At 38.7% G+C, this 71597-nt stretch overlaps 5 protein-coding genes and 1 pseudogene across 6 annotated transcripts; 5 read left to right on the forward strand and 1 right to left on the reverse strand.

Moving 5' to 3' along the window:
• Positions 1-16512: 16512 nt before the first annotated feature.
• LOC121971265 (SH2 domain-containing protein A-like) lies at positions 16513-21892 on the forward strand. Its single transcript, XM_042522439.1, has 12 exons — positions 16513-16785; positions 17527-17718; positions 18668-18865; positions 18950-19042; positions 19326-19403; positions 19486-19653; positions 19906-20250; positions 20385-20653; positions 20768-20930; positions 21007-21350; positions 21446-21511; positions 21582-21892. The coding sequence occupies exons 1-12, from the start codon at positions 16591-16593 to the stop codon at positions 21610-21612; spliced, it is 2142 nt and encodes a 713-aa protein (XP_042378373.1). The 5' UTR covers positions 16513-16590; the 3' UTR covers positions 21613-21892.
• A 1051-nt stretch (positions 21893-22943) lies between these two features.
• LOC121971266 (phragmoplastin DRP1E-like) lies at positions 22944-34487 on the forward strand. Its single transcript, XM_042522440.1, has 15 exons — positions 22944-23191; positions 23252-23315; positions 23419-23526; positions 25168-25269; positions 30260-30310; positions 30401-30462; positions 31491-31581; positions 31720-31784; positions 31882-32076; positions 32144-32263; positions 32354-32424; positions 33183-33408; positions 33525-33575; positions 33660-34028; positions 34131-34487. The coding sequence occupies exons 1-15, from the start codon at positions 23048-23050 to the stop codon at positions 34257-34259; spliced, it is 1848 nt and encodes a 615-aa protein (XP_042378374.1). The 5' UTR covers positions 22944-23047; the 3' UTR covers positions 34260-34487.
• Positions 34488-34739: 252 nt separating this feature from the next.
• On the forward strand, positions 34740-39413 carry LOC121971267. Its single transcript, XM_042522441.1, has 4 exons — positions 34740-35210; positions 35317-35370; positions 36958-37083; positions 39006-39413. The coding sequence occupies exons 1-4, from the start codon at positions 34830-34832 to the stop codon at positions 39180-39182; spliced, it is 738 nt and encodes a 245-aa protein (XP_042378375.1). The 5' UTR covers positions 34740-34829; the 3' UTR covers positions 39183-39413.
• Positions 39414-39770: 357 nt separating this feature from the next.
• Positions 39771-44122, forward strand: LOC121972800 (annotated as a pseudogene).
• A 272-nt stretch (positions 44123-44394) lies between these two features.
• LOC121973686 (protein TORNADO 2-like) lies at positions 44395-45530 on the forward strand. Its single transcript, XM_042525072.1, has 2 exons — positions 44395-44911; positions 45040-45530. The coding sequence occupies exons 1-2, from the start codon at positions 44408-44410 to the stop codon at positions 45352-45354; spliced, it is 819 nt and encodes a 272-aa protein (XP_042381006.1). The 5' UTR covers positions 44395-44407; the 3' UTR covers positions 45355-45530.
• A 657-nt stretch (positions 45531-46187) lies between these two features.
• On the reverse strand, positions 46188-48689 carry LOC121971268 (SNW/SKI-interacting protein A-like). Of its 2 annotated transcripts, none has more exons than XM_042522443.1 (2): positions 48531-48689; positions 46188-48282 (listed from the first exon to the last, which is right to left on the reverse strand). In XM_042522443.1, exon 2 carries the CDS (start codon positions 48259-48261, stop codon positions 46477-46479), a length of 1785 nt encoding a protein of 594 aa, XP_042378377.1. In that variant the 5' UTR covers positions 48262-48282; positions 48531-48689; the 3' UTR covers positions 46188-46476. The 2 variants fall into 2 exon arrangements, with proteins under 2 accessions (XP_042378377.1, XP_042378378.1); XM_042522444.1 differs by having other exon boundaries at positions 46188-48285; positions 48531-48683.
• Between the last annotated feature and the right edge of the window lie 22908 nt (positions 48690-71597).

A 71597-nucleotide genomic window follows, 5' to 3' on the forward strand; every position in this document is an offset into this window, starting at 1 on the left:
TCGAAGTCCTCGGGCTCGTATGGAGGTGGGATTCGGATGTCCCATCCGAGAGGTCCCTCCGACTCCATCTTCTTCCTCTAGCCGCTCTCTTGGCGATTAGTCCAACAAGAGCTAACCTGGCTCTGATACCACTTGTTGGGACCTTGACGTCCGCTAGAGGGGGGGTGAATAGCGTCTCACCCAAATCGTCACTTCCTACACTTGTTAGTACGCAGCGGAATACAAAAACAAACTAACAAATACGAAAGTTAACCTAAAACAAGAAGGAAGAAGACAACACACCAACCACAAACCCTAACACAAGGCGTTTACGTGGTTCGGAGATAAAGCTCCTACTCCACGGCTGTCCGTAAGGTGGACGATCCCGATCCGTCGGTGGATGATTCCCCGGAGAACTTCCGGCTAGCTCACGTAGCTCCTTGTGGGTGGAGAAACCTCGCCACAACCTCGTACAAGCACGCTAGATCACTTGGGCACTTGGAGACTCTAATTAGGGTTAACCACCACTAATTTCGTCAACTCAAACCAAGCTCTCAAGCTTTGATTTTATAGCCCGCGGGTTGAAAACCCCGCCTACCAGTCGACTGCTAAAACATGCAGTCGACTGCCCTATGTGGAAATTCGACCGTTACACCCTAACGGCTTGATTTCACACATTCTGTTCGCTGCCAGTCGACTGCTAAAACATGCAGTCGACTGCTACAGTACTACTACAGTAAACCCTAATTCTTATATTTTACTCCGAGTACAATCTCTCAGCACTCGTCCCTGCCCGACCAACCTAGACCTAGCCTTCTAGCCTCCTCCATCAGCCTTGCGTCCCTCGGATGCCTCCCCATCCTTCACGTCTTGCCTTCTGGAGCTTCCATCGGCCTTGTCATTGTTGTCGGGTCTTCCTTTGCCAAGAGGTCGCGCCTCCGGGACTTCATCCATTGCCAAGTCACACTTAGACTTACGTTGCCAAGACTACATGCTTGGACTTACACCGCCAAGACTCATCCTTGGACTTTCCTCCTTTGCCAAGATCACACTTGGACTTACGTTGCCAAGACTACATGCTTGGACTTACACCGCCAAGACTCACCCTTGGACTTTCCTTGTTGTACCTGTATCCTGCACACTCACAATGCATATCAAATACAACAATAAACCTAACTTAAACCTTTGCCTAAACATCAAAACCTAGGGTACCCAGATTGCTCCAACAGATAGACATTTGGGCAAGAACACTAAAGATAATAGATACAAGCCCAAGAATAAAAATGCTCATGGATCAAATGAAAAATCAAATACTAAGGACTTAGTGAGGGAAAATCAAGTCTTGAGGTCAAGACTTGATAAATTAGAAAAGACCCTAAAAAGATTGGAAAATATCCTATTAGGGCAAAATGAGCATAACCTAGGTTTAGGGGTACAAAAGCCATCCAATGACCATAGAGGTTTGGGATACAAACCCAAAGCTAAAAAGGGCATGCCTAGTTATCATAGGGTTCCATATAGTTATGGAACAAACCCTAAGTCTAGAGGTCAAGTCAAGGATACAAGGGAAGATATTCCTAGAAGTATCTTTGCAACCAAAGTGACTAAGACTTCTAAGAAGTCTAAGAAAGTCACTAACAAGGTCACAAGGGAGGCTATCCCTAGAGTTGACATAGAAAATGTGACCAAGGCTTCTAAGAAGCCCAACAAGGTCACTAGGAAGGTATCTAGGGAAGTTATCCCTAGTGAGTACCTAGAGCATCCAAGGAGCACCAATAGGTGTTGGGTTCCTAGGAGCATCTTCTCTACCCCATAGATGGGTTAGAGAGTGTCAACTCCGATTAGAAGGGTAGTTAACCCAACTTTGAGGAAATTGACACTCAAGGAGCATTTTCAAGATTTTTGTTAACCTTTGAAAATGAAATGGAATTATTATTTACTCCTTGAAAGAGTAAAATGTGCCTAATGGTGGAAAATTTGATTTTATCTTAAAATGGCATAAATTGGGAAAAACTAGAGAAATACCAAGTTGAGATTTTGGTATTCTCTTAGAAATTTAAGGCAATCCGGGCCTTGATTTATGTGATTACTCTTGAGGAAAAATGGAATATGCCAACATTTGAGGATATGCTTAATTTTTTAGTGGCATAAACAAATCAAGAGAAATAGAAATGTCAATTTAGGTTTTGGCATTTCTTTGAAGCATTTAGGGCAATCTAGGTTTAACGTTTTAAGTTAAAACAAGTGATATATTTTGGGTTAGCTAAGTGGTTAAGGATACTTAGATAAGTAATCTAGGTATTTTATTAATGCTAAACCTTGCCATGATTGTTTGCTCATTATATGTCATGACATCATATTTAGTTTTATATTTTGCATTCATGATTTATTATGAAAAATACAAAAATACCATGTCATGTCATACATACATCATGTAGCTACATGAATCTTTCTTTTGAAAGCTATTTCTTTTTGATGTATGTCATAACATTATCATGCATCGCTTTATTTCCCGAAAATTAAGGATAAAAGGCATTTATCAACATTTGGTTACCAACAAGTGGTATCAACAATTGATCATCAACAAGTAACATCCTTGGTGGATGTTCATCACTCAAAATGCCTAGATAGATATGCATGATCCCCAGATTAGGGCAAAACCAAAGTTTACATCTCACAAAGACCTATAAGATGACTTGTATGTGTTTTAGTGCACATTAGATACAAGTGAGATGTAAGGATGATGAACAAAACTCAAGATGTTGAATTAGTACATTCTTTTGAGTTTTAAATTCATTAAAACACATAGTTATGTGTTTTCCCATCATTGGGAAAGCTAATGTACAAGTCATGTGCATTAAGCCCAAGGAACATGGTGGGATATCAGTTTTCAAAATTTTTTTAAAATGGTTTTGGAAAACCTTCGTGAAGGCTATCTTTTGATAGTAATCGCCATTGAATAGTTAAACACAAACTTGAAGAAAACACTAAAGTTTTTGCAAGTTTTCAAGTTTGTGTCAATCTTTGAAAATATGAATTATTTTCATAGAAAACTACTTTTCTATGATAAAGTATACCCTAAATAATGTCTACACAAATTTTTACGATTTTTGGAATTTTGTAGAATTTTCTAGGGGTTTCTGAAATTGGCGGAAATTGAATTTCAGCAATTTCAGGCCTTCAATCGATCAGTGGATCTATTGGAGTGCCTCAATCGATCAGCCGATCGATTGAGAAGGCATTTCTCGCGAGCAGAAGCTCGCTGGATCGATCAGCCGATCGATCCAAGAAGACTGAATCGATCAGTGGATCGATTCAACAGGGTTCAATCAACTCCAATCGATCGAAGATGCTGATTTTGACTGGGAAAGCTTATTTTCAGCATTTTGAACCTATTTTAGTCTAGGTAATCATTTCTAACCCCTGAAAATACATTTGTATACATAAAAAAGGTGTTTTCATGTGGAAAACAAAGATGGATTGGTTAAGGAAGGCTAAGTTAAAGTTTAGGTTGAGGTTTGTTTCAAATTTTGAATATTTGAACATCAAAACTTCTAAAATTGGGTTTCCTAAAGTTTTAGGGATTCCAAGTCATTGTTGGTGCAATGACAGAAGTTACCACCATGTCTTTAGGGGGAGGGACTCTTTAAAGACATGAAAATTATTTTTCATGAAACTTGGAAGGTGGTTAACCTTCCGTTAAGAACATGCTCAAGGTTGAGCGTTTGAACTTTAATGGGGAGTGGATATCCTCATTGTTCAAGTGGTTTCAAGTGGATAATGCTCAAGGATGGACATTTGCCTACATTGGGGAGAATGTAGGGTTAAGGATAATGAAGGGTATGGGACCTTCATTATCGTGTTGATCACAACGAGTGAAGTTGTGAACAACGATGAGCAACTCTTCAGGGGGAGAGTTTTCAACAAGTGAATTTGTTGATGTGTGCTAAAAAATGGGGCATGGTTTGATGTGTGCCAATAGGGGGAGAATGAAAGGGAGTAAGTTAGGCTTTCATTACCTAGAGGGAGTTTGCCCTCTTAGGGGGAGAATGAAGGGCTTAACTTATGTATTCATTACCTAGTGGCATGAAGAAGGTTTAGGCTATGGGATTAGCCTAACTTACATGTGGTATTGTAAGTGATAGTGCTAGTATTGTCAAACATCAAAAAGGGGGAGATTGTTGGTGCAGCATCCCTCAGGTCAAGGTTGAACTGGTTGACCAAGCTTGAGTCTTGGTTTGAGTTTCGATGTTTGACAATACAAGGTTGATTGAAGAAGAGTCAAGTAGGTCAAGGATGACCGGATACTTGACTGGGAAGTCCTAACTGGGATGTTAGGCAGAAGGAAAGACCTAGCGAGTGAAGCTAGACAGTGGTGAAAATCTTAGTGAGTGAAGCTAGGTGAAAGACCTGGTGAGTGAAGTCAGGCAGAAGAGAAGTCCTAGCGAGTGAAGCTAGGCAGATTGGAAGTCCTAGTGAGTGAAGCTAGGCAGATTGGAAGTCCTGGTGAGTGAAGCCAGGCACGGGGAAATCCAGATGGGTCAAGGTTGACCAGACATCTGGTGAAAGTCCAAGTAGGTCAAAGGGATTGACCGGATACTTGGCACGAGGAAGAAAAGTCCAAGTAGGTCAAAGGGATTGACCGGATACTTGGCAAGAGGAGAAAAGTCCAAGTGAGTCAAAGGGATTGACCGAACACTTGGTGAAAAAGTCCTAGCTGGTCAAGGGTGACCGGATGCTAGGTCTTATGTACCAACAAGTCATGGTTGACTAGATGTTGGTTTAGGGGGTTTTGGACTTGGTTTTCGGCAAAAACCAAGAGCTGGATCGATCAGTGGATCAATCCAGGCCTTTCCCAGCGAACAGAGAGCCTCTGGATCGATCAGTGGATCGATTCAGAGGTCCCAATCGATCAGCCGATCGATTGGGACGCTGCTGGTTTGCACGATAAACGCTGGATCGATCTGTGGATCGATCCAGGCATTTTCCCAGAGCACAGAGGCGCTCTGGATCGATCCGTGGATCGATCCAAAGCCTCCCCGATCGATTGGGAGCATTCCAATCGATCGGGATTCGACCGTTAGCATCGCTTCCACGACATCGCTCAGATCTTCACTAGCGACTCCACAGAGCTCTCCACGCCAGTTCTTGAAGTTCTTGGAGGTTCTTCCAAGTCAAGAGGCGGATCTATTGCAAGAGGAAGAAAGCTAGGGTTAGGGTTTTCTTGTACTCATTGTAAGTTTTGTGCTTGTATTTTGTATCCTTTCCCCTTCTTCTTGTAGTGTGAACTTGTAGGGCTTCTCCGCCTTCGGTAGTTACCAAAAAGGAGGGGTTTATTAGTGGAGGGTGTGTGAGTAGGTGTGGATCGTTGGACTAGTCACCTCTTGTGAGGTGGATACCAAGTAAACTATCCTTGTTAGCGTTGTGTGGTTTGTTTCTTGTATTTTCGCTGCGCATCTTTGAAGAAACAAGCAACGACGAGCACCTAGCACGTGACGAGCTATTCACCCCCCCTCTAGCTACTTTTCGGTCCCAACACTCATAAGGATTGTCATGTAACTCCTGCAGGTGGACTTAGTCCGACATGACGATGAAGTTGAGTGGTACTACTCTTGAAGTTAGATATTAATTAAGTGAGTTGTTAGTAACTCATTTAATTAGTGTACATTCTATATCTTAAACACAAGGAGACTAACACACTCATTATAAGAATGAGCTCATATAATAATATGGGATTGGTCCGGTAGTTCAATAATAACTCTTTAGTGGTATGAGTTATTATTGATGAACTCGAGTTGGGTGTTTGGGGCGAACACGGGAAGCTCAAGTTCATCGGGAGACCAAAACCAATTCCTCCTCTCGGTCTCTGTCATAGTCTCTTATTTATAAAGTCTTATACCCACCCATACCCACCTTAAGGTGGTCAGCCAAACCAAGGTGAGTTGGTGGCCAACCCTACCTTGAATCCAATCTTAGGTGGCCGACCAAAATAAATTAAAAGGATTTTATTTTTAAAATCTTTTCTTATGTGGAAGCCATGGTTTTAAAGGAGAGTTTAAAATTTAAATCTTTCCTTTTATAGTTTTCTACAAAAGATTAAGAGAAAGATTTTATATCTTTCCTTATTTGTAGTTAAAAGGAAGATTTTAATTTTTGATAAAACTTTCCTTTTATGTAACCATCCTCATGATTTTAAAAGAGAGTTTTAAAATTAAATCTTTCCTTTTATAATTTTTACAAAAGATTAAGAGAAAAAATTTGATATCTTTCCTTATTTGTAGATTGAAAGGGAAATTTTAATTTTGAGAAAACTTTCCTTTTTGTAATCATCCACATGTTTTAATAGAGAGATTTTAATTTATAAAAGTTTCCTTTTATAACCAACCATGAAGGGAATTTTTAAAGAGAAATTTTATTTTTAAAATTTCCAGAAACAAATTAGAAAGTTTTTATTTTGTGTTTAAAACTTTCCTTGTTTGGAGGAATTGAGGTGACCGATCACATTGATAGAGAAAAGGAATTTTTTTTTAATCAATTAAATTTTCCTTTCTATGACAAAGAAAATAAGGAAGTTTTTATTAAAACTTTCCTTATTTGCAAGACCAAGAAATATAAAAGAGAGGGTAGAGGTGCCTCACCTTACAACAATATATATCTAGTATTCCTCTCTTCTCTTCCTTGTGGTGGTCGACCCTCCCTCTCTTCTTCCTCTTCCCCTTTTCTTCTTCCTTGGCCGGCAACATCAACTCTCTAGGAGACCCTTGGTGGCCAGATTTTGCTTGGAGAAGAAGTAGAGAAAGGAGACTTTGTTTCTTTGCATCCCTTGGAGCTTGGTTGGTGGCCAAAGACCTTCATCTTTAGGAGATTCTTGGTGGCTGAAATTTGCAAGGAGAAGAAGGAGGCTTGGGTGGATTCTCTTCTCGGTAGATCGTCACTCACACGACGTACGAGATAAGAAGAGGTAGGGATGTAAATGAACCAAACGGTTTACGAGCTATTCAGAGCTTGATTCGGTAAAAAGCTCGTTCGAGTTCGTTCGTTTATCTTATCGAGCCGAGCTTAAGCTCTATTTCGAGCTCGATTTCGAGCTCGATAGTTTTATCGAGATGAGCTCGAGCTTAAGGATATTCGTCTTGTGAGCTCGCGAACATGTTCGTTTATAGGCTCGCGAGCCAAAAAAATGAGCCTTAAACCAAGCAAAAAAACGAGCTCTAAAATGAGCAAAAAAAACAAGCTCTAAAATGAGCCTTAAAATGAGCTTTAAAATGAGCAAAAAAATAAACTCTAAAACGAGCAAAAAAATGAGCTCTAAATGAGTCTAAAAATGAGTCCGAGCTCGCTTAACGAGTTAGGCTCATTAACTTTGATAATCGAGCTAATAACGAGCCGAGCTCGAACTGTTCGCGAGCTTGATAATTCTAAAACGAGCCGAGCTCGAGCTCGAGCTCGAGCTCGAGCCTTGTAATAAAAGCTCGATTCGAGCTCGGCCTGAATATAACTTAAACGAGCCAAGCTCGAGTCTAATACTATTCGGCTTGTTTAATCCCTAAGAAGAGGCATACAACAGAAGATCGTGAGGTCTATAAGCTATAAAAGGTATAACTAGTTATTAGTTTCTGCATCATAACTAGTTCATCCTTTTATTTAGATCTTGAAATACCAAACACAAGAGGCTAATGAATCTAGGTTATCGAATTTATGTTTTCGATTTTGTGTTTCTTTTGTTTTTCGAACTTGTAATTCGATTGTTCTTTTTGGTTAAACCTAGGGTTACTATAAGGAAATTAAATATTAAATTTCGTTGAAAGACTTTGTCTAGGAAGTGGTGGATGCGCCCATACTTAAGAAGGCCTAGTGTCTCGCCATGTTTAACCTGGAAGCCAATATCTGAAATTAATATTTAATTGAATTTATAACATGGGTGAATTTGGATCAATAATGTTAAACATCGTTTGCAATCCAAGTCTAAACCACTAAGAACAGATAAGTTGAATTTGGAATCAATAATGTTAAGTTCTGTTTGCAATTCCTAATTTCTAAAGAACACAATAGGTTGATAGGATTGATTCAGGACTTGTACAAAATTTTTGTACAGGGGAACCAGTACGATATTCCGGAGTAGCAACTAACATGGATATCAACTAGGGCTGTCAGACGGGCCAACTTGTGGCGGGGCGGGTCGACCCGTGGCGGACCAACTATTTGGCGGGGCGGGGCAGGCCGACCCGTCAACTTGGCGGGTTGGCAAATTTCCAACCCAACCCAATCCAAGGCGGGTTGTGGGTTTGGCGGGCCAACCCGCGGACCCATCAAATTTTTTTTTGAAAAAATATTTTATATCTTCAACGTTTTACTTCGAAAAAATTTTATCAATCAAATGTATCCATAAATATGTATTTTAAATATAAATAGACACAAACGAATACTTATGTGAGATGAAAAATATTATTTTTATTTTAAAATTATAACAAAAAAAGATAATAAATTGACATAAAATTTAGCTTACATGTGTTTCTCAACCCGGGTCAATCCAAGTCTGTCGCGGGCCGACCCACGTGGGTCGTGGGCCTAGGCGGGTCGGCCCACGGTGGGCTTGGGTTAATAAAATTCCAACCCAACCCGCTTAACTTATTTGGCGGGGCGGGCCAACCCGACGGACCCAACCTAAATTGACGGCTCTAATATCAACCATGACTACGCCTAAGTCAGGGAAGTTTGGGTCATGAAAAGGACATTGTCTATAGAAATACTATATGCACTTGAACTTTATACGAAGGGGAGGTTGATATCGTCAAGCATTAGATCATGACCCTAGCTATGCCCGAGTCAGAAAGTTTGAACCCTAGCTATATACAAGCTTGAACTCAACGCTTGTATGAAGAGGAAGTTAATATTGTTGAGTATTTGATCTTGACTCCGACTATGTCCAAGTCGGAATAGTTTGAACCCTAAAAAAGACATTATTGATGGATATACGATATGCGCTTGACTTTTATATATGAAGGAGAGATTGATATCGTCAACCCTTGGATCTCGACCCCGATTATGTCCAAATTAAGGGAGTTTGGAAGAGAATACACAAGTCTACACGAAGCTCCTTTTCATTGATAAAAAAAAAGTATAAGGCTACGGTAGGACATGAAAAATAAACAAAGAATACGAGGAACTGCTTAGGAATGATAGGGCTTTAAATGATTAGCATTCCATAAGCAATCAAGGTTCTTGCCACCTGCATCTTCTAGGTAGTATGCTCTGGAGCTCCACTTACAAATCACCTGAAATGGTTCTCCCCCATTGTGATTTTAGCCTGTTGGCGTCTCTAATCGGCTTAACATTCTTTCGGACTCAGACTCCGACTTCAAAAATACAAAGAATGACTCGCTTGTTGTAATTCCTACACATCCTCTGTTGGTAAGCAACAAGTTAGATAACTACTTTTTCTCTAGTCTCAGTGATCAAGTCAAGGTTAAAGAGTCTCTAGTTGGAGTTGTTTGTCTATAAGTGCTTCTTCGAGTAGACATTTTCCCAATTTCTAATGGATAATTGCTTCTCTATAATATACAAGGTGAAAGGAAGTCATTATCGTTCTCTCTAGATGCATTTTTTGGTAGGTTCAGAGAATACTCAACAATTCATCCACCCAGTTACCTTTAATGTGGCTCAATTTAATTTTGAGCCTCGTACTATTTCTCCGTTAACCACCTCTGTTTACCCGTTGCTCTATGGGTAGGACACCAAGGTGAAAGCTTGCTGATGCCAAATCTTTCACACCATTCTCTGAGTTTGTGGTCCTGAAATTGTCAACCTTTGTTAGAGACGAACTTGTGAGGCAAACTGTTTCGATAGACAACATTCTGCCACATGAATTTTATGATGGCGTCTTCTATTATTCAAACTAAGACTTCAACTTCTACCCATTTGGAGAAGTAGTCTATGACCACTAGAAGAAATTTCTTTTGTTGAGGTTCAGTCGGGAAGGGACCTATGATATCCTATGCTCCACTGTGTAGGTGCAGCGGAGGCCGGCAAGAGGGGGGTGAATTGCTGAAAACAAAAATAAACTATACCCTCCTCGTGCTTTTAACTCAATTAGTGCAATAGTAAATAAAGCAGTAAAGTAATAAAGAGTAAACAGAAAAGAAACAGGAATTTAACCTGGATACAACCAAGGAGGTTGTTAATCCAGGGCAATGAGAAGCGCACTAAAAAGAATCTTCTTTACTGAAGGCGGAGAAGCCTTTTACACTTTGGAAGCTTAGAACTATTGCTAGGAATGGCTACACAATTAATTGCTTGAGTTGTATTGAATTCCTAGCTCCAGAGGCCTTTAAATAGCCTCTGGAAATCTGATCTCGAGGGTCCAAGGCGCCTCCAATAGGGGTCCAAGGCGCCTCCAAGGGGTGAGTGGATAAAACTTTATCCGCAGCTTGAAACGGTCAGTTTGACCTGTTGAAGGCGCCTTCAACAAGGCTGAAGGCACCTTCAAGCTGGAGGCGCCTCCAAGCCTGATGGAGGAGGCGCCTCCAAGCTGGCAGCTCAAATTCCAGCTTGCTTTCTTCAGCTTCTGACGCTCCGTTCTTTTGGGTGATTTCGGCCAACCGAAATAGGGCTCACCCGAACCCAATTTTCGGCCTTCTCCTCGAGCAGCCTTCATCCTCAACTTAACGTCCCTCGAACGCTGCGCATGTTCTTCTCGCCCACCGATATACTCTTCCGCAGCTCTCTCGTCCTTCGGACGCGCTGAGCCCGTCGGCTCCCTTTCCCGTGCCGTCCTTCTCGCTAGCTGCGTCTTCCGCTCGACTTCCTGCGCTCCTGCACACTCAGACACAGGGATCAAACATAGCAGGACCTAACCAACTTGGTTGATCACATCAAAACACCCACGGGGACTAACAATCTCCCCCTTTTTGATGTGCATCAACCCAAGTTCAAGTTAGGGTAAAAATAGACAGAAAAGTAATTTTAAAGGAAAATTACTAAACTCACATATTAAGCATTAGTTTGCAATAGATAAAATTGCAACTACAAAAAGAATATTTTTAAAAAATTCTCTCCCCCTAAATATGTACTTCTCTAAGCTTGTACCTTTCTCTCCCCCTTTGATCACAGCAAAAATGGGGTAACAGAAATAAATTTTAGCATAAATTTTTAAGTTAGAAAATTTCTAAGAAAAAATATTTCTAATTAAAATGAAGTTTTTTGGAAAAAATTCTAAGTAAAATTGCTAAGTAAAATTTCTAAGTGAAAAAATTCTAACCACAATAATTTGTTTGGATTTTTCAAAATGATTTCTAAGTAAAAAAAATTGATTTTTAGAAAAGAAATTCTAAGCAAAGCTTTCAAGAGATATTTTTTTTTAAAAAATGAATTTCTAAAAAAATGTTTAAAAACTTTTCAAAGCATTATTTAATTCCAATTTTAATGCTTTTATCAGAAAGTTAATTAAAGATTTTCATTTCGATATTTCGGCTTCTAGGTCGTGGTGAGGCTCTAGGCCTTCTTGGTTATTGGAGCAACAACCACTTCCTTAGACAAAGCTTCCATAAAAAAATTCAAAGTTTAATTTTCTTACTATAAGCTTTTAAATGAATTAATTTAGCACACATTTCGGAATCCAATAAAGGTTCCTTCCTACAGGGTTATTTAAAAATTTTGGGTGTACATAGTTCTTGGGTACTCTTTTAAGTTGACCTTGATGGTTTCTAATGTACCAATTCAATTTTCCATAATTTTTTAATTTTGAGTTTGGAAATTTATTTGTATTTAAACATGCATCAGATTTTAATTTTTCAATTTCTAATTTTAATTTATCATTTTCTGATTTTATGCTATCGTACATCTCAAGTGGACATGCTTTGCTAATTTCTTTTTCTAATTCAAATAAGTCTTTAGAAAGAGATTTAATAAAGCGAAAATACTGAGTCGGGGTTAGATTTCGTACCTGACTTACCTGACTCGGTGATGCTCCCCCTTCACTGCAGCTTTCCTCTTCTGATGTTCCTCCCCCTTCATCGATACTCATCTCTGAGCTTGACTCTTCTTCCAGCTGATGGTTAGCTATTAGAGCTATCCCCCAGAATTCTTCAATGTCTGATTCGGAGGATGAGTCTGATCAAGTGGCCTTTAGGTTCTTGTGTTTGGAGGAATCTGATTTCTTGTACTTGGTCTTTGCCTTCTCCTTTTGCTTTCTCTTCAATTTCGGGCAGTCATCCTTGATGTGCCCTTCTTCGTTACAGTTGTAGCAACGAGTCGTTCTTATTTTTCTCTCATGCCTCTGCGATCTAAATTTGTTAGATTTAAAAAATTTATTGAAGCGTCTTACCAGTAGTGCCACTTCGGATTCGTCGACCGAGGCTTCTGAGTCAGAATCGTTTATTTTTGCTTTTAAGGCAATGTTCTGACTGGTCTTCTCCACTCCATTGGGCTCTGCAACTCGAGATTCGTGAAGTTCAAAAGTAGAAAACAATTGTTCTAAAGTACTTACCTCGAAGTCCTTAGAGATGTAGTACGCATCTACTAAGGAGGTCCAATCGGGAGTTCTCGGGAAAGCGATGAGCGTGCACCGGATCGAGTCCCGGTTCGTTACTTCTTCTCCAAGGTTGTTGAGTTAAATTATCAACTCTTTGATCCTCACTTGGAGTTGCGCTACCTTCTCGCCTTGGTTCATCCGGAGGTTCGTCAACTGGGCCCGGAGGATGTCGCGCCTCGCTAGCTTTGCTTCGGAGGTACCTTCATGAAGCCTCAGGAATTTTTCCCAGAGATCTTTCGCGGAGTCGTAGCTTCCGATCCGATTTACCTCCTGAGGTGGCAGAACGCTGAGTAGGTGGAACTCAGCCTTTCCGTTGGCGACGAAATCTGCTTGCTCCTTTTTCGTCCAAGTGTTTTCCTCATTATCTTTCGGAACTGCATAGCCATATTTCATTATTAAAAGAATGTCAAATTCAGTTTTAAAAAATACCTCCATTTTGCGCTTCCATGTGACGAAGTCTCCGTCGAACTTCGGGGGATGGATATTCGCTCCGTCCATCGTCTTGATCGTAGTGCTTCAGTTGGCGGTTAGTCCTTCTGAGGCGATCAGGCTCTGATACCAATTGTAGGTGCAGCGGAGGCCGGCAAGAGGGGGGTGAATTGCTGAAAACAAAAATAAACTATACCCTCCTCGTGCTTTCAACTCAATTAGTGCAATAGTAAATAAAGCAGTAAACAGAAAAGAAACAGGAATTTAACCTGTTTACAACCAAGGAGGTTGTTAATCCAGGGCAATGAGAAGCGCACTAAAAAGAATCTCCTTTACTGAAGGCGGAGAAGCCTTTTACACTTTGGAAGCTTAGAACTATTGCTAGGAATGACTACACAATTAATTGCTTGAGTTGTATTGAATTCATAGCTCCAGGGGCCTTTAAATAACTTCTAGAAATCTGATCTCGAGGGTCCAAGGCGCCTCCAATAGGGGTCCAAGGCGCCTCTAAGGGGTGAGCGGATAAAACTTTATCCGCAGCTCAAAATGGTCAGTTTGACTTGTTGAAGGCGCCTTCAAGCTGGAGGCGCCTCCAAGCTGGCAGCTCAAATTCCAGCTTGCTTTCTTCAGCTTCCGACGCTCCGTTCTTTTGGGTGATTTCGGCCAACCGAAATAGGGCTCACCCGAACCCAATTTTTGGCCTTCTCCTCGAGCAACCTTCCTCCCCCTTGAACGCCGTGCACGTTCTTCTCGCCCACCGGTGTACTCTTCCGCAGCTCTCTCGTCCTTCGGACGCACCGAGCCCGTCGGCTCCCTTTCCCGTGTCGTCCTTCTCGCTAACTGCGTCTTCCGCTCGACTTCCTGCGCTCCTGCACACTCAGACACAGGGATCAAACACAGCAGAACCTAACCAACTTGGTTGATCACATCAAAACACCCAAGGGGACCAACACACTGATCAAAAGGGTAGGAGACGGTTGAGGTCTTTAAAAACTCAATCAGGCGATGAGTGAGATTCTAGTATTTCTAGTAGTGGACGTGGGCAGTGACAAATTGAGCAGTATCCATCTGCATAGTTGTCTAAAAATATCCAACTCTTCTGAGCGAGCATCTGCCCCCCAATATGGTTTCTATAAATGCATTCATAAATTTCTCCCATGATATAATCTGCATCATCAGGACCAAGACATTTTAAGAGGGACGGGAGAAGGCTCGCTAATAGAATATATCTTCAATTAAAGTGAAATGGGGAGCTCTCCTCATGAGCAGTCGGGTTTGTTTCAGATTAGGGGCAAAGTTCCCCATTCAAGGAAAATAATGATTAGTGTTCTCCAATCTCTATTGCTCCATTGTATTCTCTAATTTGCAATGCTCGGAAATGATGTGGTAGTTCATCTTGGAGGATACTTCTTGAGAATGGAGGTCCTTGGGGGGCCTTTGTTCTGCCAGATGCGGGAGCTTTTTCCTTTAGATGATCCCAATGTGGGGTCTCTCTCGAAGATTCTAGGGAAGACTCCCTCACAGCTGACTTACCGATCTAAGTGGGGAACTTAACCTGATGCGTTTCTTGCGGGCCGGATCGACATTTGATGAGGTGCCCACGACACTCTAATCAACTGAGACTATATCTCAGTTGGAGGGTTAGGCACATGCGGTGTTGATTGTTGGAGTTGTCCTTGCAACACTGTCTTCATTGTCACAACAACCAACTTGTCAAAGTCCTCCATTGCCATGACGATAGCGTTAGGTCTTTCATTGTTATCCATCTTAATGTCACAATTCAAATCTTAACTCAATATTCCCATTATGTCGTCAATTTGATCCTGCCTAAGATCGCTGACGAATGAGCCATCGGTGAGTTGGCATGAATGTTGACTTTGTTGTCCGTCTTGACATAACAAAGACTTGTAGAGAGACTTGTCAGAGTCTGAGGAGAGAATACCATGAAGAGAGGATTAGAATGACGACCGGGGGCTCCCCAGTGTATCTACTTTGACGCTTAAGTAAGTCTCCGGTAGGGGAGAATGAAAGAGAAGATGAATAATAGTTCCGGATGTGTGTGCGTGTACCTGTGCCCTCAGGAGCAAGCGACATTATATAGAGTGACGACTATGTCGTCATGTTCTCCACGTGTTCTGAGATCCTCGCTAGCATTACACACGTTTCTTTAAATAAATTACTATGTTGTCCACCTCTTCTAGACTAAAAGGTCACACATTTCCCATGTTCTCCGGGGGATAACAGTTACATTGTCTGTATCTTCCGTGAGCCATAACTTATCGTTCGAAGTTGATGACAATTCGATGTTGGGAGTGGCTTGGAATCGAGAATGGCATGGAGCGGGGAGTGGCTCGGAGAGTTGCGGCCAACACGGAGTCGTGGCCAACGTGGAGTCGGGATGACATGGAATTGGAGACGGTTATGGAGCTGAGGTTGGCACGAAGCGTCTGGGGGCATCTTGGACCTTCTGTTGACTTTAACTATCATCTCAACTATACTATTGACTTCTCCTTACCCTTTGATTACCTCCTGTATTGATGTGTAATAAGGAAAATCATCATACATTTCATTTACTTTCGTCGATCCTTATATAGCCGACGGAAGATAATCTCCACATGAGATGTCACGTGTCCACCAATTGTCCGTTTGAGAGGTGGTTAGGACACCGGAGGCGACAATTGTTTGAATTATCTCTTGACATGGTTGGACAAAATCTCTATGTAACATGTGCCTAACCGCGATTGAGAGGCGGTTAGGGCACCAGAGGCAACAACCATTCGACCGTATCTTGACACTATTGAGCTGTTACCTAGGTGTCCTCTGCACCAATTATCAGATGTTATCGGGCCGTTGGATAGGTGTGCAAGTTATTAGAGGTGAGGTCGAGTAGTCGTCTGTTGTTGATTAATTAACTAGACTTCCTGAATTTGAGTGGGATGTCGTGGGACGAAGGCCAAGTGCTCGGGATATGATCCGAGTCCGAGTGAGATGTTGTTGTTGGAGGCGAGTGCTCGAGAGATGACCCGAGTGCTTGAGTGCCGACCCTGAGTGACCTTTCCGAGGCTAAAGGAGTTGTTGCTTGATGAACATTATGGGCTCGGAGGAGGAGAATAGCGAGTCAGGGAGTGAGGCAGGTGCTCGGGAAATAACCCCAAACCATCAGTAACTTAATCAGCTACGAAGCCCTTCGTCATCCGATTTCACTGCGACCATTGACCAACTTTCTTGCTCGTCAAAATTTATGCAAACGGGCAGTTTCAAGAAGAAAAGCCCATCAAATTCTCGTTAATAAGGAAAGCGATTTAGTTTACATCTCAAACACTCGAGGAACTTGATCCATGACCGTCCGATGACATGCATATTGCAATTTTGACGATCAAGATCTGCTCGTTTCCCTCTCCTGTCCGGGTCAACCACACCCGTTGGATAAGATCATGGCGGGGCTCGATATCGAATTCTAACGCGATCACTCCTTATCTTCGCTATTCCCCCCACCGCTCAGCGGCCCAGCGGAGGAAGCAGCGCAGACCGTTAAATAACACACCTCGCTATTAGTAAAGAACAAATAGCGCCCACCGCCACCGAAATAAAACGAAACGCCTTCCGAACCCAACTAACCCCCAAATCACAAAACCCTCGGCGATCGATCAGCCATGGTGGACGGTGAGCAATGCGGCGAAGAGGAGTACTCCAAGCTCAACGACCTCAGGGTACGCCTCGACCGAGTCTGCCACGACGGCGGGCAAGGAGGCGAGGGCAGCGGCGGTGGTGTCGGGGTTGGGTTCACTCTTTGCTTTTGGATTTATCTCTCCGGGTCGGCGCGTCCGTCTTCTGTCGTACTTAAGCAGGTATGGTTCTTACCGTCTTCTCTTCTTGATCTGGATGGTCTCTTTTGGGTTGCTCTGAGCTTTATGCTGTTCGCATTTCGTCGATGCCCGGACAGGGTGAAATTCTCAGTTTTTTTAAAGCATGTGGGGCTCTTCTTAAGTTGCCACGGTAGAAGGATGATTTTCCCCCCCTTTTACTCTGATGCATGGATAGAAACTTTCTGGTGGCTGATAAGGGAAAACCTTCATTTTCTTTTCCTATCTTTATGTCTCATGTTGAAGAAACTATAGGAAAATTTAATTATTTCTGCTCTGTACGCAAGTTAAATAATATTTTTTTTTCTAGAATATTAAAATATTCAACTGAATTATAATCGTCTATTAAGCTACATGTTAGAGAATTCAGATGCCAATCTCTTGATTACTACTGTGCCACTCTAGAACTTGTGTATTGTTTTTCTTCGCAAACAATTCTGTGCCTGTTACCCCACCTTTTACTTAAAGTCAGATGCAATGATATAAAATTCTTTCCTTGTTGAAGTTTTGAAAGATAAATTTGAGTTGTAGTTCCATATAATGTAGGTGCAGTAAATTGAGCAATTTATAAATCGTGTGGAATTTTAGAATGCAGGTACCATTTGCTCTTGAAAATGAGTTTGATTGGCATTATGCGATCTTAGCATGTAAAGTGTCTTAGAAGAATTCTTTGTTCTTAGAACCTAGTTGTGTTGCTTTATGCACTTTTCTTCCTTAATATTGCAGAAGAAGTCCGAAAGTGAAGATGAAATACCCTTTATTGTTCTGAACGAGGAGAATAAATTGGTTCTTCTTCCTTTGGTGCTGATACACAAAGAAGCACCATCTTCTGAGCATCCATTTCCATGGACTGACATCCTGCATACTGCTTCTGAAATAGATTGCCCATTGGAGAAATGGTTTCATGTTGGATGCCAGGTATGAATTACTGCAAATTTTAGTTACATTTCGTAGTGTTCTCAAAGTGAGATTTTTTTTTCTCTATGCATTTATCATTTATTACCTTGAATGATTATGGTGACTTCATTTGCTTATTATCCTTTGTAGTCCCTCTTCACTAATATAAGATGAAATATTTGAGAAGGACCAAGTTCAATGTTGTCTTCACTTTGTCATGTTTGTTTTTTCTCAACCAAATCATTTTCTACTTTTTCATTTTCACATTTCACCAAGAAATATCACAAGTCTGCCTACTGTATCTTCTTGAGTCAATCTGCAACAAGAAGGCTCAGGTTTATTGTTGGTGGCTGAATGTTCGTGATCTATGTTTTGGAGCTCCTTTCTTTTCCAATATTTCTTACACCTTTTATCCATTTCTCTTTCACTGCGATTTAACATGATTACTCTCTTTAGGCTGATTAAATGATTTTTGTTTAATTTTATGAAATTAAGTAACTATCAGAAAATTTTTAAACTATTTGTCATCATGTATAAATATCTTTGGGAAGGGTGATGGTCTATCCATGAGTGTTCCAAATACTTGATATAGGTCATGTATTGTTTAATTGTCATTTATTTTATATTTAACTTTTCAAGTCAACCATCTCTTTGGAACAATGCTATTCAAAGATTGTGTTAACTTCTTGTTGATTCCATTTAGTGGCTTTGGAATTGAAAGGTTCCTTATAGTTTAAAACCATACCTTTAACCCTCCATTATGCTTGATTATTGCTGGAGTTTGTCCACAGGAAAGAATTCTGAGCAAAAAATTGCTTATATATCTGTTTGGTTTCTTTCTGGAATTATTTAATATAATTTGTTTTCCACATGAATATGTGGAAGGGCTTCCCATGTGGATTATCAGTTTACCACCTATATTTGTTGCAAGATATTTCTATTGAAATATTCCTGAACATGCTTATCTCAGGTAGCTGAAAAATATATACGCCTTTATGTCGATGGAAAATTGGTTGGGGAGAAGTCTTTGTCCCCTTTATCTAACAAGCCATGCCAAGATGATATTAAGCAAATAATGCTAATTGGTAATGATGGAAATCTTGGGAGTTATACGTATCAAGTTCAGATTTTGCCTACGACAGCATCAATATCAGACCAGTTTGTTAAGGTGTGCACTTGATTTTTTAATGTTTAGAGTGAACCATTTTGGCTGTTTTTTATCTAGCGTATATAACAATTTATTTACTGACAGAGTCCTCCAGTTAAATTGTCTTTTGATAATTCTGGAATTTTGGATGGAGTTGAAGAAGGAGGGGATGGTGTTTGGAGCATAGTTGGTGGCAAGGTCAGGGTTCATCATCTTAATAAAGTTGCAATTATTTACAGTTTATATTTCATTTTAATCTTAAGTAACTAGCAGCAAAGAATTCAATTAGGTCTAAATTTGAAAGATTTGAGGTCTTTAACCAGATAAAGTAAGAAGTGATCAATTTCTTCTAGCTAGGAAGGTAAATAAGTGCAGCTTTAGATGGGAGATAATTGTGTCAACTCTTAACTCTTCTAAAACTCACTGCACAATATCTATGTAGCTTAATTCTTCTTTTTAAATTGAAGTTTCATGAATGTAGGCCTCTTGTCGAAGGAACTTTTCTTTGGAAGTTGTCCTCTTAGATGCCTTTGGTCAATCAGTTCACAAGGATATGGATGTAAAATCACTCCTCTACCTTTTTACGCATTGCCACTTTAAGATTATATTTATCATGATTGCTTATTTGCCTGCTTATTCAGGTAACCGCCTCACTTTTATATGCTGACAATGGATCTCCTGTTGAAAAAACAAGAGATGATTCGGAAGCCCCACTGTTACTAAGTTGTGATGGGCTTGAATACCCTTCTACTGATAGGCCAGTAATGCTTCTACGTGGCCGTGCTACATTTAAGCTGAAAATATCTCAGGTAGCTATTGAATTAGCTTATGTTTTTCTTGATATTAATTATTAAGGGATATTAAATAAATAAGAAGTCCTCTGCAGTTTTTGCTAATGCTATTAAATTCCCTAGGTGATCCTGGATATCTTAAAATATCACTAGGGTTCCTGACATTATTAGTGTTATACCCATGTCATGATGATTATTCTGTATTTTTTTTTACCTGAGATGCAAAGCTGAGGATAACGGATGGTTTCTTGCAACTTTTTCCTGGTTCAGCTATCATCAAAATGTGACAATAGGCTCTTTCGTGTTTGTTTCCGCACATCACATTCTCAGAGACCTCCTTTCTTTGAAGCATATTCTTGTCCAATCGGCTGTATATCAAGGAATCGCACCTTCAAGACAGTGGGGTTTGTGAAAAGATCAGTTCCAACAACAGTGAGCGAAATTCAATCACTGAAGTCTAGTGATGGATTACAAGCAATTCGTGATGTCTATGGAAATGGTCACTTAAAATCTTCAAACCAATCTCACTCAAAATTTAGTCCACCATCAAAGCGTTGTAAAGTAGACGGTTATAGATCAGTGGGGGAATTAACTGCTAATGAGACCTTGGTACAGGTAACTATGGTTCTTCTACCTACATGTATTACAAATAACTTATTTAGTCTTTCTCAATGACTTTTTTTTTTATTATTGAAAATGCATAATCCTGACTAAAATTTGAGCAATGCTATTTTCTGTGCATGGTAAAGACGCTCAGGAAAAGCCAAAATGGAAGAATGAATAGTTGTGAAGGAACAGATAGTGGACCATCTGATTCTGACAGCACTGATCTTAAAGACTCTGAAGCCAGATGGAATGGTGATTCATTTATCTCAGATGTTACAACATTTAGATACTGTTTGGAAGGCACAGTTGAGCGATCAATTCTACTTAAAGATTTGGTAGCTTCCTTGAGCAATGAAGAAATTGCACATTTTGCAGAGCAGGTTTGTCTATACAGTGGATGCTCTCATCACAGGTGAACATTACTAAAGATATGGAATTTCCAACTTAAGAGACTTATTGTCAGATCAGTAACTGAATTCAAAAGTAATTTTTCCCTTTTTAATTTGGCTGTGCTTGGTAATAACAGAAGTCAAATATTAATTGCAAAGCAATTGCTTCAAGAAGGGGATGATTCCTGGAACACCATTTCCCAAAACAAGCAACATGCCCTCTGGATCAGCACTATTCCTGAGCTCAATAAGCGATTCACAAGCATCGCTAATTCTACCAGCAGGCCCTTGTCCGCGCAGGTTCCTTGAGTATCTTATTTCTCTCTTAACAGTTTATTTTTGTTTAGCAGCGATTTAATTTTCAAACTGTACTTAGGACCTTGAGACTTTGCATGGAATTGCTGGATGTGGTGATCATTTGGGCCGGGAAGAGTTTGATAGAATCTGGCATTGGTTGTATCCTGTAGCTTTTGCTTTGTCCAAAGAATGGGTCAACAAAATATGGGGATGCCAATCACCAAAATGGATAGAAGGATTTATTACAAGGGAAGAAGCAGAAGCAGCACTTAAAGGTCCTGAAGGATTACATAAGACAGGAACTTTTGTACTACGATTTCCCACTTCTCGCAGCTGGCCTCACCCTGATGCTGGCAGTCTAATTGTTACTTACCTTGGCACAGATTTGGTCATTCATCATAAACTTCTCACTCTCGATCACAGGTGTGATTTAATTCAAACTTTGCTTTATATATCTCGTTTGGTTTCTTTATTCTTTAAACATTACCTTATCCGTTGCAAGCTTTTAATGATTACAGGGTTTGGGATTCAAGATTACTGCAAGACATGCTGTTGGAAGAGCCTGAACTCTCCCAACTAGGAAGGCAAGTATTCTCACTCTGCCAGAAACTGAATCTACTTGGTCCTTTGTTGATCAATCTACTTATCAAACAGGGTTACTCGACAAAGGAATGCTTGTGACTGAGGGTAAAAATACGAGATGAATGTCTATCTTGGCTGCAGCTACTCCATGAAGCATGTGTTTTATGGTGCCATGGTGCCCCTGCAGTCGATGGTTATTATATACGATGAAGACATGCATCCTGTCTGATGCATTGGATGATCGACTGACCTGCAGCTCCAAGCTTTTCCATCTTTGCAATGTTGTAAGAATTGAACGAGCTCCGAAGAGAGTCGTGAGTTGGAACAACGTACGTTGAGTCAAGTGTAATATTAAATTTAGAATAAGTATTATTTCTTCTGTAGATACCTGCTCTCTCTTGTTGTAGCTTCATGCAGTTTGAAACATTCTGCAGTGAGTTCGAGGCAATATGCACAAAATCTTTGTTGCATTTATTTTACAGAGGAAATTTTACTCTCTCCCTAGTTTGTTAACGCTTTAATTTTACCTTTAAGAATTTGATGGATATCATTTTGCCAAACCACCTGTTGTTCATGATCAGCACTCTTGTTTTTTACCTCTAACTCTGACCATCTAACTCTGACCATCTAACTCCTCACTGTTTGCATCTTCATTTGTTATGGTGGAAGAAAAAGGTGATATCACTTGCTATGCATAATCAATTTGGAGTCACATAATCAGATCTAGTAGATGTGAATAGTAGATCATACTATCCTTTTAAAATTTTATAATTAGATATTATTATAATGGTACGTTAATTAATAATTAGAAAAAATAATTTAATTATAAATAAATTAATAATTTTATATATTGTGATGTTATCTCTACCAATTTAAATTAACTAATAATTTAACTACTATTTTATTATATAAATTTAGTTATCATAATATTTAATAATATTTATATTTTCATATAAAAAAATAAAAAGATTATAAAATCTAGCGTTTTAATGTCTGGGATCTCTAGAAAAAAAAACCGATCCAATTTAAAAACCAACAAATAAAAAAAATACATAGAATCGTATCACAAAAGACGATTCCGAATAATCCAAAAGCGATTTAATATTTTCAGATGGTAAGCACTCACCGCTCCCTCCTTACCCCCGCGTGAACGCGCCACGTACCAAAATAAGCCAGAAGCCAAGAGCTAGCGTCACAACTTGTTTCACGACTCGTTCTAATATTCCCCTGCTGTGTAGCCGCGGATTTGAAATCTTTTGAAATCGAAGCAACAGAACAGAGGCATAAAAGGACGTCAAGCGGGCGGGCGGGCAAGCGGGCGGGCTCACCACTCGTGAACTTCCATAATTACCCCTAATTTAACACTATCTATTAAGAAAATGCAGGGGCATAACAAGTAAAACGTATAAATCACCGGTCACCGACATTACTACGAATAAGAAGAGTCACTGGCCTTTGTTTCCTCGCCCGTTACTTACCGTTCTCAGCTCTCTTTCTTTCCTTTCTTGAGTTCGAATTTCGGGTTTAGGGTTTCAGCGATGACGACGATGGAGAGCTTGATCGGCCTGGTGAACCGTATTCAGAGGGCGTGCACGATGCTTGGGGACTACGGCGGCGGCGCCGACGGCGCTCTGCCGACCCTCTGGGAGGCGCTTCCCTCCGTCGCCGTCGTCGGCGGACAGGTCTTCCTCCGATCTCACTTTCCTTGATATACAACTTGTTTGATGTGTTCCCGGTCGCAGAGCTCCGGCAAATCGTCGGTTTTGGAGAGCGTCGTTGGGCGAGATTTCTTGCCGCGTGGTTCTGGTAGGGTTACTCTGAGATCGATTGGTTTGGGATGACTGCCGTTGTCTTATTTGAATCTAGTTGAAAAAAGTCTTTGTCTCACTCGCTGTGTGATTTTTTTAAGGAATCGTGACGAGAAGACCGCTGGTACTGCAGCTTCACAAGACAGAGGAGGGGAAGCCAGAATATGCTGAGTTTCTTCACTTGCCAAAGAGAATATTCACCGATTTCTGTATGTTATTGTTGTATATATATTTTTTTTCACATTCTCAGAAAAATTTATATTTCTCTCGACTAGCTACTTATACGGGTGTTGATTGCTTCAGTCTTGAGTCCCTTGACATGGAAACGAATAGGAAATTTATGGACTTAATGTGTGTGTGTATATTTGAAGCTGTGAAGCTTTAATTCCCAATATCTCTCTTCTCCACGGAGTTGAACATCCATGCAACTAGGGGTGAGCAGTCAAACCGTCAAACCGACCAACCCGCTTATACCGACCCGAACCGAACCGAAAAAACAAAATCCGCCGGATATAGGGCCGGATGTAGGGTCATGATATCACATTATCCGATCTAGTAGGGCCGGATAGTTTTTTATCCCAATAACCGAACCAACCCGATCCGCGATCACCCCTACTTGTAGCAACTACTGCCGATAAGTTGTTACACGTTATAATAGCTACTGCGGATAAGCTGTTACACGTTGTAGTAGCTACTGCCGACAAGTTGTTACACGTTGTAGCATCTATTGACGATTAGCTACTATAACGTGTAATAAGTAATGTCTATTATTATTTTAAAATATTTTATTTTTTATTATTTTATATTTATATTTTATATTTCATTGGATATAGGGTCGGATATCCAAATAACTGACAACCCGTTGGATATTTAATACATAATAACCGCCGGATATAGGGCCGGATGTAGGGTCATGATATTATATTATCCGATCTAGTAGGGCCGGATAGTTTTTTATCCCAATAACCGAACCAACCCAATCCGCGATCACCCCTACATGCAACAACTACAGTTTCATAGTTGCATGCAAGCTGCATTTTATACTAAGGTGTACCCTCTTTTGAATTTTTAATTTAGCCATCAACCATTCTTAATTATTCTTGGGCCGAAGAGCATTTTGCATAGTTCAGACCAAGTATGGTAGGTAGTGTAGTTCTCCCTGTTGAGGAGAAACAAAATCAAAACAGTTTCATAGTTCTCAAGATGAACTGAGGAAGAATGGGAAGAGCAATCAATGCCTTGTTGTCAATGGCCACAGTTCGTTATCTTCCTCTCACAACCTAAGGCTTTGATATCATATAGAATTTTGATAAATTTGGGTGAGAGAAAAAAACACATATAGATGAGAAAGAATATAATTTATGAGATCGATGGCCATTTTTTTTTTTTTGAAGAAATCATTTTTGAAAAATGAATTAATACTTCTTGTTTGCACTGCACCGATTCATTTGTTTATATAAGAATGATTGTTGCTTCAATATGGAATATGACTGCATAGGTGCTGCTATTAGGTATAATAAAAATACAACTCACACTATGCAATTTATAATTGTCAAATATGGCTGCTATAGGCATTGTCCTAGATATAGTAAAATATCAGCTTGTGCAATGCCAAATTACAACTTTTAATATGGTAGTAATTTGACTTGTTCTATAATTGTAAATTATAAATGATATGCTTCTCCTTATTTGTTTTAGTTTTCCAAGAAATAGTAGTAATTTGTTCAATCTACTAATAAGTCGAGTGTTATTTGTTTTACACTACACTGGTAAATGTGTCTACACTTTTCACATCTGTACGAACATCAAAAAATTTATTAACACAGTTCTATTCTTTATTCTCTATGTAGCTCTTGTGCGAAAGGAAATTCAAGATGAAACAGACAGGCTTACAGGCAAAACCAAACAAATTTCTCCTGTTCCAATACATCTTAGCATTTATTCTCCCTTTGGTAAACATCTATATCTGTTTCCTTTCATTTTAAGTTTATAGGTTTGTTCTAGCGTTGATGAACTTGCCAATATTAGCAATTTAATGTGTTTGCACTACAATTTCGCTTTGATGAAAAATCATATTATTTAGAGATTTTCTTCACTGTTATTAGTGATTGTATGGAGACATTCTTTATTCTTAATGATGCATCCTTGTATGAGTAATGGTGCACATAGAAAAATAGTTGGCTCAATGTCTAGAGTGCCGTGGTTGGGAAAGTTGAGTTGGGAGGACAACATAGGGCATCTCCAATGGTTAAAGCTCTAAATGAACTTTTTTATGATCCCAATATGTCACATCAACAATATGAAAAGTTATTGAAACATCTCGAATGGTTAGAGCTCTAAATGGGCTTTTTTGTGATCTAATTCATAGTATGCAGTTCCATGGTTCCATGCATATTATATCAATTTTGAGATGAGTAGGTATGAGTTTTCACTACTGTTCTTAAACTATAAACCTCAAACCTCATTTTACAATGGTTCAAGGCTTTTTATTTAGCTTTTTTGATTTTACAAATCTCTCCTAAACCTTGCATTGGAGATGCCCTTATTGCTGCATAGTAGTTCCTATGTCTACTCTGATTGGTAGACAAAATGTTGGCTGGATGAGGCACTTCCCTCAAAAGGCATAATGGTTCACCTAATAGGAAAGCAAAGGTCCAACCAGCAGGGAATCACAAACTTGGATGTTGAAGATTTTGGAGGTTGTTGGTTCACCTCCAGCTCATGTGGATGCATGTAGTGTCCATGGTACAATCTTAAAAAATGAGTCAATTCTTTATTGGAGTTCTTGCTAGTTGCTCGTTGACTAACAGGCTTCGATTTCTGTACCTAACATTGCCATGCTCCTGGTGCTGCCAATTGTCCGCCCAAATGTGTCATTAACAACATGCAAACTTGGACTTTGTGCTGGACCTGCTGGAGGTTATTGTTAAGTTTTTCTTTTCGGTAAATGACTTTAAATTAGAATAAGATACGGATATATTAATTGGAACGATATCATGTATAAACAGGGCCCTAGAATCTTATTGTAATCTTATTATGCTTTTTTGTGAAAACATTAGTTCTCGAATCTTTTTTGCATTTTGAACCACAAAGACCATTTTGCCTTTGTTTATCTTGATTGTATAAATTGTCTTCTATTCTTTTTTTCCTTTTTCAAATTGATTTCACTGAAGTACTTTTTTTGATGTTTTACATATATAGAAGATCTAGGATAAAATTATATGAATCTTACTGTATGTATGAAGTATACACATTACATGTGTATAATCCTAAAGTCGTATTTGGTAGGATGGATTGGTATGGGTATGGTTCAAATGGACAATTTGTGGTGGAATGATCATTTCTTGGACAGGCTGAACAGGTAAAACATGGTAGATTGGACGAAATGAGGATGCCAAATTAGCCAGATGGGTAAAAATAGAACATATCATTCCCTTTATCATACGTTTTCATTAAATGCAACACAAAGAAATAAGGATCATTCCGCATATCATTCCATTCTCACTCCCATTCTAGTTTCATTCCCTCCTACCAATCATAGCATAGACCTAAAACACCAATGTGGTACTAAATCCACTACAATGCCCTAATAACTCCAACCCACCTAACAATCACAATATCAAATTCATTCTGCAATACAATTTGTAGAAATTTGACATAACATTAATAGGAATGTTGTAATTGCCTTTTCCAATTACTTTGTGGATAATTTTGGTATCAATGGGGATTACATTAATAAGAATAAAATAGATTTCATAGAGGAGGATCTGAGGAGGACATAAGAAGATTTCTTTGAAAAAAGATATGGACGAAGTTTTTTTTTTTTTTCATAGCTAGCAAATGGGAAAGGATCCATTTATAGCAGGCCTTAATTTGGTTATCATGTTGTTATGTCATTGTTACAATCTTATGTTATGCCCCGATGATATACTTGTCCGCTAAATCGGATAGTACCCCTAGTGACAATATAGGAAGTAATCGATATCAACCAATTCAAGCCAACATAAATACCAATGCAATATAAAATCACCAAGTTATTAAAAGCTGATGCGTATATGTATGCATGTATATGAGATCATATTAAATTATACAAGATAAAAGTCATATTATTCTACAAAGCTGAAACTGATACAGCAAGGAAACTGTAAACACTAGAAAATAAACCAAGCAACTCAAAGGAAATCCAAACGAGTGGGACTGACAGTCAGAGACTCTGAGCGACACAATACATCCTCTATTTGGTAACCTGAAAGTCAAAGGAAAAGTAAGGAGTAGTGAGTACAACAACTGAGTGGGTATAAGAAGATAGTGCATGATACTAAATATATAAGGAGATCAAAGAATGTAATCTCAGTAACATACTTACTATAAAAGTAAGAGAGTCAATATAATCAACTGCTAACAAAAATATAAACAACTATATAAAACTCCACTAACTTGCTCAACTAGGTATAACTAACAAATCGGGAGTACATACAGTACATCCTAACCTGTACGTACAATACATGATTGGCATATAGTAAGCATATAACAAGTCTTAACTAGCGAAAGAACATGCTATCACGAATGGGTCGTGTGGCAGTTAGGCACTCTACCATGAATAGTCCCGTGGGTTGACAAGATGAGGTAGTTATCTAGCTCCTCAGCCACTGACTGCGGGAGAACACTTTACCATGGATGGTCTGTCAGGGTATGTAAACAGTCACTGACTTTGGGAGAACGCTCTACCACGGATGGTCCCATGTGTAGACAGAGTATATACGTGACTATCTAGCTATGAACTACAACAAACACACTACCATAGATGGTCACGTGGACAGTCATATGCATCATGATTGTTGATGGACCACCAATGGGAGACAGTGATCGACAGGGTATACTAACGGTCGTTGACTACTCTCTCAACCATGAATGACAGACAATAGTCGTCAGGACATAACAATGTAATGATAAGCAAAAAATGAATTATCACATTCAGTATACTGCTCTATAGCTACACCTTGGTCTAACCTTACTAGCGTATAGGCATGAACCTAAATAACAAATCAAGGTCTAGTAGGATACTTGATATCCTAAACTACAGTATGATCTTATTAATGTATAGGCATGAGCCTAACATAAACAATCACGTCCACAAAATACTAGTCAACTAATCTCATCAAGAGAATATTAGTCCTCTAGTCGTAATATCTCAACTAATTCCATGATATCATCATACATATAATAAAACAACGGAATTCAAATTAAGTAGTCCTAGATGCTAGTACGAAAAAAATAATCTAGTGGAATATTCCTATCACTCTGCTAGGGTAAGATATCTATTCCGTATAAGCAGGTATAGTCTTGTTAACATATATGCACTCATATAAGTATACAACTATACTATAGTATCACTAACATATGGTTACAAGCTTACGAGTATAAATCTGTAACTATACTATGGTAATACTTAAACAATACATGCATAGAAACAAAGAAGATTGCATAGATATTAAAGTAGATCAAAATATAAGCTCAAGCAATAAAAGATCAAGCTCAAGAACAATATAGAATGGATTTAAGGTAAGCAAGTAATTGCGATCTAATCAAGATATGACAATAAATAATCATGCACTAAGATCAAAGATCTAAAGAAGATAAGCAGGAACTATCTACCTTTATCCATAGATCGCTCCAATCGTCTTCATGTCAGTGGGTTTGTTTAGTACTAAAATTTGCTTATTCATTTTCTTCTCCGACGATTGGAGGTCACTGGCGGTGGTTCGGGTGGCCAGTGGTGGCTAGGTTGACAAACCTCGGGAATCTGCAGTGGATGAAATTCATGGCGGCAGCAAAGGTGGTCGACCTTGCATCTGCTTGTACTGTTGAGGGTTGGCGACGACGTCAGCTCTTGGCTATGGCAGGCGGTCGACGATCTGCAGTTAGGGGTGGCACAGGGGACAAAGGCCTACAAACCACGATAGCACACCTCACTGACAATTCGTAGCAATGGTGAGTGGCGTGTAGATTGCCACTCGTGATCGGAAAACCAGACGGTGGCCGGCGACTCCTCGACGTGTTACTGCACGGGGTGGCTGATTGCGAGGATAGTGGAAACGACGGTCGGCTGCTGGTTGCGAAGTCTAGCGATCGCGCGGTGAATCGTGCATTGTGTGCGAGCGAGAAAATGGCGGAGAAGAGAGAGAGACGGTGGCGAAGACGTCGATGGAGGTGAGGAGGCACACGACAATCTATGGTGGCATGCCGAGATAGGAGAAGGGGAAGTAAGTGTCGACTCGAAGGCGACGTCGGGTGGTAGGGGGACATGTGCTAGCGGTGGCACTGTTCTCGCGCAAGGTAAATTGGAACTAGGGTTTTCATTATTAAAATCGAAGTTGAAGTTCAATCAACTCCTCATTTAAATGAAGTATTTTAAATAAGCTTTATCTTTTACCTGTTTATATCCATAAAATCTAAAACGATTTATTTAAAATTAAGGAAAATTCCAGAAATTTTTATTAATTTATATAAACTCATTTCTCTATTATTTATATTTTTTTGTGTTTTTATTTTCCTAAATAAATTTATTTTGTTCAAATTTTATTCGGTTTAATTATTATCCTAGATATATAAATATATATATTTTTGGGTATCATACATCCTATCTATGGAATATTATCCCGGCTATATCTTGTCTTACGTAGTCTCAGTTCTAGCTTTAGGGAGTTGTTATAGAGTGACAAAAAATCTTTGTTTAAACTGTTACCTGTCCTGTATACGATGTATGCATTTGTTGTTTTTGTAATTCATTTTCGCATCTCATAACAATTTTAGTCTTGATTTTCATTACACGCCTACAAATTGCAAATACATTTTTGCATTGTCATTGCTTTCATTTTATACATAATTTTTGGGATAACAAAATTCTTGTATCAATGATATTTTCTCCTTTGCTTATGGCAGTTGTGAACCTAACACTTATTGATCTCCCTGGTCTAACAAAGGTTGCTGTAGGTATATCTGATGTTGATTTTTTGCTGTGTTTTTAGGGAGATAAGTTTTTTGTTTTCATAATCTCAATTCAACCAATTCTATCTTTTGCAGAAGGGCAGCCTGATAACATTGTGCAAGATATTGAAAATATGGTGCGGTCATATGTTGAGAAGGTATTTTATGCCCATGGACGACTTTCAAAATGGCTCGACCTTATATCATGGCACAAACATGACCTTTTACTTGAATTGCCAAGATAAGATCTAGAAGTGTCACAATAAGATGCTGATGAAAATGGGTCATAACATGAACCATTTATCAATAAAATTATTTCAAAAAATGTAGTAAAATTTTCACGTCAGATAATGTGAATCAGTCTATCAACTACTAATTTTTATCATTTGCATATTGTGCCTTCATACAAAGAGGGCAGATGGCCCCCACTTATAAAATAGGTGGGGGCCATTCATCCCCACCAATGCATGCTTAGGGACCATCCCCTGGACCTCAAAAAGCGGTCCAGAGGATCCAGGCTCTCATACAAATTCATTTTTAACACTCTTTTTATGTTTCTTGTGTATGCGTTGTGTTTTCTGATTTGAGAGGGATGGCAGTGGGTTGGATATCCACATTTTTGGCCACTCTCCAAATCCATACCCCTTTTATATATCTGCAATTTGAACCCATTTAAATACTTGATTTAGATAACAATTGGGTTCTGTTGTTAGTATCCGCACACCGCACCTGACTTAAATAGTAGGTAAAATATGCGAGTACCATGCCTGCAATTTAAGCAAACTCTAACCAATCTGAACCTAGTTATAGAACATAATTGAACCTGAGCCCAACATAAATGGGTTGGATACCTACCACACCTGTAGGTATCCGATTATCATTTATGCATTGTCAACCCTACATCATACGCTATCAATTGTGTTGTGCCCAATATTTGTTGCATTTGGTCCAAAAGTTCTGGTTATATTTACCTTTTTTCATTTCATATTCAGGAGTGCACTTGTTACTATTACTGTCTTTCCGTTCTCTTTCATGGTATGGTAGAATTTCCTTATGCAGTATGGTTTGATTTGGTTATTGTGATCTATTTACCCGTGTGGCTATTCTTATCTGTTTGACTTTGACCTCTCCACCATGGAATATTTTATGTTTGATTGTTCTCATCTCTACATATTATTTTTTGCAGCCAAACTGCATAATATTAGCTATTACCCCTGCCAATCAGGATATTGCAACCTCAGATGCCATCAAGCTTGCTAGGGAAGTTGATCCAACAGGTCTAAAAGATATTTGTGTTTCTTATTGATTATCAAGCTAAATAGCTAATATTGTGCAAAATTGGCAACATATTTTACGATTATGGCAAGTGAGTCTGTGCAAATTTGCTTAATTAGACTTGTCTGAAATTTGGTCAGGTGAAAGAACGTTTGGGGTGTTAACAAAACTTGATTTGATGGATAAAGGAACTCATGCACTCGATGTATGTTTAATTTGTTAACATGCTCATTGGTTTTTTTTTGTATGCTTGTTATATATTCGTGTGCTTAATTTGATATGTGTGATTCTTTGTTGATCAGGTTCTTGAAGGAAAAGCCTATAAGCTTCAGCATCCATGGGTTGGAATTGTCAACCGCTCTCAAGCAGATATCAATAAAAATGTTGATATGATTATTGCCAGGCGAAAAGAAAAGGAGTATTTTGCAAATAGTTTAGATTATTCACATTTAGCTAGTAAAATGGGTTCGGAATATCTTGCTAAACTTCTTTCAAAGGTATAACAGATTTGATTCTCTGGATCTTTCTCTCAAGTTTGAGAACTGACTTTAAAATTTGTTTCAGCATTTGGAATCTGTAATCAGGGCTCGAATTCCTAGCATTACATCTTTGATAAACAAAACCATAGATGAACTTGAATCAGAGATGGACAATCTTGGCAGACCTATTGCTGTGGATGCTGGGGTAGGTGTGCAATGGATGAGTCGATTTAAAGATTCATTTTTCTCAATTTTTTATGATTCTATTATTAAAATGTATTTCTTTCTTTGCCAGGCTCAATTGTACACCATATTGGAACTGTGCCGTGCATTTGATAAGATATTCAAGGAACATCTAGATGGAGGGTAAAGACCTACTTTTATCTACTCAATTGCTCTATTATTAGCAACTTATTATACATGTAGATTATATACTTGGCTTTCATTTTGTATATACATATTGATTGAGTGTTGAGATAGTTTCATCAATTTGTCAATACTCACAGGGTAAGTTACATCACCCGATCACGTGGCAAAAATAATTTGCAATAGAGTTGAGTGTATTGTGTGTGATAGTTCGATTGCTATCATTTTTATATTTACAGGGTTGTTGATAATGGTTGAGGATGTAATGTTTTCTTCAATTTCTACTTAAATTAAGTGTATTTGAGGTATGTAAGCCAATGTCAATAAATTCGGATTGTTGAACAAAGTAGTTTTATTATGCTGCCTTTGAATTTTTGCTCACATTGTTTACAAGATTTGCTGATCACCTAAGAAATATCCACAACTATCCAAGCATGATGAATTGTTTTTAATGCTGGAAAGGCTTTCAGTTGCATTTGGATTTGAATTATAGGATTCATATCAAACATCCATGAACTGACTTTCCTTTCATTGCACAATTACACAAAACAAAGAGACAATTGTCACATGAGGAATTTGTCAAAATTCTAGGAATTTACATTTGCCCATGTTCATTATCATAAAAATACCAGAGCATGTTGTTTATCCCTGTGCATTTTGTTCCTTATCTGACTTTAATGTAAACTTGTGTGGTGTGGGACAATATATATTATTATTATTATTATTTTGGACTTAATCTATATTATTATTTTGAACAGTCGCCCTGGTGGTGATCGAATCTATGGGGTCTTTGATCATCAGCTCCCTGCTGCTTTGAGGAAGCTTCCATTTGATCGTCATCTTTCCCTACAAAATGTGAAGAAAGTCGTCTCAGAAGCAGATGGTTATCAACCACATCTGATTGCTCCTGAGCAAGGTTATCGCCGCTTGATTGAGAGTTCTTTGAATTATTTCAGAGGTCCTGCTGAAGCATCAGTTGATGCTGTAAGATATTACGTAGATATTACGTCCCTTTATTATTATTATTATTATTATTATTATTATTATTATTATTATTTAAGAACTTTTTTCAGCCGTCCTTGTTTGTTGTGACCACACAGGTACATTTTGTTCTCAAGGATTTGGTACGGAAGTCCATTGGAGAGACACAGGTTGTTTACTAAAGTTAATACCGTCTCATTATTCTGATTCGTAATCCACTGAATTTCGATGCACTTGCTATTTCTTTGTTGTAGGAGCTGAAGAGATTCCCTAGTCTCCAAGCCGAACTTGCCGCTGCTTGTTATCAAGCTCTCGAAAGGTTCCGTGAAGACAGCCGAAAGACTGCGATCCGATTGGTTGACATGGAAGCATCCTATTTGACAGTTGACTTCTTCAGAAAGCTCCCGCAGGATATTGAGAAAACTGGGAATCCTTCCACTATCACTGCTGACCGATACTCTGAAGGACACTTCAGGAGGATAGCCTCTAATGTATCCTCCTACATAGTAATGGTTTCTGAAATGCTCAAGAACACACTCCCGAAGGCTACAGTCCATTGTCAAGTCAGAGAAGCCAAACGCTCTTTGCTCAACCACTTCTACACCCAAATAGGAAGAAAAGAGGTCCTTTATCTAGTCTTAATAACCTGCCTATTTTTTCTAGAATTTATGCTGTGGAAGTATTTTTATGTCTAGTTTTTTATATTAAATTTTCTCGTGATGCAGGGAAAGCAGCTATATCAGCTGTTGGATGAAGATCCTGCTCTAATGGAGCGCAGAGTGCAGTGTGCCAAGAGGCTGGAGCTATACAAAAATGCAAGAGATGAAATTGAGGCAGTATCTTGGGCTAGATAAAGTTTATGTTTTAGTTTATCGACATCAATTATCTTTGTATGACTTTTCTAGTGCATCATCTCCTTCTCATTTGCAAATTAAGATCTTTCCTTCTTCCCTGCTTCTTGTTGGCTTGTCTGTTTAGTATTTTCATTGTAAGATTATGTTTGTTTTGTAGCCCAAATATTTTAATCGATCCATTCTGTGGAAATAGTTTAAATATAATTCAGTAGAAAATGTTCTCGAGAATTTTAAGATTATTAAAATGTCTGGAAATTTGTATTATTTTATTCTTCAATTTCCATTTGTCACATTAAGTCATTTAATGATGGTAATGATAATTAGGTGCCAAAATGATCAGACATATTAAGCTTTGCGAATGTGGTGGTGTAAAATTTTATAAGGAGGTAAATTTGTAGTGGTGAAAATAATTGCCTTGTTTATATATATATATATATTTATATATATATATATAAATATAACTCTTCTGTCACTAATTTCGATCCGGTTCGTTTCGATCAACTCTCCCTTAACAAACCCTCGAACACTCTGCACGCACAATTGTTGCCCTTCATTTGCTGCTCCTTGTCCATGGCGACTACAGGATTCCATTGGGCCCGCCCCACATTCGGTACTCCGGTAGGAGCGGCAGCAAAACCCTTCCTGGCCTCCCGTTGCTCCTCCACTCGCGTCCTAGCCTTCCGCCGAAGCGACCTCAATTCGTTCGCCCAGCGAGTGGCCTCCGGCGAGGTCCTGCGGGACGCGTGGCGGAGCGCCAACAATGGGATCGAGCAGTTTGCTTCGGAGGCTCGACGCACAGCCGAACGTCTCGACCGTCAATACTCACTCTCTCGCCGATTCGACTCCGCTACCCGCGCAGCTGTCGCACGAGCACGGGAGATCGATCAGGATCTGGGTATTGGGCGGCGGTGGAGGTCATTCTCCGTGGACTTCTCTAGAAATTGGCCTAGGGTTCGTGTTCTCCAATTTCACTTGCGGTCCAGCATCGTTTTTTACCCTCTATTTTCCCCTGTAATTCTTCATATTTTATTCCTTTTTTTTTTGTTCTTTCTTGCAGTACAGGAGAGAGCTCAATAATTTTCTACAAACACCACTTGGAAGAGGACTTGCCGTGAGTTAATTTATTCTTGATCCTCAATTCTCTTCGCTATTTCTTGGTGTTTGGTATTTTTACGATTGACTATCCATCTTGGATCATTGTGATAATCTAGTTTTATTTGAAAATTGGTGTTTGATATGTTTACAATTGGTAAATTTAGCGCTACTTCTGGGCTGTTCTTGTTGAAGTACAAGGACTTAGCATTCTAGCTATTTATATGTAGTTACATCTTCTGTTTTTCTTGATTTGCTCTATTTATGACTTCTGCTCGAGCAGTGAGCTTTCATCCCAAACTTGGTGCTAGCCGTACCTTTTTTATATGGTTGACTGATCATTATCTGACCATTCAGCTCGCCAAAACTTGTTGGTTCCTTCCTGGTCTGCCAACTTGCCTCCTTACGTTTTCTATATATTAATTAGTTTAGTATATTTATTAGATACTTTATAACATATTATTTTAAGCCAATTTTTGACTAAAATAATGTTTGCTCTCATCTATCTATGTAGAGATTCAAAAGACTTATCTTATGTATTTTGATCAATCTCTCTTTAATTTTGTTATGTCCTTGAAATTTATGCTGTTTTAGTGGATTGATTGCATGGCTAAATCCATATCTAATCCAAGGAGAAAGAACACCAGTACTTTTTTCCATTTATTGGCGACAAGGATTACTCATTTTAGTACTATTGTTTGCTCATTTATTGTTCAGTCAGATTATTCAATATTCCCCTTCTCCTGGAATTGCTGGATGAGAATACAGTCAAAATTTTCCCTTTGATCATTGATTTTCAAAAACCATGGCCTCCACAAAGACAGAAATAATTCATGTATCTCCTTGAGATGGTGTTGGTAACTAATGTTATCCTTATTCTTGGCCCCATGTCCCTGGAAATACTGGATGACAATACAGTCAAATGTTTTCCTTTGATCATTTATTTGAAGAACCATTGTCTCCATGAAGACAAAAACAATTGATGTGTTTCTTTGAGATGGTATTGGTAACTATATTTCTCTTGTTTTTGGCATTACCATTACAGACTTATAGGCAATAAGTGTTTCTGTGATAGCTTGATTGATTCTTCAGTTTTAGTAGTAGAAAAATTGCCCTTACATGGGCCATCCCCCAAGTCCTTGATTTTTCTCCTAACAAAACTTTCTAGGGAGAACTAAACTAATTGGAGCTATCAGGCCAAATAGACTTCATATTTTACTTTGTGTAGTCTGGTGGAACCTTCAAGGTTTTAGTTCATTGACGTTAATGTTCAAAGTGTTATATGTGGTAGCTATAATGAATAATTAAAGCATGCTATGCGAATTGCAATTGTAAAACATGTGTATTACTTTGAAACAGTCTAATAAACACACTCTTCTGCTAGGAATAAATCCTATCTAGATTGGACATGTTTGAAGAAGTAGTTCCTTTCCTTTATATTAAAATAACAGTTGTTGTTTTGAATCTTATTCAAAGTTTTGTTCTTGTTATTTTTAGTATTATCCAGGCTTGTTAACTTGTTTGATATGCATGATGCTAAATTTTCCAATCTGTACATGTTTCTGTGCTTTGGTAGTTTCATACTTTTATCTTGCTGTTCCTGCAGACTGTCTTCTTTTGTTGGTTTGCATTGTCTGGATGGCTGTTCAGATTTTTTATCCTTGCTACATGGATCTTACCATTTGCTGCTCCTCTTCTCATGGGAACACTTGCTAACAATTTTGCTATTCAGGTAATTTCCAATGCATTAAATGTTTGATGTTTCTTTTATATGTTAATTATCCTCCATTTAGTTTTGAAGTAACAGTGCATTTCCCATATTCAGTTTCTTAACGGTCATTGATAGAATATATAGATGCTTTTTGAGTATGTTAGTTGACCACTTGCAACAAAAGTTTTTTGTGTGGGAAGGGGCTCCAGGGCGTAGTGCAAAAGGTGGACGTATGACATCTCTAGCGTAATGGCGGTCGATTCTCAGGAATTGACGACCTGGGGTTTACCCCACCATGTGCGTACCTGCATGTACTTCCCTCCATATCCGTGGGGCCGGCACTAGGGGGGGCCGTTAATGTAGCGGATCTACATTTTTTTTTTGTGTGGGAAGGGACCAATCTTTACATTATATTGTTACAATTTCCTCTCACATATAGGCAAGTGGACTCACTGATCCAAGTCCAACATGTGGACCTTAATTGGGGATAATATTGTTGCCTAAAACATCATAATTATTCTAGTACCATGGTAAATATGCTGATCTTTGTCCTAAAAGATTGGGGTTTTAGGAACAGAATAAGCATATATTTCGTTGTTACTAATTAAAGCGCAAAATGTAGTGAAGTCTTATTTTCACCGAAGTGGAATTGATTGAAGCGAGAGCCTGTATCTTTTATGATCTTTTTGGTTGTCTTTTTCTAGCAGCTCTGTTCTGTCAGTTTTTCCTTGGTTGTCAAGTGAAGAGAAGAATATGAGTAGTTATTTACTTATCTGGATTGCCTTTTCATTGTTATATAAGTATTTTTAATTTGTATTGCTCCGTTTAGGATCTCATAATTTGATTTGTTTTAACTTCTGTATTCAAACATCTGTTAGTGACTTCCATATATGCGCCTTGAGTGTTCTCCTTGTTCTTGAAATCAAGTTGCACTGAAATAATAAATTTGAAACTGATACACCAAGGACATAGCGGTAACTGGATCTGGCCGTTTAGTTCTCTTACTGATTCTAGATAAGCTTTTGGTCAATGTTTTATATGTAATTTTCATTACATGCAAATCTCAAACAACTCCTAAAGATCGACCCAACATGAACCCCCTAGATTTTCGTAGAACACACTTTAGCGAATGAAATGTGTGTCAGTTTTCAATGACTCAATTCAATTGCTCCTGACCATCAAAATGTTCATCATTAACTCGGGGTAATTTGGACGGAAGTTGAAGCAACAATAAACACCCAGGACTAAGTTGAGATTCTTGTCTTTTTAAATTACAACACCGAACTTATATAGGGGGTCAAACTTCACGAGCCAATCCGAAATTATCCCTCTTGTTATAATGAAATTAGATTTACCCCATTTCTTGACTCGGCTATAATGGGAAATGGGCAATCTCCAACAGAATGAAACTGAAATGGATATTTACCTTCAGTTGGAAGGAACTGATCTTTAACTAGAACATTGTCTTTAACTGTGGTAGTTTATCTTATTTAAATAAGGTGACGTATGTTTTGATGCATTGCCATGAACTGAGCAACTCTCAATATTTTATTTTCTCATCAATCAAGCTAAATATATTTGTAATGATCCAGAGCTTGTGATTGGCTATATAAATGCACCATAATTCATGTAGCATGTGTCGACTATATGATGCGAGTCATGGGCAATATGAGAACATGACTGATACTGCAGCAATTTGGATTTGTTAATCTGTTGCATAATTTAGTCCATACATTTTTTTGTCACGAAGGAATTTGAAATTCATTATTTGATTTAAATATCATTCTGCCTTAAAAGGAAAAGGCTTGTGAATTCTCGAGGAGACAAGGTCTATTGTCAACCCAATGTATAATTGACATACTATTGTTATGGAGTGATTCCAACTTTATTTTTACTGCACTTCTACTAAAAATTAGGATCATAATAAGTTTTTCCCCTTACAGGGTACATGTCCTGCTTGCAAGAGGAAGTTCATGGGCTCCCGATTCCAGATGATTCGTTGCACAGGCTGTGGCAACATTGTATGGCAGCCTAAAGACAACTCCTCTAGCGGTCGTTGGAATCCTTCCTCTAAAGCGTCTGAGCAGGACGTTATTGACATAGAAATTGAGGAGAAATAGTGGTCATTATGCTATAAAACAAGGCATGTCCTTCATTTGAAATGTTCTTTGCACCAAAGTGTTTTGTACATGCAATTTACAAGAAGATTGAGGCATGATCTTACAATTCATGTAATGTAAAATGTCGTGAGTTTTAGAACGGTCATCTCTTTTTGCTCGATGCGCAGATGCCATGTATTTGTAGAGTTAAAAGGTTTCATTTGATTGGTTTCCCTATATTTAAATATTCAAGAATTTGTATTTTAATCTCTAGTTAAATATTGCTAGAGGTAAATCTTTTCTTTCTTTTTGTTGTGTGTTTACACATTGCAAGGTGGGGGAAATGAACAGTTTCCTCAATTACTTTAATTTATTCGAACCCGATAAACTCAATTTGTGAATATGTACAAAGTAAGCAGGTTAAAGAACTGGTAACCCACTTTTTTTTTTGGTCAAAGTATTATATTTAACTTAATTTTGAGTAGTTCCGAGAATGCTGGAGAGTTCCGGCCTGACCTCTTAGGAGCCGGATTTCTCTTGGAAGGAGATGGATTTTGAGGCCCTGGAAGGTTGTTGTGAGATCTATGTTTATAGCGGAAAGGGGCGGAGATGCTTAATATTTTGGAGTTCCAGATAGTCCTCTCAATCCGGTGAGCTGAACTGACATTAATCTTTGAAATAGGAATATTTTGCATTCAGAGTTCGATTTTTCAATGTTAGTGAGCTGAGAAATCACATTTTTAGTTATTTAAGTTATGGCATGTGGTTGCCGGGTTCAATTTTGTATTAATCAAATTTCTTGTTTGTATTCTATTGGGCTTTTATACGTTTGCATTTGTGACTTGAAAATGCTAGTGTCCAATTTTAAGTAAGTTTAGCCCCTATACTTTAAGTGATTCATTTCTGCTAAAATTTTCCATACTCCATACGGCTGCTGGTGTTGGATTTGAATTTTTAATTCACATGAAATAAAGTTGAATTATATGATACGTACCTTTATCTCTGAACCTTAACTAAAGGGATTACCGTTGTGAGCTTCAGCCAGACACGGTAAATGAGAGGGACGCAGTCGCGGTCTTAAATCCTGAAAGGAAAACAAAGATAGGTTGCACGATTGGTCCTGCGTGAGATGATATGAAAACTGGCAGAGGCATGAATGAATTTTGCAAGGCTTAATATGTCCAATGGAGATCATGAATCACATGAGAAGGCTATTGACTTAGTAAACGAATACAACGACTCAGTCCAAGGACAACGTTATTTTCACAATGCTGGATACTAAGGTATGTGCCTCTCGTGAACATCACTTAGTTGTAGTATTGACTTAGCAGGGTGTATTTCTAAAATTCTTGATATTGTTTGTATCCATTCTTCTTGAGATTTGCAACAAGCATTGTACTGAAGGTAATCATGCAGTCAACTAATATTCTATTAAGGGCTCAATATTTGCTTGAAATTACATGCATTGTACTCAAAAAGTCTAAACTACAAACATAGAACAAGAGGTCTTTCATCATTCAGTCATATGCCTAGAAGGTTACTTTGGTATTGCCTAATATCGAGTTTTAATTATTAATAGCTGCACAAGGATTTCTGGCATCCTGACACAAGTTCTCTATTTTCATTTCCAATATATTTAATAGTATTTTTTTCTTGCTTTTGTGGAAGATTGAGCATCTTCCATGTTAAAAGTTAATCTTATTGTTTGAAGAAGTAAAAAAATTGATGACAAATTTGTTTTACTTTTCTTTCAATTCAAGTTCTTTTTTTTTCCCCTCAAAGACAAAAATCTAGAAATTAACCTACCCAACAGTTGCTGGCTAATATGTTTGTCAATTTAGATCGGTATAGTCAAGGTTCACTGGATATTCGCTTGCTTATACTACTCTTTGTCCAAAGTGAAAGTAATCGAGAGTTGAAGTAACTTCAATTTACTGAGTGCAAAAGGGCTGCATATTTATAGTGCTCAAGTGTTTCTTAGCTAAGCAATTCCCTGATTTTCTTTTGTGGAAAAAAATGGTGTTTCAGTTTATAATTTGCAGTCTTCCTAATGTTAGAACTGAAGAGTTAAACCTATTCTTTGTTTCTTGTTATTACATTAGATATTTTGTTACAAAATAAATGATTAATGACAATGAATGCTGCCTTCCTGATCTTTTGTCACAGCATTTCAAAGATTGATCTTTGTAACCTACCAGAATCAGATTGATGATCTAAAATTTGTGGGTTTTTTCCCTGGTGTTTAAAATTGTTCATTTGCTTTTTGTTTGTTTGAAGTAGATCTGCTGTTAAGCTTTCTTAGTGCTCACTGGAATACTGGATCAAGAAGTTACACTGGACCATGTGAATTAAAATCTTAAATCTATGCTAAGACAAATAGGAATTTCTATTCTTTTCAGGACTCTTCCTTCAATTCTTCATCTTATTTAAGTGAATACCATTCAGTATCATGCCTTCAATTAAATTTGCCAACATAATAGACAAGGTGTATATTATTCTTAACAGAATACCTGCAAGCATTCAACAGGTCATTGTTTGCTGAGAATACAAAACTCTTCAGAATATTAATAGCCATGTGGTTTTGAGTGTTCTGATTTACTAACTTATCAATGAAACTTCTTCCTTTTCCTGACATGCATTAGACCCCCTTATGTGCATAATGGTGGCAATTCTGTATAAAACTGGTAAAAAAATTTATGACAAGGTTCTTCTAGCACTGACATGTTATATATACTGCTTTCTTATTTGGTCCTCACCTTTAAAATGACATCCACTGAAGAAATGCATGATTTATCTTTTTAAGGATAAAGGAGGTTTCTTCCCAATTAAAAGCAATTACAATGCATAACAATTGAGCTATCATTGGACCCTATCTTGCTGACTGAAGGTCAAGAGTTCAATTTTACTACCAAAAAAAAGGAATCGGTGTAAACTATGATGATTTTGTTAATGATGTTGAAGTTGATGGCATTCTTTTAGTTGATGGTGAGTATACTTTTCAAATGATTCTTGGTTTTAGATGTTTCATAAAACGTATATGCTTTGATTGTGTAAATGCTTCTATAAATTTATAAATCTGCAATTAGTTTATAAGAGGATGACCATCTTGGTAATTAAAGAAACCTTTTGAATGCATCAGTTATTCAATCATCAGCATAGATCTATGGTGGATGTATATCTGTGTCAATTACAGTGGCAAGTCAGGATGCTTAATGTTGTATGCAAAAAATTGTTGCCTTTTGCATTAATACGAACACTGGTGCATTTAATTGTAATAATTGAAAAGGTGGTTTTTCATAGTTGAAATTTTGATTCTCGTCCCACTATCTCTTTCTTCTTTCTTTATCAGTTAGATTAGCATCTGTTTTCTCATTATTTTGTGCATGGCTGTAGCTATATTAGTTCTTGTATATCATCATGTTTAACATAGGTTCTTTTATGGCCTGTGTATCTGCATGAACCTCCTTCCATATCCGTGGGGCCGACACTAGAGGGGCCGCTAAGGTAGCGGATCTACCTTTTTTTTTAGGAGAAATGATTGCCCCCCGGGCATAGCGGCGCTTGACATTTCTAGTGTAACAGTCAGAGGTTGAATGCAGCAGGAACTCATGACTTGGAATTCATCCCATCATGTTTCCTGTCTGTGTACCTGAATTTACTTTCTTCCATATCAGTGGGGCCGACTCTAGAGGGGGCGCTGAGGTGATGAATCCACCTTTTAGGAGGAATGATGTTGTTATCTGTGATATCAAAGACTACTGACACTGTCAAATACAAAGTAATAGATAGTGGAGAACTGAAATCAAGACACCAAATAAATGTTAAGGGCAGGAGTGCTACACTTCCATCCATTATGGGTATTTTCCCCTTAATCTTCTCATCAAAGAATTGATACAAAAGTTTCTTCCATCCTGAAATTTCCATTACATGTATATTTAATCACTTTTGAGTTTGGTCTTCCTACGGACGGATTGGGAAGATATTAAATTTGACATGGAAACCGAGTTGATTGTTATGCCATATCATTTGTTAAAGATGCTAAAGTGATACATGAAGTTAAAGACTATCTGAAAAGTGAAATTTCTGACTAGAGCCTGCTATTTAAGTTGTTTATAGATCTATTCTCTATACAAGTTTTCTTTTCTTTTGGCTACCTGCAAGGTTACAATGCAGATATACACATCATCCCCAATTATTGGCTTCAGATGAGGTAAGAAATCTTGATGTTCATTTATGGCTAAAGATGTTCTTATATCCTCAATTATCTATCTTCTATTGTGGACACAAAATGCTTTTGCCCGTGTTTTAAAGTCCATAGAACAGGATTAAAATCAATCTACTTAATATTTGCCAGAGCAGTCTGAAGAGAAATCAAACATATGCTTCATTCTTTAGTAGGAGGAGATGACTAGAAAATGTAGAAGCATTGGAAAACCAGTAATTGCAGCAACAAATATGTTAGCAAGCATGATAAACCATCCAACCCCAACTCGAGCTGAAGTTTCTGATATAGCAATTACAGAAGGTGCAGATGCCATCATGCTGTCAGGCGAAACTGCACATGGAAAGTAAGTTACAACATTTATTTGTCTTATGTTTGATTCAACAACATATTTCTGAATTTGTATGGCAACAAAAGGATGTCCTGTGTAAATTAGATGATTGCATTTGGTTGAATGTCCTGGCCTGATCTTAGTCTGATAATCCGAGACAAACAAGTTCTTCGCGAAAATGCAATGTAAGTAGCTGCTGTGCTAATCATACTGTGTTCTAGATGTTTCAACATGTGTGGGGGGAATTGAATTATGTATGTTGTGATTTCTTTTTTAAATACCAGGTATTCAGATCTTACAACTGACTAATCCTGGAATAGACGGTCCAGCCCCACATTCCGTCCATCAGATAAATCCAGAAAGCGTTATGGCTCGTGACGCGGCGCCTTAGTTTCACTAATAGTACAATAGCTCCTGTGAAAGTATGAATGAACTATGCATTTAGTATTCAATTGGTTAGGAACTATTTATATTCATTCAGATGAAATAATTCGTTAAAGAAACTGGTTTGAACATGGTTGAGTAGAGCTGGACAAATTTTTATTGACAAAGTTACGCAAGAAATAATATCAAACAATACTAAAAAGCAATGATTCTGAAGAAAGAAAGAAAGGAATAAAGCAAAGATTCTCTGGTTCTTCTTTATCAATAGATCGAAGCAACAAATTAAGAATCTCCTCTTCCTCCTTAATCATGGCGGCTAGCGACGCCTTCACCGCCGGCGTCGCCTTCGCCGCCTCGCTGCTGTCCATCCCCATCCTCGGAGTCGGCGTGTGGCTTGCCACCCAACCAGCCGACTCCTGCGCCCCGCTCCTCCAGTGGCCCCTCGTCGCCCTCGGCGTCTCCCTCCTCCTCTCCTCGGCCGCGGCGGCCGCCGCCGCCCTCCGGCGCGCCACCTCCCTCCTCCTCTGCTGCCTGGTGGCCACGCTCGCGCTGCTCCTGGCACTCGCGGGCCTCGCGGCGTTCGTCTTCGCGGTGACGGCGGACGGCGCTCCTGCGCGGCCGGCGCCGGGACGCGCATTTGCGGAGTACCGGGTGGAGGACTCCTCCGGGTGGCTCCGGCGGCGGGTGGAGGGGCGGCGACGGTGGGGGCGAATCAAGGAGTGCTTGAGTGGGTCGACGTCAACGTGCGCGGACATGAACCGGACGTACAACTCGGCGCAGGAGTTCTTCGATTCCAGGATCACGCCATTGCAAGTGAGCGTGTTTCAATGTTGTACAGATCAGATCTCGTTTCATGCAGATGATGAGTCCGAATTCTTTTAGATATAATAATTTTATTTCAGGTAGATAATTAATTAATTACTTAATTTTTCTACCGGCAGTCAGGCTGCTGCAAGCCCCCGACTCAGTGCGGGTACACGTTTGTGAGCCCGACGGTGTGGATCAACCCCACGTCCGCCTCATCGCACATCGATTGCTTTCTGTGGAGCAACGACCAGGCAGTGCTCTGCTACTCCTGCGCCGCCTGCAAAGCCGGCCTCATCGCCACCCTGAGGAAAGAGTGGAGGAGGGCGGACGTGGTGCTGGTGGTGTCGCTGTTGGCTCTGCTCGTCGCCTACGCCATGACTTGCTGCGCCTTCAGGAGGGCCAAGACGCAGGAGCTGCTGCAGAGGTACAAGCAAGGCTACTACACCTGATGACGAGACTAAATCTTGTGGTAGTGTGATGGTTAGGAGGTAATTGTGACTCTATTGGTGTTCTTAATTAATCTCTGTTTGGTTCTTGATCTTTTTAGCTTCTTTAGGTTTAATCTTGCCGATGTCTAGTGTAATTCTCTCTGAATTTATTTATAGAGACAATTGATGGTTTACCACAAAGAGATGATTATAATTGTCTGTACAAATTAATTATTTTAAAAGATAATTAATAGTTTGTTTCTAGATGTACAGATAAAGGAAACTACAAACGCCTTTAAAAAACAGTGAAAGATTTTTTAAAGATTATTGAAAGTTATTTCCGAGATCATTAAGGTTAGAGTAACTTTGATTTTCCTAATGCAATCACATGGAACCGTGATAGCAATGTATTTGGGATTTCATATTCTTCCCCTCTCCCATTTAATTTAATCAGATATTCGGATGAAATATAAATAGGAATTTATCATACCTACCTCCATACCCACTCAAAAATACCCATACCTAATTATTTAATTGGATTCAAAAATCTCTTCATATTCTCTCCTCTATTCATGACAGATATTAGATCATCTAAGGATATAGAAATGACAACAAAACTGTGACTAATCATATTTAGGGTAGCAGCCACAGTACAATCAATCAGCATAGTCAAAAGAAATATGGGGTCCGAACGTAGAAACTACCCATGTTGACAAACAGCATTCAGCATTATGATATATTCTAAAAGCTACAGCAAGTCTTCAGCAAACCTCTAACAGTGAGCCTGAGTTCATATCAGCCTTCGGGCTAATTCAATATCCACAAAAACCACAATGAATAGCCTTAGGTTTCAATTCAGACTGAATGATAGAAATTCCATTGTCACTAGGAATTATAGTCACAGTTTCAGCTCACAGATTTAAATTCTCCGAGATACAAACTTGAGAAATTTAAATATCAGAGACTACATAATCATATTCATAAACTGTTGCCTAGTAAACATAATAACTGCTTACAGCAATACGTAAAAGTACATTTAAGCATCGGATGTTTGAATTGCTCACCAATACATCCACACATTTTTGCACAGTAGCTCATTCGTCGATCTGACATATAGACCATCCATTATGTAATTCTGGAATCTCAACGCCCTCTTTGGAAGTCGATACGGCTTCTTCCAGAGCCTCCAGCATAATCGTCCCTCATTGAAGACCCAGCACTCGCTTTCATAGATCCACCACCACCAATCTTATCAAGTGGTTTCTTGCCTCCCTTCACTTCTGTCAAGAAACGATCCAAACCGAAAGGATCATTTTCTTCCTGCCTATCAAACTCCACTGGCCTTTCTCTCTTACTACCAGAAACCCTCTCGGAAGCACCAGTGAATGCTTTGTCAGGCTTGAATCTCTCAGTTTTCAGGACCTTCTCTAGCTGCTCGTCTGCACCTCCATACATATCTGCATCGGCATCTTTTTTGGGTCTGAAGAGCGTAGAGAGTGTGGGCTGTGCAGTAAATAGACCCTTATCGTATATGTTATAGTGATCATCATTTGCAAACCCAGAGTCCATTCCTTTATCTTGATTAAAGAGCCTCTGGTCATACATGACCTCTCCAGTACGTCCAGCTCCGACATTAGCCATGCCAAGTGCAACCTTTTCGCTAATATCCCGATCCCTATCCCTAGTGATCTTACTCTTTTTCCCCATTGCAGCATCCCTGCTCTCCAGCCTTCTTTCTCTCTCCCTTTCGCGCTTCCGCTCTACTCGAATCTTATCACGCTGCAGCCGTTCTTCTCGTTCTTCCCTATTCTCCCTCCGTTGTTCTTGTGGTTCTCCAATTTCAGCATCATCCATCATAATCTTCTCTGTAGACGAAGGAACAGCAGCAGCTGGAGCAATTCCAGTTCTCTCAGAGCGTGCCTTTTGTGCCAATGCTCGAAGCTCCAGCTCCTTTCTTTCTTTCTCCTTCAACATCAGCTCCTTTTGAACCTTCGATCTCATTGCAACGGCCTCTCTTGCTTTCTGCTCAGCCACATACAATGCCTCAGAAAGCTTAGCAAAGTTATCATTGATTTGGACATCCTGAAGACCCCTGCCATCTGCAGCCAAACGTTTGTCCAATGGAATTGTATAACCTTTTGGGTTTTTCCAGTTCGAGATGCAAGGAGGAATCTTCCAATCCTGTTGATCCTTCACCGTGACAGGTCGTGGTGGGGAGTGCATCACTGGCACTGGAGGCGATCCTGATGCCTTTGGCACTCTCTTGTGCTTGAATTTTGGAGGCTCAAGTGGATCAACAGGCGTCTCAACCATCCGAATAATCCTCTCCTTTGCGCCAGAATTAAATGCTGCAGACTGCTGTGAAGGTTTATACTTGATGAACTTTGATTCGTTGGATTGAGTAGGTACATTCTTCGGCTGAGCCGCACTCAATCTCACATTAACAATCTTCTCCAGAGCTTCCTTAGTTCGCTGTGTGGTTTCCTCAATATCCTTTTCCTCATCATCCGCATCATTCTCATTCTCCAAACCAACCTTTGGAACAAGATCCTTGTGCTGAGAGTAAACAATCTTTGAGGAATTCTCATTCTGCTTCACAACAGCATCAAATGCAACCTTTCCCTGCGAATCAACTGTGAGGGCGAGGATTTTGGAGCCAGGCTTCTGATCCTTCCTTCCCATGCCAAGAGGGTACTGAGCTACATGGATCTCAGGAAAGGCACCTCCATCGCCAAAGTCCTCGGGCTTCCTTGGAACAAAACCCGAGCGTTTTCCATATGGTGGTACAGGATTTGGCTTGATAGATGCAGATAGGGTGGTATCCGCTGAGGTGCTGTACCGTTCCTTGAACCATGGATCATCTGAGTGGTCATAGAGAGAAGTGTTGTTCAATTTTGAAGGTGGAAGAAGGCCCTTGAGAGAAGACATGATGAAGATCAATCACAAAGTCTGCTGCAATACACCAAAGTAATACCTTTGATTAGGATCTAGGAATAATCCTAACAAATAACAATCACTGTAAAGACCATAAGAACAATCTTAACCACAAAGAAAACAAGAGTAACCCTAGATTATCAAAAACACGCCGAGTATCCAGATCGATCGATTCCGGCGGACGCCAACAAATTCTTAACGATCAAGGATGAAACAACAGCGCGAAGAGCGGGAAAAAAAAAAGAAAAGGAAGAAAATCGCACCACGGATTCGGGAGAAGATGGAGAGAGGAGAGGGCGCGGCGGCTTCCGACGCTGTGTGATCGAGAGGGAGGAGGAACCTGGATCGGCTTTGTCCAACAGGGGCGGCGGCGCATCTACGGAATTACCTTCCCTATTGACAAATAAAAGGTTTAGGTCGTCCAGCCCATCCCATCCATTAAATAATGGGCAGCTAGAGCGAAACGGATTCCGAAAAATTCGGCTCGGCCCACAAACAGGCACTTTCCACCAGATTTCTGAATATATAATAACATAAGTTTTTATTTTTTTTATTTTTATTTATATTAACATTTAATAATCCCGTCCTAAAAGAACGAGTGACAATCCATGTAGATTGAAACGGTCTCTGAAATCCGGTTCGACGCACCTCCCATCCAATTTCTTTCCTATTAATATATATAATAACATAAGACTTTTTATTTTTATTTTATTTATTTATTATTATTATTACTGTTTTAATAATTCGGATCAAAAAAATGAGTGACAATCTACATAATAGCTCAATGATCTATTCTTGGATACATCCTTTATTTAACTCGGCACATAAATCCGGTTCGACACATCTCCAACCTGACTTTTTTTCCTATTAATATATATATGATAACATAAGTTTTTTATTTTATTTTATTTTATTATTAATTATTAGTATTATTATTATTTATAATCAGGCCCAAAAGAACGAGTGATAATCTACTTGATCGTCCAACCCATCCATTATTTATGTCGACAGCTAGATCGAAACGACCTCCGAAAAACTTGGCTCTACAAATAAACCCGCTTCGACGCACCTCCTATTCAGATTTCTTTCCTATTAATATATATAATAATATAATTTTTATATTTATTTATTTATTTATTATTATTATTATTTATAATCCGGTCCCAAGAAGGAATGACAATCCACTTAACAAATCAATGGTCAGTCATTCAACCCATCCATTATTTACGTCAACAGTTAGACCGAAACGACCCCAAAAAAACTAGACTCGACACGCAAACCCGATGCAACGCACCGTCCAACAAATTTCTTGAGAAAATTTACATATAGTCCTCATTGGCAAACACAATTTTATATACAATCTCTATTAAAATAAATCTTTGTTTCCACTTTTTAGTCAAATATACTTACCTAATTACTCCTGATATTTTAAGTATAAAGTCTAAAAATAAAAATAATTTCTCTTAAATTCAGTATATTAAACTATAATTTAGTATATTTTCTATCAAATTGAGCACATTCTTTTTTCACCTCAATTGGATGAAAAATATACTAGATTTTCTTTAAATGATACGATAAAAAAATATACTAAATTTTTTTTAAATGATAGTTAATTGGATAGAAAAATATATTAGATTTTTTTTTAAATATTATTGAATTTAGGAGGAATTATATTAAAACAGGAAAAAAAATCATGCTCAATTTAGTAGAAGATATACTCAATTCTAGTGTAAAGTGATGACTTTAAGGACCTTTTGTACCTAAAAAATTTGAGGGACAATTAGGTAATAATATTTGCATGAGAGAGTTGAAGCAAATAAAATTTTGCATGTAGAGAGTGGAAACAAAGTTTTTTATGAGTGGAGATTACATATAAAATTAAAGTTGTGATTGAAGATTTTTTTCTACTTTACTCATTTTTTCTTATTAATATATATAATAACATAAGTTTTATTATTATTTATTTATTTATTAATTATTATTATTATTATCTTCTTCATCTTCTTGGTGGTAAAAGGTGAATACGCTCGCCCCTAACGCCCCTGTCAACTCGTCCCAGGGTGAACACGGAGGAGGTAAATCACGGACGGCTACTAGCCTTTGAAATAGTGACTAGTATATAAGGGAAACATTTACCTCGGCTTTGTCGAGATTCAAACCCCAAACCTCATGATGATAACACCATTTATCTTCTTCATCTTCTTGCTCCTAGGAAAGAGTCACAATCGAGGTAATAATTCAATGGTTAGTTGTCCAACCCATCTATTATTTATGTCGATTGTTACAGCAATAAAGATGACCTTTAAAGATGAGTCAAAGCAGTTGATGTAGAAGTTAAATGGTCAAAATAATAGGATTCAGGTGGACTACAAGACCTCGGACTACGAACAAAGTAAGGTTAATTTGTTGAGCGGACCTTGAGTGGACCTTGAGTGTCAGTCAAATGTAAAAGGCCGATTAGATTGTCCGAACGATCATCCTCAGCTGCTACACTAGCAGCTGAGGTTAAGCTAAATGGCAAATACTATATTATTTGGTCTATTGCCCTAGCCGATCGGACCTCAAGTTTGATCGGACATGATATTCCTCTCCAACAATAATAAGGCCAAGTGAAGAACATGTCTATAGTTTCATTCAGTATGACTGAGCTGGCGTTGTCCTGACCGAGCAGTTTCAGGCCAACGTACAACGGGATCCACATACAAAGCTTATCGTATTTTTTTGAAAATTTATATCGTCGACAACAGGGAAGTTCCTGCATATAAATTGTACTTCAAAAATTTCTAATATGTCATATTATATATTTACGTGCTTATTTAAGAAAAATATATCAAAGATATTTTTTAACTTATCTTTTCATAGAATGTTTTGGAAAATATGCACATGATGCATGAATAAATACTACAATAATACTATAAAATGGGATCTCAATCCACGTAAAGAGATATGCGATTCTTCATAATTTACTAGGTATCCCTTCCTTATCATGACATTAACGCTGCTAATTTAATAGGACAACGAGAAGTCTTATTCTAATTAATACTGGAGTCATATTTTCAGCTAGCTGTAACAACAACATCACATCGTCCTTTGCAGGCCGCTTATTATTTGTTATGGTGTAAATTGCCGTCGCGTGGGGTTGTGAACTAGGTAGCTAGGAGCTAGCACCGGTAGGCAGTGGCGTTCGTCCCGCAGTAGTTGAGGAGGAGGTTGACGCCGGTGGTGGCGTTGAGGTCGGCCAGGCCGAGGACGTTGGCGTTGAAGGCGGTGCAGAGGCAGGCCTCGGCGTCGAAGGCGACGAGGCCCGTGAGCAGCGTGCAGCACGTCGACAGCGACGCCCTCGGCAGGTTGCCGATGGGGCCGCTGTATTCCTGATTTGAAATTTTTATTCACGTAAAATAATGTCTTGACCATTTGCACTAATGGCTAGTAGTCACCGTGATTTATCTTCTCCGTGTTGATCTAGGGACGGATTGACGGAGACGCTGGGGACGAGCGAATCACCTTTTGCCACATGTACTGGAGATCATTTTATTTTTCCCCATTTAGATTTTATGAGACCGGATAGTTAATGAGGCTGACTGAATATCAGCTCATTCATCTCTAGTGCCCAAAAGTTTACGTTGAAGGGTGCTTTTCATTTAAAATTAATTAAGAGATGTATAAGTCGTGATGCATAAGAGGTTTGTTCATTGATTAAGAAAAGAAATTTGTTTATTGATTAGGTAAAGCATGCGCAATTTACAAAGAAAATGGTCGAAAGGTGTTGATAGTGTGGTCGACGTGTCCAACCTAGCCAGTCCGATTAAGGCCTTAATGTGACACAAATTGCGAGTCCATCATTTGGAGTTAGTGCCCCGTGTTAGTGCAACAGTGTCTTAAGTGATTAGGCTAATTACCGTGAATTTTGATATTTATGCAAAAGGTTTAAACTAGGCGTTACGGATGTATTTGACATGCCAGATGAGTTGTATAGGAATTTGAATATGGAGTATTGAGTATGGATGATAGCTTGGTGTGATCAAGGCAACATATCCAAGAGGGCTCGAAGGTTTGATAGGGCTAGGTTGCATCAAGCATAAGAGAGAGATTGCAAGATGAACAACAATTAGGTCGTGCTGTAAAGCTCGTGAAGCTTGACTTGGCGTGACCAAGTTACGTTGGTTCGTTAGATGTCTTTAGGTGTGTTAAAGATCAGAGATGGAATGAGACATTCGAAGGACCGTAAAACAGGATGCATTGATGCATTGATAATAGCTAAAAAAAAGTGAACTACATATATAGGTCAAACGGGAAAGATGACATATGTAGCAAACTAAGGACTTAATGCATTAATTAAGGGATGAGTAACCTAACGAAAGATGACTTAGTGGCGAAGTCAAGTTGCGAAAGGTAAAGTTAGCATTGAGTTGATAGTTTAGAGGCTTGTAACTAGAGAGAAGTTAGTTCTCAACTTAACTTAGGCAAGGATTCAATCATTAGGATGATTATAAGTAATCTGCCAACGAAGATCGACTCAATTACTTAATTCTCTAAGCATTCACTTATAAAGTTTATTATTATAAAAGGTTTCTCGACTTCTAGAAGATATGTAAGAAATAAAAGATAGTAAATTTTCAAGAGTAACTTAATGAAAAGTCATGAGTCATGGAACATGCACGAAGGGCCCATAGTGTTAGCATTGGTATGTTTGCTTAGTAATTAAGCTTGCTAAGCCATTAGCAAGAATATAAATTAACGTGCAAAAACTATTTACACTTCCTCTAACTAATCAACCATCAGTTTCCTAACCCTAACATCCTATATTATCCATGCCAATGGCTATGGATATTCTTGAAGAAAAGGCTTAGCGTACTCTTGTCAAAGTGTTGGTCAATTAGTGCCTTTTACAAAGAGATTTGAGTAGCGTTAGGACACGTATGAGCTAAAGGGGGAGGTGGATAGCTTACTTCGCTTCTTCGAACTTGATTTGTAGTTGAAATTTGAGGCAAAAACTCCATAATGCTAATTTCTTCGATTTTATTTGGTATATCCATCTCCTTGAGGTGATTAATCGAAAGATCCGACTCTCTCATGGATTTATTATGAAAACCTCCTTCTTAGAGGTGGAAAAGCCTTATATAAACTCAAACACGAGAATATAACGAAAGAATACAACAAAACAATACAAAACAAGATCATGAATATAAATAAAATGAACACTTTGCTTGTTTGATCTTTCAGTTGGAAATATAGCAACACTTCTTCCTCAACCTCCCAATAACTGATAGCTTCAAATGTCAATGAAAACTCCTTTTCTAGAGGGTTTTAAATGCCTCTAAATCAATTGACCTTACCCCCAATCGATTACCACATCGGATCCGACTGTTTAAACCTGCAGAACGACTCTTTTTAATGTGACCAATCGATTGGTGAGTCAGACCAATCGATTGGTGAGTCATACCAATCGATTGGTGAGCTCTTTGTTCTTACACAACACCTCCAATCGATTACCCTAATCGATTGATGAGGCCTAAATTGATTTCCCTAATCAATTCCATTGTCTTCTGTGCTCCTGCGAAAAATTAGCCAATCGATTGCCTTAATTGATTCACAACTCTGAATCAATTTGACTAATTGATTCAGAAGTCTACCGTGTTTCATGAAAAACCTAGCTAATCGATTAGGGATGTCGGAATATAAAAACCCAGCTAAACTGGTGGGCCGTAAACTAACCTCCTGCCCATTATACTAAAGTTGTCAACACCCTGTTCATACCCGGACAATCCACATAATAGTTCAATGGTTAGTCGTCCATCAATTATTTATGTCGGCGACCCAACCGAAATAGCCTATGAAAAATTCTGTTCGACACACAAATCCGGTTCGACGTGATGACAACAAAGTATTTCAATACAATGACTGTCTTACACCATTAGGAGAGAGTAAATCAGGAAACCGAAACTGACCATCATATGGAAGGGTAATTCCTTGGTCTTTACCAGAATTCAACTATTGCTCAATTCTATAAACTTGTCATGTGATAACCAACTCGACTGTACCCTAGGGTAGCTCAATGCCCTAATGGTTCAAAAGCAGGCGATGAATTTCTTACTCTTTTTGAGTTTTGAACTATCATTACATAGAACTCCAATATATATTTACTAATGTTGCAGTATAAAAGTGAAGTCATCACATTAGCGATTTTTCTAGATGATCCCACATACTTTGAAATGGAATAAATTACAGGGGTGTTTGGCCATTTTCCTAATACAACGATCCTTTATTTAAGATATATTTACTATTGTAGTAAAGAAATGATTATGCTCATCCCATCCAGATGCTTTCATAGTCCACCCCCAGATTATGTAAAGAAAAGTAAATTACGAGATCAGCTTAATGCCAAGTGATTAAGAGTGGGAGAAGTTTTTTCTTCGAAAACATACACCTTTCATAAATTGATCCTTTATCATATTATAATTAATCTATCATTCTCAAAATTATCAATTTAATTTATTAAATTCTTCATTGGTATAGTACATGAAAGACTTTGACTGAGTCCCCTTGGGGCGGTGCGATGGTTAAGGCATGGGGTGTTGCCACATGAGGTCTTGCGGTCGAAACTCGGCGTGACCGAACATAACCTCCCCCATGTCTTGGCCATTTGCACTAATGGCTAGTAGCCACCCGTGATTTACTTCCTCCGTGTTGGCTTAGGGACGGGTTGGCGGGGGCGCTGGGGGCGAGCGAATCGCCTTTTGCCACATGAAAGACTTTGACTGTCTCCACAAGATCTTACAATGAGATAAGAGATTTTTAATGGATACATATTCCGAGGAAAAAACTTTACCATAACTATTTGACGATTAATTATATGCTCACCTCATAATTTATTTTTCTTTGTATAATCTCGAGATGTGAAATTAGCGGAGAATCTTTGAAACAACAACGATTAATTACCATTGTTATAAAGCAAGCCCGTATTTTATCTTTGTTATCCTTTCTTAATAATGAGAGACTATTTAAGAATAAAAAATCGGAGTCGATCCCCCGAACTCGAATTACTCGTCCTAGAAAAAAAAAATAGACATACTCCTCAATTGACTCCAAACTCCAATTGTAACTCAAGCTCAGATGTGTTTTACTCTTGTTCTTGATTCGACATGCTTATCAATTTACTTTTGAAAAATCCCTTCTATTAACAGAACCTCTGCTATAAATTTCAATCAAGATAATCAACAATCTAAAATTTACAACTTTGTTATTATTTTTTTTTCTCCTTGGATGCCGTGTTGTCTCTCTAGATAGTGTGGAGCATGGCATGCACATCCTCATTTCAACTACAATTTTTTCATTTTTTATAATTTAATTAATTATGAAGATAACTAATCTCGTCCATAGAAATTTTCAAGCCATTAAGATTAATTGAAAAGCACAGATGGGTCATAACGGATGACCCAATAATCCTATCTGAAAATGAAAAAGATGACACACTAGGTAAGTGACTCTGATGTTAACTGTGTGATGACTCTTAACTGGAAAAAATAACTCTAAGCAATCCTGCATGTCAAAGGAAATGCCAGTAACCTGGATAGGGAAGGGTCTTTGGCACAGACACTCTAACGCTCAAGTCAGTAACCGATCAAACAGTAGGTAGTGAACAATAGATGCGTAGCATTTTAGTAACATAAGTGTATCTACGCTTGTAGGTGAAGACCTCCTTTTATAGCATTAATTTTCCCCTCTACACGATTCTTGATGCATTGCCAAAAAAGGATAGACTATAATGATGCTTTGACACCTTTTCCAAAATAGACCTATAATCTTTGTGTTTGATAGGGCGAAAACTTCTAGTGTACAACTTGCATAAGTGATATTCAATTGATTTTCTGATAGCTGTCACACAAAATGATAAGAAGGAATGTTGGGTCATTGGGTTGAGAGACTCTTAATATGCTGAGCTGGCAACCCGACTGAGCCCTTCTGTAGTCTACTCGGATGTCACTTGCAAGAGCGGCCAAATCAAATTTAAGGAATGATATCAGGGACTCAGTCTTCGCTTGGCCTCTCTACTTGTGCCAAAGAGTTTGATTGAGCCAAGTGTTCAGCTTGTTCGATAGAATCATAAGTCTGATTAGCTAGACAACTTGGCTAAAATTATTGACTGTGTTATCCCAAGGAGCGAGGAGGACTTAGCTCTGAATGATACTCACTTAACTCGGTGTTTCATTAATACAGAGGGACTCGTAATCTGACTTGACCAAGGATCTAATCGGATGACCACTAGGTCGAGATGATCAACCGTGCTAGCTCGAGGTATTGACCACTCCTTGACTTTGATTGCTATGCCATCCAACCCTTTGGACTTTGACCCGACTTCGGGGGCCCTACATCATTCACCGTATCACAAGCCTCCCCTTCAAGTTTAGTCGAAGGAGGTTGTAGACCCGACTGACTAGACACTTGTATTGTTTGCGTCTCTTGTCCTCTGATCAGATGTTCACTCCTTGTTCTGCCGCTCGAGTCAAACTGATGCTATGCTTGCCTACTTATGTTTCTGGTGTCCCTTGCTTCTTGACTGACACTCAATTCTTGTACCGTCACTCAATTCAAGCTAACACCTTGAAAATAGGGCACATCACTTATCATTAATGCTCAGCATGATGTACCCTCATAAATGCAGTCTGTTTCTTGTTGTCATCTGTCATTCACTTGCAAAAAAGGAATATCTGAAGTGACAGATGACTATTGAGATCTGATGTGACTATTGGCGGCTCAAATTCAACGGTCCAGATTAAACATCTCTCCTTCATCCCCGTAATCAAACGACTCTTAAAGGCCACATTTAGGGTTTTTAAGGTTTATACTTCGACACGATCCTTACCATCTTCGCGTTCATCTTCATCTTCTTCTTTCTTCTTCCTCTGCTTTCGCTGTCACCGGTGATTCTTCAAATCCTTCATTCTTATTGTAAGTTCCTTTTCTTCCCCTCCTCCATTCAACTTTCTTCTATTTGTATGGTCTCTGCTCCTCTTGTCACCATCCACGGGCTCTAGTACACCTCCACCATCTCTGATTTCAAAGATGGGGAGATGGACCAGATGCACCTCATTTACAATATTCCTTTCGACCACCACATTATCATCCTGACTGGCACAATTGTCCCAATATCCGCTCATCCGACTATCTCGTATTCTTCAAAGATCAATTTTTCATTGGCCTTCACTTTCCACCGCACCTTTTCTTCACCAATGTTTGTAATTACTTTTATATTCCCTTACAACAATTAGTCCCTAATTCCATTATATTACTGTGCAAGGTTATAATACTGTTCTGTCTGTACTAAGTCCCATTACATCCCAACATCTTTCATTACTTTTATTATCCAAAGAAGTCCGAGTCGAACGTTTTCATCTTCCAAGACCAAGTGGGTGTTGTAATTTTTGATAAGATTCCCTCATCAAACAAAAACTGAGAATCCCACTACTTTTACATCCGATCAGCCCCTCCAATAACCTTTCCGATCGGTTGGCAAATGGAGTTGCTACCTCCTCCTGTGCTGGGTGTGTATCGCTGGGAGCCGATCTACCTCACGACCTTTGCTCAACTATCTGATATAAAATTTCACATCCATAAGTTATTATTGGAAGGTGTACTGTATATGTTTGGGTTGAGCCTTGTTCGTGTCTGGCTACCTGACAACTTTGATAAGAAATTTGGTCTCTTTTTGTTGTTGAATCTAACTGATTTTTTTTCTATTTTATTGCTAAAATGATGTGGAAGGCTTGTCTTGGGAACTCTACTAAATTGTAAGATGAAGAGATAGACACCCGGGGTGCGGTTGAAATGGAAAGCCGTGGGCTTCTGTCGATCGGCCCCAGCGAGGAGTCGACCGGCGAAGAAAATGCCAGCCAAGTCAAAGGGAGTGACGAAGCCACAAACACCGAGGAGATGCCACCTCCATGACCATATTTATGACCTATGGCAGTTCCCTCCTAGTTCACAAATTCTAAAGTGTTGGTGTAATTTCTCTAAGTCAAGGTTGACTAGTTTGACTAAACTTGAGTTGACTTAAGTTTAAGTTTTGATGCTTGACAATATATGGAGATTGCAGATGCAATTGTCCGTATGAGGAGATTGTTGGTGAAATTCTCCATTAGTCAAGGTTTGACAAATTTTATGTGAAGAAAAGTCAAGTTGGTCAAGGTTGACCGGATACTTTACTGGAAAGTCCTAACTGAAGGTTAGGAAAGGGCAAGTCTAACAGGAAGGTTGGCAGAAGAAGAAAATCCAAGTGGATCACTGTTGATCGTACACTTGGTATGGAAAGTCCCGGTGAGTGAAGCTAGGCAGTTGGAAATTCCTAGTGAATGAAGCTAAGCAGAAGGAAAATCCTAGTGAGTGAAGCTAGGTGAAAATCCTGGTGAGTGAAGCCAGACAGTTGAAAATCCTAGTAAGTGAAACTAGGCATAAGGAAAATCCTAATGAGTGAAGTTAGGTGAAAGTCCTGGTGAGTGAAGCCAGACAGTTGAAAAGTCATAGTAAGTGAAGCTAGGCAGTAGGGATGTAAATGAACCAAATGGTTCGTGAGCTATTCAGAGCTCGATTCGATAAAAAGCTCGTTCGAGTTCGTTTGTTTATCTTATTGAGCCGAACTCGAGTTTGATTTTGAGCTCGACAGTTTTATCGAGTCGAGCTCGAGCTTAAGGGCATTCAGCTTGTGAGCTCACGAACATGTTCGTTTATAGGCTCACGAATTGGGGCTCGAGCTCGACTCATCTAAAGGGCCCGAGCTTGGCTCATTTAAAGGGCTCTAGCTCAACTCATTTAAAGGGCTCAAGAACATGTTTGTTTAAAGGCTTGTGAACTCGGGCTCGAACTCAGCTCGATTAAAGGGCCGTGAACATGTTCAATGATGTGTTGAGTTTGGAAGTTTAATGTAGTAGTTTGGGATGTTCAATAATGTGTTGAGTATATATTATTTTAGTTGTTATGTTTGTTGAATATTTATCTAAATGAGTTTTCGAACTCGCTTAACAAGCTTGCAAACGAGCCAAAAAATGAGCTCTAAAACAAGCCTGAGCTTGTTTAACGAGTTAAGCTCATTAATTATGATAATTGAACTAATAACAAGTCAAGCTCGAAGAGCTTGGTAATTCCAAAATGAGCTAAGCTCGAGATTTATGATAAAAGTTTGATTCGAGCTCGAGCTTGAATATAACTTAAACAAGCCAAACCGAGCCGAATAATATTAGTCTCGAGTTTGACTCGTTTACATCCCTACTAGGAGGTAAGGAAGTCCTGGTGAGTGAAGCCAGGTAGTGGAAATCCAGGTGGGTCAAGGTTGACTGGACACCTAGTGATTGAAAGTCTAAGTAGGTCAAAAGTTTGACCGGATACTTGGCACAAGGAGAAAAGTCTAAGTGGGGTCAAAGGATTAACGGAACACTTGGTGAAAAAGTCCTAGCAGGTCAAGGTTGACCAAAAGCCAGGCAGTGAGGAGTCCCAACAGGTCAAAGTTGACCGGATATTAGGTAAAGAACCCTAGCTTCGGTTAGGGAAGTTAGGGTTTGATAATTGAATATGTTAGTCGATTACCATAGCTTAATCGATCAGGGTGATCAATTAAAGCTATTTTCATGAAATACACAAAGAGTGCAATAAGTGATTAAGCAGGAAGACTTAATCGCTTACGGGATTTATCGCATGAATAGAAAGCTTCTTAATCGATTACGGTAATTGATTAGGAAGACTTAATCGATTACGGTGATTGATTAAGCTCGAAAAACTAGCCGTTATCAGCCTGATAAAAGGCGATCGCATGAATTGTCTTTGCATCTCTCTTTTCCTCTTCTCACGTTTCTCTCAGGTGATCACCGTCAGTTCTTGAGGCTTCTTAGAGATAAGTGTTACTGCACTTCCAAGGTCAAGAGGTACTTCAAACAAGAAAAAGGAGCAAGTTAAAGTTTCATTGATTGCAATCTTGTAAGATTTCATTTTGTATTAGCTTGTATCTTCCTCCTCTTGTATTTCTTTGTGAGAGAACTTGTACAAGGTTTCTCCACCTCTAGTTGTTGCCGAGAAGGAGTTTATTTGATAGTGAATGTGTGAGAGAGGGTTAGATCCTTGGATTAGTCACCTCGTGTGAGGTGGAACTCAAGTAAATCATTGGCGTTAGTGTTGGGAACTTGCTTCGAGTCTATTCCACTGTAAATCATTAGCATTATAGCGCGATAAGCTATTCACTCCCCTCTAGCTCCGAACCATCCCAACATAAAGAGCCTTTGCTCTTCCACCAACGTCGCAAGAGGCATTGATCGACCACACCCATACAACAAACCTCCACCAAAGTGTTGGCCATTGTTGGTTGCTACTCGGAAAGCCTAGAGGTTCCATTGTACAAAAATTTTGTACAAAGGTCTGAACCTTTTCCTAGCTACCATGTGTTCTTTTAAATTAAATTTTGGATCGCCTGCGGAACTTAACACTTTTGATCCAAAACTTAATCTATTTGTTCTTTTAGGTTTTGACTTGGATCTCCTGCGGAACTTAACACGTTCGACCCAAGTCACCTTAAGTTATTAATTCCATTAAATATTAATTTCCATAATCGGTTCCCAGTACTGACGTGGCGAGGCACATGGCCTTCTTGGATATGGGAGCAACCACCACCGACTAGACAAAACCTTTTATAGAAAGCTAATATTTAATTTCCTAAAATAACTTTAGGTTAACCGAAAAGAACAATCAAATCACAAGGAAAAGAAAAATAAAAGAACACTATATCGAAAACAAATTCAAAACTCTAGAATCGTATGCCTCTTGTATTTAGTATTATTTCCAAAAATAACTAGTATGATGCGGAAAGAAAAATTACTAGTTATACCTTTTAGAAAAACCTCTTGATCTTCTACCGTATTCCTCTTCTAACCTCGGACGTTGTGTGGGCAACGATCTTCCGAGATGAGAACCACCAAGCACCTTCTTCTTCCTTGTAAGTTTCGGCCATCAAAACTTCTTCTAGGATGAAGAGGTTCGGCCACCACCACCATGCTCCAAGGGATGCTAGAAACAAAGCTTTCTTTCTCTCCTCCTTCTTCTTCTTCTCTAAACTTGATCCGGCCACCATATGAGTCTCTACAAGAAGGATGAGGTTCGGCCATCAAAGAGAAGAAAGGAGGAGAGGATGACCGGCCACACCAAGGAAGAAAAAGAGAGAGGAAAAATAATAGAGTTGTTTTTTTATGAAGGCACCTCTACCCTCTCTTTTATAATCCTTGGCCTTAGCAAATAAGGAAATTTAAATAAAAATTTCCTTAATTCTTTTGCCATTGATAAGGAAAATTTATTTAATTAAAAATATTTTTTTTCTCATCAACAATGTGGCCGGCCACTTTAAACCAAGCAAGGGAAATTTAATTCAATCAAGAATTAAAACTTTCCTAATTTGTTTCCGGAAATTTTATAAAAAATTTCTCTAATAATTTTCCCTTCATGATGGTCAATAAAAAGGAAATTTTATAAATTAAAATATTTCTTTTAAACATGTGGATAAAAAGAAAGTTATCTTTAAAAATTAAAATCTCTTCCAATCTACAAATAAGGAAAGATATCTAATCTTTTCTTAATCCTTGTAGAAGCTTTATAAAAGAGATATTTAATTTTAAACTCTCTTTTAAATCATGAACATGATTAAAAGGAAAGTTTTTACCAAAATTAAAATCAACCTTTTAATCTACAAATAAGGAAAGAGGTTTAACTCTTCTCTTAATCTTTTGTAGAATCTTATAAAAGGAAAGATTTAAATTTTTAAACTCTCTTTTAAATCATGTTATCCACATGAGAAAAATTTAAAAAATAAAATTCCTTTTTATTTTAATAGGGCCGGCCACCTAAGCTTGAGTTCAAGCTAGGGCCGGCCACATGAATTCACCCATGAACCAAAACATGGCCGGCCCTAGCTTGGTCTCCAAGCTAGCTTGGCCGGCCCCCTATAGGATGGGTAAGAAGGTGGGTATAGGTGGGTATAGTACTCTATAATTAAGAGGCTACGATAGGGACCGAGAGGAGGAATTGGTTTTGGTCTCCCGATAAAATTAAGCATCCCGTGTTTGCCCCGAACACACAACTTAATTTTATCAATAATAATTCATTCTACTAGAGAATTATTATTGAACTACCGCACCAATCCCAAATTACATTTTTGGGCTCCTTCTTATTATGAGTGTGTTAGTCTCCCTGTGTTTAAGATAACAAATGTCCACTAATTAAGTAAGTTACTAACAACTCACTTAATTAATATCTAGTTCCAAGAGTAGTACCATTCAACTTCATCGTCATGTCGGACTAAGTCCACCTGCAGGGTTTAACATGATAATCCTTATGAGCTCCTCTTGGGGACATTCTCAACCTAGTATCTCTAGGACACAGTTTCCTTCTATAATCAACAACACACTATAAGTGATACCATTTCCCAACTTATCGGGCTTATTGATTCATCGAACTAAATCTCACCCATTGATAAATTAAAGAAATAAATATCAAATATATGTGCTTGTTATTATATCAGGATTAAGAGCACACACTTCCATAATAACCGAGGTCTTTGTTTCTTTATAAAATCAGTATAAAAGAAACGACCTCAAATGATCCTACTCAATACACTCTAAGTGTACTAGTGTAATTATACAGTCAAGATAAACTGATACCTAATTACACTACGACCTTCTAATGGTTTGTTCCTTTCCATTTTGGTCGTGAGCTACTGTTTATAATTTATAAGGTACTGATAACATGATCCTCTGTGTGTGACACCACACACCATGTTATCTACAATATAAATTAATTGAACAACTACATTTATCACAAATGTAGACATTTGACCAATGTGATTCTTATTTCTAGATAAATGTTTATACCAAAAGCTAGGCTTTTAGTATACACTCTAACAATCTCCCACTTATACTAAAAGACTAAGTTGCCATATCTGCTGCCATATATCTGATTCCCATCCCTTCAACATGTCCATCAAAAGCTCTTGCCTTAATGACCTTAGTGAAAGGATCTATAGGTCATCACCTGATGCAATCTAGGCGGCAACAACTTCTCCTCGTTTATACGATTCCTCGTATTGGGTGGTACTTGCGCTCTATTGTGTTTACTTGCCTTATAGACTTATGGTTTCTTCGAGTTTGCTACTGCACCAACATTATTACAATAAATTGTAATAATTTTTGGACAAACCAGAAATCATATCTAAGTCTATCTTGAGGTTATTGAGTCATTCAGCTTTTATGGCTACCTCAGAGGCTTGCCATATACTAAGCTTCTATGGTGGAGTCCAGAAAAAACACCTATGCTTATCACTCTTCCATAGTTATGACTTTACCTTCTAAAGTAAACACAAAACCCCGAGGTTGACTTCAACCTACAAGGACTAAATTAACTGTCTTGTAAGCTAGCATATAATCTCTAGTGCCTCTAAGGTACTACAATGTATGCTTTACTGCAGTCCACTGTCCTTGTCCAGGGTTACTTTGATATCTGCTAACTATGCCCTTGACAAAACAGATTTCTGGTCTCGTGCATAGCATACATTAGGCTTCCAACACCCGTAGCATAAAGAACTGCCTTTATTTCCTTTATCTCCTTTGAAGTCTACAGAGACATATCTTTAGATAAAGTTACTCCATCCTGAAAAGGTAAGAAACTTTTCTTGGAGTTTTGTATGCTTAAAACGAGCAAGGATTTTTCCGATGTATGAAGCTTGGGATAAGTAAAATATTCTTTTCTTGCGATCCCTTATTACTTTGATCTCAAGAATATATACATTCTTCCAAGTCCTTTATATCGAATTGTTTGGACAACCATACCCTTACTTCTGACAACATTTTGATATTGTTTCCAACTACCAAAAATGTTATCTAAGTATAGTACAAGAAATACCACCACGTTTCCATCACATCTTTTGTATACACAAGACTTATCCGGTTACTAAATCCATAGATCTGGATTACTTTGATAAACCGGATGTTCCAAGACCTTGAAGCTTTGCCTCAGTCCATAGACTGATTGAGCTTACACACAAGATGCTCTTAGCCCTTTGCAATGAACCCTTCTGGTTGCTTTATATGGATGTTTTCTTCAAGACTTCCATTAAGGAATGCTGTCTTGACATCCACTTCCCAAATAGATAAAAGAATCCGGATAGACTTAAGCATGACTACCAGTGAAAAAGTTTCCTTTTTCATCTAGCCTTGCTTTGAGAGTTTCTACCTTCCTGTCTATCCCTCTTTTCCTAATATAGACCTTTTTACACCCAAAGGCTTTTATATCATTTGGTGGTTCTATAAGCTTCCAGATTTTATTAGAATGCATATATTCTAATTCTATTATTCATTACTCTTTGCCAAGATATTGCATCTTTATCTTGGAGTGCTTCGTCATATGTCCGGAGATCAGATTCATGTCCTCCAGGGATCGAGTCAAAAAAACTCTCCCAAAACATAAATCTTTTTAGGTTGCCTAACAACCCTCCCACTACGATGAGGCACTTTCTTCAATTGTGTATCATTTGTGATACGTGTTGCAGTTTCCTTGTGGTATCTCATCTTGTACAGTTGGTACTAGATTAGACATGTCTTTTATTATTTCCTTAAGAACAAATTTTCTTATGGGCATGAGGTTTATTACATAGTTCTTTTCTAAAAATCGATCATTGATGCTAATAATGACCTTTTGATTTTTAAGACTATAAACCTACTTTCATTTCTCTAGGATAACCCACAAACAAGTGAATTCCTGTCCAACTTATCATTGTCTCTCTTCAGCATATGTGCTGGACTACCCGAATCCGAATATGCTTCAAAATATGCTTACACCTATTCAACAATTCTATATGAGTAGAGAGTTCTGACTTTGGAAGGTACTATGTTCACTTCCGTTTCCAGAGTATATCCTTAAAATGAATTTGGCAATTTTCTAAATAACTCATCATCAATCTACTTATTTCCATAAGAGTCCTATACCTTCCTTTTTCTACACCATTCTGTTGGGATATACCTAGGTGTTGTTAGTTGGGATTGAATCCCTACTTCTGATAAGTGACTCCTAAATTCTCCCAAGAGGTACTTGCCACTACGATCTCACCGTAGTGTCTTGATACTTTTACCTTGACATTTCTCCACATCAGCCTCATACTCTTTGAACTAATCAAAGCACTTAGACTTGTGGCACATCAAGTAAATGTATCCGTATATCAAATAATTATCTATAAAATAGACGAAATATTTGAAACAACCTCTTGCTTGGATAGTCATAGGATCACATAAATCAGAATGAGCCAATTCCAATATATCTTTGACTCCATACCCCTTAGACTTAAAAGCTTCTTGGTTATTTTTCCTTCCAAGTAAGACTCGTAGGTTGGAAAGATTTCCACTACTAATGAACCGAAAAGTTCATCAGCTACCAATGAATCATACTCAAGTTAATATAACCTAGCCTTAGATGCCAAAGATATAATTGGTTCATTTCCGAAGGTTACTTTCTCTTAAAGTTAGAAGATGTGTTACTAATTTCCATTTGTTGCATCGTGAGAGTTATTGGATTTATAAATTGCCAACCAACGTACCAGAACAGATAACTTCCCTCTTTTCCTTAATAACAACTTTGTTATTAAAAGAGGCAGAATATCATGTTCTTTGAATAGTTTAGAAACTGAAAACTAGTTCTTTCTAAACTTGGTGCGTAAAGACAATTACTCAAAAAATCCATGTTTTATTTTTATCAAAAGATAAACATCTCCCACTGCAACAGCTGCCACTTTTACAGCAGTGCCCATGTGGACGGTGATTTTATTTTCATTTAGTTGTCGGGTTTCCTGGAACCCTGCAATGAATTGTGGACATGATTAATGACATCTGTATCTACACTCCAAGTTCTGGTAGATAACACCACTAAACATGTTTCAACTAATGAATAAAATACACCTATATTGTTCTTAGTTCTAAGAGAACAGTCTACCTTAATGTCCAAATCCTATTTCCAATCAATTATAATTGGGACCACTAAGTCTATCCTAAAGTATATCAGCTAGGGATTGACCATCATCCTAAGAATCACAAAAATATTTGGTTAAGACCAACTCCTTAAAAATCCCAATGAATTTTGTATGCCACGTTAGTGTGGACGTATACAAATTCAAAGAGGAAATTTTATCATTTAATTTTATTATCTCGTCAACCTTACTTTATGACGAATAAAATTAATAGTTGGTCTATCTTTAATCAAATATTTGGTCAAGACTTCTAAATTTAAAATAATATTGATTCCTCTAACAATACTATTTAAATTTACAACACCTCAAAACACCGTGAATTTTGCATGCCACGTTAGTGTGGACGTATACAAAATCAACATTTGTAAGAGGAGGGTTTTACCCATTAACTATCTTGTCAACGTAACTTTATGACAAATAAAATTATCTCAAACACCGTTAATTTTGTATGCCACGTTAGTGTGGACGTATACAAAATCAATCATTTGTAAGAGGGGTTTTAACCCTTTAATTTTATTACCTTGTCAACCTAGTTTTATGACAAATTAATAGTTGGTTTCATTTGGTCACACAAATAATAACAGTGACTCCGATGGGGAGGATACTATTAGATGTGTCTAAGTGTATACAATTACTTGACACTAAGTCCATTAATAAGATTATGCCCCTTCCGTTGGGGAAGATCACACGCTCTTAATTAACTTCCTATAGTCATCCAAAAATGGAAGTCTGTTCTAGTGATCTGCAAACTAGCTCATCCGTTATGGAGGAAGGCACTCAGAGCCAACACGCAAGCTTGTTTGCATCACTTACAAACCAGTAATGGAGACCATGAGATTTACTTAAAAATCCCTCTCCCACTTAGTTATTTATTAATGAGGAATTTTAACTATGCTAGCCTACTAAACTTGTAAACTAACATGCACACACAGCACAATATAAAAACAATAAATAGAAAATCTAATTTTCAACTATTATGGCTTTTATCTCTAGTTGTCCTCCGTGTGTTGTCATCCCAAGCTGCTGTCATATTTGGCCACCGCCACCGGGTCTAACTGTCGCATCCATCTTGCTCCTTGTTCCGCTGCGCCTCTGGTCTTTAGAAGGTTCCACGCTTTGCAAGATTCGATCCGCGACATAAATAGAATTTTACATTTTGATTGTGGTTCCAATTTGCTGATATTGTTGATTGACTTAATCTGCTTCTAGACCAAATCTCTTGCCTGAAAAAAATCTTGGAATGACTCTTAGGTTGTAGTTTTGCTTCATCCTCTGACAATATGCCATCAACCAAGTAATTGCTTTATCTCTAATTTCGTCTACTAAATAGAGCTCCATATGGTGCGAACCAGAATTATCTTCATTGTACAATTACCTCCAATCAGACTTCATGCCAACTTCCACTGATACGACTGCTTCTCCTCTATAAACTAGGTGGAAAGGTATTATACTTATAGCCTCTCGCGGCATAGTGCGGTAAGCCCACAACACACTAGGCAATTCATCAATCCAACTTCTTCCAACATGATTGAGCATGATTTTGAGTCCTCTAATGATTTTTCTGTTGGTGACTTCCACTTGGCCGTTACTCTGAGGATAATCCATGGATGTAAATGCTTGTAGAATGCCAAAACTTGAGCACCATTCTTAGATCTTCCACCATTGGAACTATCTTCCGTTGTCTGAGATGTTCTTGTAAGGAATACCGAATCGACACACAATGTTCTGCCACAAGAACTTGATAACCATCTGCTCGGTTATTTTGGTTATTGTCTCGGCTTCCACCCATTTGAAAAAATAATTCATAGCTATTAGGAGAAATTTTCTTTGACCGAAAGCCATCAGAAATCCATACCCCACTGATCGAACGAGCAGGATACGATTGAGGTATTCAATAGTTTTGTGGGGTGGTGTAGAATATTCTAGTGTTTTTGGCATGATAAATAAGTTACTACTAGCTGAGTCAAGTCCCCCGCAGAGTGGGCCAAAAATACCTGGCTAGTAGAATATTTCAAGCAAGTGATCGATCGTCTGGTTGACTTCCACATGAACCTTGATGCACCTCTTAGAGAATATATTGCACATCATCCGATCTGACTCACTTGGTAAAGGATGAGAAAATACTCTCTTATATAAGTGATCTCCTAAGATTATGAACCGACCGATCCATTTCTTGATCATACGTGCTTGCTCTCGGTCAGCTAGTAAAATTCCTTGTTGTAAAAATGAGATTAACACCACTCTCCAATCACTCTATAATTCCAACTTGGCCTATCTCTCGATATGAGCTATCAGTAGTGTGTGCCCCACATATTTATCTAGAGTCCAAGGTATTAAAGAACTAGTCAAATTTGCTAACTCATCTGCCCTATGGTTTTATGCTTGGGTTTTTTTTTTGTAATATCACCTCTTGAAATTTTACCTTCAACTTCTCAAATGCCTCCACATATAACTTTAGTCATTCATTGTTAATTTTAAAATTGCCCGACAACTGATGAGCTGCCAACTCAAAATCTGAGTAGATCAAGACTTAAGAAGCCCTGATATGTTTTGCCACATGCAGACCGACTATTAATACTTCATATTCTGTTTTAATGTTGGTAGCTCGATATCTAGCCGAACGGACAGATGTATTCTATCTTCACGAGGTGATATCAACAGAATCCTGACTCCACTGCCTTGCCTAGTAGACAACCCATCTATATAAAATTTTCAAATCTCTTCTAGCTTAAGACTTTGCATTTCAATCACAAAATCAATTAAAGCTTGAGCTTTGATGGTCGTTCGGGGCTAATACTGTATATCATACTCGCTGAGTTCCGTTGTTCACTTGATGAATTTTTCTGAAGCTTCCAGATTGATGAGCACTCATCCCAGATACTATTAATTAATACAGTGATTGAGTGTGATAGAAAATAAGGGCACAACCTTCGAACGGCTAAAATTAGTCCGTACACTAACTTCTTAAGTGTGGTATAGCGACACTCGATATCTTTTAATACATAGCTTAAAAAATATATATGTTGTTGCTCTTTGCCATCTTGCCTCACCAACACTGACTTGACAACACTTTTAGTGGTGGATAGGTATACCCAAAGTTACTCACCAGCTATAGCCTTTGCAAGTACAGGTAAAGTGAACAAATAATTTTTGAGCTCCTCTAGCGCCTTATCACACTCAGCATCCCACTGGAACTTGGTGGTTTGGTGAAGTATTTTAAAGAATGATAGATTTCGATTGGACGACCTTGAGATGAATCAAGATAAAGCCATGATCCGTCTGGTTAGACGTTGTGCTTCCTTCAGATTGCACAACGAAGTCATGTCTTGGAGGGCTTGTACCTTGCTGGGGTTGACTTTAATTCCCCGCTCTATCATAATGTAGCTAAGGAAGCATCCGATCTTGGCCTCGAATAAGCACTTACTGGGGTTAAACTTGAGTCCATATTGTCTTAGGGGTTGACACATCTTCTCTATATTTGTACTAAATTGATCACTCAGAGAGATTTAATTAGGATATCATTCACGTACACCTCCATGTTCTTATCACTTTGTCTTTGGAACACTTTGTTTATAAGTCATTGATATGTTGCCCCTGCATTCATTAGTCTGAACGACATAACATTATAACATTATAGTAATAAGTTCCTTTGGCAGTGATGAAGCTAACCTTGTGTTGGTTTTCTTTGGCCAGAGGGACTTGGTGATATCCTTGATATGCATCCAGCATGTATATCAACTCACAACCAATAGTTGAATCCACCACTTAGTCGATGCGTGGTAGGGGTAATAATCTTTTGGGAACGCCTTATTTAGATCCCTGAAATTCATGCAAACTCATCATTTATTCCCAGGCTTAGATACCAACACCACATTTGCTAAGCATCTCGGGAATTGTACTTCACGAATGTGCCAGACTTCAAGTAGTTTGTCCACCTCCATTCGGATGATTTGGTTCTGCTCGGCTCTAAAATCTTGCTTCCTCTATTGACCGGCCGAGCGTCCGAGAGCAAGTGGAGTGCATGTTCCATGACCGTCGGCGATATACCCGTGAGTTCTTAGGGCATCCAGGCGAATACATCATTATTGCATGTTAAACACACGATCAGCTCAACTTTATGTTCTGGACTCAGATCGACCGCTACTTGAGTGGTGGCTTATGGTCGGCTGAGATAAATTTGTTCTTCCTCATTTTCTTCATAAACTAGTGTCGGGGGAGCTTCTTGGATGACGTTAACTTCCACTCACTGAGTTTTCTGAGCGGTGTGGGCTTCAATTTTCACTACATCCACGTAGCATTTACGTGTTACCAGTTGGACTCCTTTTATCTCGTCAACCGAAAATTTGATTTTCTGACAAAATATAGAGACGATGACTTGAAACTCGTTTAATATCGATTAACCTATAATTATATTATAAGCTGAAGGTGCATCCATCACAATGAAGGTTGACTAGGGAGGCCTCATCAAGGGCTCTTCTCCAAAAGAGATAACTAATCGAATTTGTATGATCGGCTACTCTCGTTGTCGGTGAATCTACACAGTGGCGTGGACATTGGCTGGAGCTCGCTTTTATCTATCTGCAGCTGCGCGAATGTATTCTTGAAAATGATGTTGGCAGAGCTCATTGTATCAACAAAAGTATGATGTATGTTATAATAAACGATAATAGTCTTAATGATCAAAACATTATCATGGGATATTTCAACCCCTTTTAAGTCCTTGGGCCCAAATATGATTTCGGGCCCCTGTGCTTGCTCTTGCTAACATCCGACTGCATGAATCTCCAATCGATGGACTTGTGACTTCCGGGTCCGATTAGAGTCACCATCGGTTGGACTGTCTTCTATCATGACGATGTCATCCCGACAGCGTTGCCATGATTTTCTTCTTGTCGGGTAGGTTGGCACGGTGGCCCGACGGGTGCTTGGCTTGGGGCTCGGTTATTTCTTTGTTATGGTCACTCTTGATTCCGATTGGCCATTTTAGTTGGCCGTTCAGTGCATCTCTTGATTATATTGATAATAGTCTTTAGTATTATGAGTCCCTGATTGATGGTAGGTGCAAAACATTGGAGTCTATTGGTGGGGCTCGGGGAATCACGTCTGATTGACTTCTACATGTTGGACGACATTCAGTCTCCACTCTTGGTGATGTGAAGGATGATCCCATCGGGGAATTGGGGGTAGTAGAGGAGGGGGAGGGGATTAGCGCTCGGGGGTAGAAATAGGAACCGGCGTCACCATTTCTTTTTTTAGAGAGGACTGAGCTTCTTCCATGTTGATGTACTTGGTT

This window comes from Zingiber officinale, chromosome 4A (assembly GCF_018446385.1).
Source record: "Zingiber officinale cultivar Zhangliang chromosome 4A, Zo_v1.1, whole genome shotgun sequence".
NCBI classification, from domain to species: domain Eukaryota; kingdom Viridiplantae; phylum Streptophyta; class Magnoliopsida; order Zingiberales; family Zingiberaceae; genus Zingiber; species Zingiber officinale.

Bases quoted from the DNA above. Each gene is read 5' to 3' on its own strand.
- LOC121971266 (XM_042522440.1), top strand. From the start codon at position 23,048: ATGACGACGATGGAGAGCTTGATCGGCCTGGTGAACCGTATTCAGAGG. The intron at 31,785-31,881 runs GTATGTTTAATT...TTTGTTGATCAG, and splicing joins AAGGAACTCATGCACTCGAT to GTTCTTGAAGGAAAAGCCTA. The intron at 33,409-33,524 runs GTAAGATATTAC...GTGACCACACAG, and splicing joins CTGAAGCATCAGTTGATGCT to GTACATTTTGTTCTCAAGGA.
- LOC121971265 (XM_042522439.1), top strand. From the start codon at position 16,591: ATGGTGGACGGTGAGCAATGCGGCGAAGAGGAGTACTCCAAGCTCAAC. The intron at 18,866-18,949 runs GTGTGCACTTGA...ATTTACTGACAG, and splicing joins TATCAGACCAGTTTGTTAAG to AGTCCTCCAGTTAAATTGTC. The intron at 21,512-21,581 runs GCAAGTATTCTC...CTTATCAAACAG, and splicing joins GAACTCTCCCAACTAGGAAG to GGTTACTCGACAAAGGAATG.
- LOC121971267 (XM_042522441.1), top strand. From the start codon at position 34,830: ATGGCGACTACAGGATTCCATTGGGCCCGCCCCACATTCGGTACTCCG. The intron at 35,211-35,316 runs GTTCGTGTTCTC...TCTTTCTTGCAG, and splicing joins TCTCTAGAAATTGGCCTAGG to TACAGGAGAGAGCTCAATAA. The intron at 35,371-36,957 runs GTGAGTTAATTT...CTGTTCCTGCAG, and splicing joins CACTTGGAAGAGGACTTGCC to ACTGTCTTCTTTTGTTGGTT.
- LOC121971268 (XM_042522443.1), bottom strand. From the start codon at position 48,261: ATGTCTTCTCTCAAGGGCCTTCTTCCACCTTCAAAATTGAACAACACT.
- LOC121973686 (XM_042525072.1), top strand. From the start codon at position 44,408: ATGGCGGCTAGCGACGCCTTCACCGCCGGCGTCGCCTTCGCCGCCTCG. The intron at 44,912-45,039 runs GTGAGCGTGTTT...TTCTACCGGCAG, and splicing joins CCAGGATCACGCCATTGCAA to TCAGGCTGCTGCAAGCCCCC.